The sequence below is a fragment of the Pinus tabuliformis genome, chromosome J (genome assembly GCF_031772625.1).
Source record: "Pinus tabuliformis cultivar Carrire ecotype Pingquan chromosome J, CPIR1, whole genome shotgun sequence".
NCBI lineage: Eukaryota > Viridiplantae > Streptophyta > Pinopsida > Pinales > Pinaceae > Pinus > Pinus tabuliformis.
The window spans coordinates 1416963972-1417036060 of NC_142295.1; positions in this window are offsets into that span (position 1 = coordinate 1416963972).

A 72089-nucleotide genomic window follows, 5' to 3' on the forward strand; every position below is an offset into this window, starting at 1 on the left:
GTTGGGAACTCTGCGTATACTTCTGTAACAGATGGTAGTTATATGTAGCATGCTTCCCTCCTATCTGACAAATCGCGCACCACAATGCAGGTGCCGTGCTTGGTCCTACTTGTGCCTCCGATCTCAATGGCATTGGTCCTCCTCCCACGAGGTAATTCGTGAACATTGGACAGTGGTCCTTGTCATGCCCTGGCCCTTGTACTTTATGCACCATACCTCGTCACCACTTCTGGACGAGTCGTCCTGTCTTGTTTCAAACTCTGCATCTCAAGGCACAAGTTCTTCAACTGCGCATGAATTTGTTGGACTCCCAGGTTAGGATATTGTATCGGAGTCTCGTCCAATCTCATAGCGACCTTCAAAGCTTCAGCCTAAGTGGTTAGCCTTTGTTGCGACAGCGCGTTCTGTAGATGCAGTGTTAACGAGGCTACAAACCATTTGCGGTGTTGCCCGTCTGTTAAGGTCATGTTCGCTTCAGGAATTGTGCACTTCAGTATTTGATCCAGCTCCCACGATGTTTCACCTAGTAGCATTGTGATTTCCTTGAATCCAAAGATAGATTGTGCCTCCGATTTTGGTCTGCTAAATTCCTTGTTTAACGCAGCTTGGATATTCGTTATCCCCGCATTCAGATTGTCATTGAAATGCTTAATGTACCAGGTCAGCGCGCAATCCTACAGAGCGCTGACCAACATTGCCTTCTTTATATTGTCATCTGTGACACCTTGTGCTTCCCATATGGCTTTTATCATGAACCAAAATTGGTCTAAATCTTCATTCCCTATTCCCTTGAACACTGGTATCTTTATCGTGCTGGCCATACTGCTTTGTGGTGGTGGCGGAGGTGGTATGGGTGAAGTCGAGGGTGAATATGGTGAAACTGGTGGTGGTGTGGTGCGGGGTGGTATGCATGGAATTCTTTGCTCTATCAGATTGATCGCACTTCTTGGTGAAACCTTCGTGAGCTCTTCTTCTCCTTCGTGCGGAGGTGAAATCAAGGGGCTAGTTTCTAGTTCTATGCTACCTTCATTTCTGTAGATCCTCCCACTCCACGTAGCCTCAAACATCAATTTATTTGTGTAACCCACTTTTCACATAGTAGCATTTTAATCCAAGTGTTCAAATATTTAACGTACTTACCTCGTGGTCCCTTCAGGAAGCGTCATTTTGCCTTGCTATAGCTGACTGAAGTATCTACCGTGAATTTAGTGATGAATCCTCCTATGATTCGATCCAACTAGTGATCGACAGCGCGCACAATCTTATCTTCCGTTGCTTCCAGTCTGCGCACCAATTCCGGAGTCCACACAATAGGTTTGTCAATTTTACACCTTCCTTGGCTATCTGCTAGCCCCACGATCCACTCGTACAACTCAGTGGGGAAGGATGCAAAGAAAATTTTGTGAATTTCCATATATAAGTAGCAATCTAACCACTCTTCCTTCGACAGTCTCAGATTCCTATTTTCCTGTGCCGTGAACTCGTGAATATTTCTGTCCAACCACTCTTCAATTCCTTTCTTTGTCGGATTCTAGTGATACGACATCAGACATCTCTATGCAGATACCGGTCCTGGTAATGGAACCATTTGTTGGCTTGTTGGGGCCTAACCCAGGTTCAGAGTTAATTAGCCAAACAAATCCTGGTACTGATGGCCCTTTCGGCAACAGTCCGCGGAGCGTAGACTAAGGTCTCACCCTAAGTAGTATGGGAGGGTGCTAGAACTAGGTTTCTACACCCTGGAGATGTTTGATGAGTCTGACTGGTCTGCGGTTTGTCCCTGTGCGTAGGTTGATTCGCGCACTTTCCCGTTTCTTGTGGCTTGATAGATTGTCTTTGCGTAGCCCTACCCAGGGGCTTAACATTGCGCTCTGCATTCTTACCCAATACCTTGCTTATATTCCAATGTTAGTTAATTATCTTTGCCTACTGGAGTGGTTTAATTTATACTTAACAACATAAAACATTCATACATGTGCGAGCAGTAAATAAACAATATATTTGCAAATTATATCAATCATGCATTAGCCCAAGAACATATACACAGAATTATAGCCAAACTTCTCTTTATTGATTCTTTCCACGGTTACAGACTCGACTCGCCCTGCGCACTCAACTGCAGAGCCTTCTCCTACTCTACGACCCAAAGACACACTTCACACTGCGACTCAATCACTTAGACTTCTCATGCTTCTATTCTATTTCTATTGTCTCTCTCCCTTTTTTACACTTAGAGCCTCGCTTTATTTATACAATCCCATGGTCCGTGGACCATGGGTAGGTCTATCCAGCCGACATTACATTACAAAACTAGGGCAGACAACCCTGTGACTCTATCATACTTTCATGCCCCGCACCCGCAATTCACAGAGCTTTACAACAAGATTCAGTCAAAACTTGGGCTTTGAGTCCCAAAACATGCCTTGGGGGGGATTCCATGGCCAATAGGGAGTTGTAAGAAAATATATGAATAATCTAGGAAAAGAGCATTGGATGGTAGTGAAGTGGATTCTCAGGTATTTGAGAGGTGCCACAAAACAAGCATTATGCTTTTGTGGTTCAAATATTTCTGTACAGGGATATGTTGATGCAAATTAAGTAGGTGATAGAGATAACATGAGGAGCACCATAAGATAAGTGTCTATTGTAGGTGGAACAAATGTCCGTTAGGTTTCAAAGTTGCAAAACATTGTTGCACTTTCAACAATGGAAGCATAGTATGTTGTTGCTACATAGGCTAGTAAATAGATGATTTGGTTACAAAGGTTTATGAATGAATTGAGAAAGAATCAGGAGATTGGAAGGTTATACAGTGATAGGCAGGGTGCCATTCATCTTGTAAAGAACTCGAAATTTCATCCAAGACAAAACATATACAACTTACGTACCATTTCATACGATCAGTGTTGGAAGATGGACAGTTGAAGCAAGAAAAGATACACACTAACCAGAATCCTGTGTATATTTTAACAAAGGTTGTAACTAGGGAGAAACTAAATTTCTTCTCAATTTAAATTAGTCTTCAAGTATGATTATGAAGAGAAAACACAGTTATATCCAAAGTGGAATCATTTTCCAGCAAGTGAAGTAGTGTTGGAGTTGCTATAATCAGTCTCCAAGTGGGAGATTGTTGGATGTGGAGCTTGATTATCTTCCAGATTTACAGGTGTTGTTTCAGCCTAGTGTATACCTTAGGAAGACTATACACCCCTACATGCGGAGGGGACTTTTCCCCCCCCATTGGGGGGTCCGCGGGCTAGTGGGCCCCCGAAGGGGGTTCAGGGGTAGCACCCTCGAAGCTAAAAATATACGAAATTTTTTCCTTGTAAAATATTATAATTTCGTAGTAAATCTAGGTCGTTCATTAGGCGGATGATTTGGCAGTATAATTTATGTTAATTTAGGGGTTTTCTCCCTAGAAGGAAACCATAGACTTATTTGAGGGAATTTTATTGCAGTTGTGTATTATTATTCTGAGCGAGAAAGAGAGATGAGATTGTGTGAGAGCGGAGAGAAAATTACAACAGATCTGTTGTAGGTTGTATCTCTTCATTTTACTAGATAATATAAAAGGAAGGATTGGTTGTTTCTCTGTAGATGTAGCTCAAATTGGGTGAACCATGTATATCTGTGTCTCTCTTATTTTAAGAATTTCTGTATTTGTGTTTACGCAATATTTTATGTATTTCATTGCTCCGTTAAGTAACTTCCAACATCATGGGTCCCCAACTCTCGCTTAACAAAAAAATTCAATATAATACTCGTTTCCTATTGCCACATAGTTGTGCCACCCCCTGCTCTTTCGTGGAGTCAACCCCGCAACGAGTTATTATATTCTAAAACATGAAAAATCACAAATGACTTTTTTCCCATATAATCCTAATAGAATCCTTTTAAATAACTCTAAAATAAAATAGAGAGATCGTCAATTATAAAATTTTGATTAAGTAAGTGAGGTGATATTTTCACACTGTTATTATTATTTTTAATTTATTGATTTTTTCCCTTATATTTAAATCAAATCATTTTTGAAATAAGGGAAGGGAACCTTTGGATACTTATCAATATTATAATTATTATTTATTGAGCATTCATTATTATATTACATCTTAACCAAAATGTTTTAATGAATTTTAAATATAATGCTATGGGGATTTTAGGATGGACTGATGAAAAATATTTATGTTTCAGTCATTTTAGTATTTGATTTCTAATTTAAAAATTAATAAAATTGGTATATTTATTATTATTATTTTTAATTTGTTAAGTAGTTATTTTTTTCATAAAATATATAAGCAAATGTTAATCTAACAACTCCCTCACTTGAGGTGTTATAATGTTAATACAGGATAGGGTGGGGGCATGTAGCCGCTATCAAACCCAGCCTTAGCAAGGGGAGGCATGGTAGCCCTGCCTCACACTTGTCCAAAACTTGCAACCAAGGGTGTGCCACACCACCCAGCTTAAGTGAGAGAATATTTTCTGAAGAGGTATCTCATCATGCAATCAATAATGATTTGGACTGTGATGAGAATTGAGAAACGAGGGATTAAGCAAGGCAATTTTCTCACGATTTTAAGCCATTTGTTGTATAAGCTATCAGAGAAATGGAAACCTACTAATTTGGCCCTCATCATGTCAGGTATTATTGTATTTTTTCTTATTGTTAGGGGAAGGTCTAGGCCTTCCTGACCTAGCCTCCCCCTTGAATCATCCCCTAGAATTGCTTTTTCATGCTTGGTCTGAGCGCACTACTTTAGGTTGGTCGTAGGAAAAGGTCACACTTATTGAAGCTTTTTGACAATGCCAAAACTAAGTGAAAGGAATATCTAGGGGTGCAACACAATGGGTAGCCTCTCACTTTCAGATTTCTCACATAAATTGCAAGGTTCATGGTAACTCAATCTGACTCTTTGCTAAATTCTCAATTTAATTTCTCATTGCATGTTGTTGGGAGGATTGGATTGGATTGGAACTGGGACTTCGTCCTCCTGAAACTTTCCCTCACCCTAGAACTTTGGTTTTATCTCTGGTGGGTGAGTATTTATTCATATTCCTTAGTCTACCTCTAGTACACCTTTATTGTTAATCTCTAGTGAATGCATCCCTAACCTGCCATGCAGGTGTTCTCGGCCACTCAATCCTTCATATATTTCCTTGTGCCTACATTGTATTTATGTTTTGGATTTTCATAGCATTGATGACTTGGTCTAACCCATGTCTCTTTGTCTCATATTGTTTCTTTACTTCTAAGCACAATTATCCGACAACATGCTAGGTGTCGACGTGGCTCCTTTTCTCAAGGGGAAGGTAGCTCACATGTCGTTGGTGAGCTCATGATGCCACCCAATGAGATGGTGGCTCAATCCAAATCAAATCCAATTATAAATCCACCAAGCCTCTTCAGAAGCTGAGGAAAAAAGGGAAGAACACTTTGATTCAAAATTTTTGGAATTTGTGGTTGATTCAGTTCCTGAGCCAAGGCACATCCACGGGAGGCAGAGCCTTTATATATGCACAATTGAGCTCTACTAGAATATGAAGACTTTAATGAAAAAATATATTTTGTAAAGGAATGAAGCCAAGTGAGATCTATCTCACTAAATGGACCACATATAGGAGGAGCATAAAGCCATGTTTCTGGAACACTAGGACATGACACTCAAACTTACAAGAATTGAAGCACTGCTGACTAAAGGAAAGGGACCAATCTCAACCTGATGACTTTCATGATTTTAGTTTTTGATCATTGTTGCTCATCTTTGAGCTTTATATATTATATGTTATGTTTTATGTCTCTCTGTCTAAAAAATAGCATAAACATTACATAATGTTTGTAAAATTTTAGACAACAACTTTTCTCTTTCACCACTATTCTAATTTCCCTAGTGGTAGATTGCAAAAAAAAAACTCTTGATATGATTATACATGATGTAATTTCTTGACTTAGTAATAAAACCTTAAGCTTAAAAAAATTAATAACTATTTTTTTTTAAGATAAAACATATTAAAAAATAGAATTTATTTAAAAAAAAATACAACAATTCAATAAATTTAAAATTTTGTTAATGCATATTATATTATGACCTTTACTAAAAAAAATTAATAATGGGAAAACCTATCATAACTTTGTAGATTTTTTTGTAGATTCAACAACTCATGTAATTTTCTAAAACACAAGGCAAGAATCTACTCTACTCTCAACAACAGAAACCAATATATCGATGAAAACAATAATCAACAAGAGGAAGATAATCAATGACACATAACACAATATTTCTCTAGGGATAGAAACTACTCGAAACCTCAACTATCTATATTGCATTAATCAGAAATCCAAGATGAAAATACAATGCTTGTTCTCACAAGCCCACTCTATCCAACAATAAGCCAATTCTACTGCCTGTCAATCCCCTATTTCCTTGCACAATTCTTAAGAGGATCAATCCATATTTAATTGTGAAATCCTTCTTCCAAAACTACCAAATCCAAACTTAGGTCCATAATTGATTTCATCCATGATCTGTACAACTCGAAAAATCATACAATTGATAGTACACTTTACCTGCAATCTAGACTCAACTGGGTCTCTCTCTAAACTGAAATGCATGAGTTTCTATTGAGGAATCTCCAGTTAGTTGGAGTAGCACTGAGGATGCACCGGTGCCCCAACTCACTACTAGACCTCTACTAGTTCCTCCAACAGTTAAAACTAGTTTAACTAACCATAACTCAATCAAATTGAGTTATGTAATTACAACTCAAATAAACTCATCCTAGACCACTAAAATTTAGGGATCACACATACATGACTAAATAAAGATTTTCAACTCAAAATTCCTAAGTTAATTAAGTCAATTAAACTTAATTAACTATTTACAAGTTTCTATGAGAATAGAATTCGATTTTAATTCACAATTTAATTCAAGGACAAATTAAATTGGAATTTCTTGCTATCATTTATCAACACTACCTATTATCAAGAAAGGGATTATCAGCTACCCCGATCCTGTCTTTGTGAAACTAGAATTTACATCTTGACAATGCCTTTGTTAAAATATCAACATCCTGCTCCTTTGTGGGAATGTACTCCAACAACATAATCTGCCTCGATACACAATCTCGAAGAAGATGATATCAAATAGCAATATGCTTGGACCGATCATGAAAAATTGGATTTTCAGAGAGATTGACACAACTCTGATTATCACAGTAAATCACAATTGGATCCATCTGCTAACCAAACAAACCAACCATAATCTTCCTCATCCAGATGGCCTCACATGCTGCTTGACTTGTAGCCATGTACTCTACCTCTACCGAACTGAGTGCAACTAATCTTTGTTTCCTGTTGTACCAAGAAACACCTGTTGACCCAATATTGAAGATCCCTCCTAATGTGTTCTTCCTGTTGTACCAAGAAACAATTGTTGACCCAATATTGAAGATCCCTCCTAGTGTGCTCTTCCTATTGGATGGACTCCCTTCCCAATCTGCATTGGTGAAGCCTTGAAGCTTCACTCCCTCTGTATGTCTATACCACAATCCATACTAATTAGTGCCTCTGAGGTATCTCAACACATGTTTGGATTCCTGCTAATACAGCTTGGTGGGACTAACCATTGCTTGACTAAGCTAGTGAACTGCATAGCACATGTCCAGTCATGCGTTCACCAAATACATGAGTGAACCCACAAGCTGCCTATAAATTGTAGCTTCCACTACTTTACCTGAAGTGGCATCTTCCTTCCTCCTGTTACCTACTAGAGAAGTCTCCATGGATTTACTGCTCTCCATGTGGAACCTTTTCAGTATCTCATTGGCATACTTGCCTTAAGAGACAAAAATTTCCCCATCACCTTGCCATACTTCCATGCCCATAAAGTAATGCATGAACCCCAAGTCCTTCATCTCAAACTCTCTTGCAAGATCCTCCTTGCAAGACTTGATCAACTTATCATCACCTGTTAGAATCAAATCGTCGACATATAAAATAATGATCAATAATTTACCTTCCACCACAATATGGTATAAGTTCGCATCTGCTTCACTTTTGGTGAAGCCAAACCTAGTGAAGTAGCTATCTAACATGTTGTACCAAGCACAAGGTGTTTTCTTCAGCCCATACAATGCTCGCTTGAGTCGTCACACATGCGACTCATGGTCAAAGGTCTCAAAACCTTCAGGCTACTCAATGTACACCTCTTCCTCAATCTTTCCATTAAGGAAGATTTTCTTTACATCCATCTGATGTATCTTCCAACCCATATGCGCTAATAGTGCCAATATGGATCTGATCGATGAGTACCTTGCAACAAGAGAAAAGTTCTCATCATATTCAATCCCCTCTAGCTATGAAAAGCCATGGGCCACAAACCTAGCCTTATGCTTCTCCACACTACCATCCGCTGCTTTCTTTACCTTGTAAATCCATCGAGATCTCACCACTCACTTATTTGTAGGTCTTGGGACCACATTCTAAACACTGTTATGAACAACAAAGTCATACTCTTCCACTATTGCATCAACCCAAACCGGTTGCTGCACTGCCTCCTCAAAGGAAGATGGCTCTATCTCAACACATCTTCTCATAAGAGCCATGTATCTAGTGTACCTTTCAGGTGACCTCCTCTACCTTCATTGTGAAGTGGGTGCTCCCACATTCTCTTTCACATCCTGCAATAACCTGTCAGCCTCTCTGGTGCACTTTCTCCCATCTTTGGAAGACTCTGCCTGAGTGGATGTCTCCACTCCCAGATCCTCTGCATGTGGCTACTCCACATCAATCTGAGGCTCCTCAACCTTAGGAGCTAAAATCTCCTCAACCACATGTAGCTGAAGCTTCCTCTCAAGGGAACATCGCATGGCCTTCTCCTCATCGAATCTCATATCCCTGCGAACCACTCTCATCCTGTTGGTCGATAGGTACACCTGATACTTGTGAGGTGTATTAGTGTTCCCCACAAATATCCCCAACTCTACTGTCAGTTCAAGCTTCTTCCGTGGATCTTTGGTCACATGGAAATATATCGATGACCCAAAAATCCTGAAGTGACCAACATCTGGTCTCTTCCCTGAGAAAGCCTCCTCTAGTGTACTCATCCCAAGAATCTGATGTGGGCTTCTGTTCTGTAAATAAACAGTTGTGTTGCATGCCTCAGCCCACAAGTGTAGTGGTAGGCCCTGATCATGCAACATCACCCGTGTTTCCCCTACAATTCTTCTGTTCTTCCTTTCAACCACCCCATTATGTTGTGGGTTATGGGGTGCCGTCAACTCTCATTTAATCCCTTCTGCCGCACAAAAGTTATTAAACTCATTTGAGACATACTCTCCACCATTATCACTCCTTAGAGCTTTAACGTTCTTGCCAAACTCTTTCTCGATTAATTCTTTAAATTCACATAACTTTGCGAAAGTTTGATCTTTCTTCTACATGAAAAAGATCCAGCATTTGCGATAAAAATCATCAAAAAATATAACATAATACATTTGTTTGGCTATGGATGTTGTTGAGAATAGTCCACACACATCTAAATGGACTCACTCTAGAATCGATTGTGCTCAATTGTCTCTGTCTTGAAAGGAAGCTTTGGTGAATTTTCCCAAAGTACACCCCTTGCATGTATCAACTTGCTCTAGTGTACCTTTTGGAGGACTGATACAAAACTGTTATATGATTTTCAAAGCCCCATGATGCAAGTGACCCAACCTCGTGTGCCACAACTCACCGATGTCTCAGATTTGTACCTTCTCTGCTTTCATGCTCAAGGCATCAGAATATTCTACCTACAACTTGTAGAGATTCTTCACCCGAATCCCTATCCTCTTTACCTGTCCTGTGGCTATGTGATGAAGGAACACATTTCCTTTACTAAAGATCACATCAAAGCCTCTATCCTCCAACATGGAAATGGATACCAAGTTCTTCAACCCGGGAACATACATAACATATCTGAAGGTGAGAGGAGAACCTAAATCCCTCTAAAAGGTAATTGTACACAATTCAGTAGCACTATACCTCCTGTCGTCACCCATCTTGATATGCATATGGATATCCTTCTCCTCCAGGTCACTCAAGAGCTCCTTGTTTCCAGTCATGTGGAATGAAGCTCCACTGTATAGGTACCATACACTACCCATCATTGATGACACCATGTGTGCAGTGAGGGTAAAGTCCAATTCGAATTGAGAGGCAAGAGCCTCACATGTTGCTCCTCCTGAGGACTTCTTCTTGGACTTCTTGAGTGGATAATTTGTAGGAAAATATTCTAGCTCATGACAATGAAATCACTTGAATTTCGACATGTCCTTTTTCTTGCCTCCATGACAAGAATCTGATTTGGAATGGGATGCCTTCCCCTTCCCTTTCTTTTCCTTACCCGCTAAGGTAGGATTTTCCTCATCATCAGTCTTTGATGAGGAACTGTCTCTGGTGTTCCTTCTGATCTCTTCTTGCATCAAATCTGGCCATAGTCCTTCCCAATCTGACAACTTCTCCCTGCCATTGACAGTGTTGATAATTATGCCAACTCTTGGGGAGTCCTAGAAGAGCTAGCCTCACCATATCATCCTCGACAATGGTAATCCCAACACTTCCAATCTCATCTCGACAATGAGTGAACTTGGTCAAGTATTTCTAAATTGAGTCACTCTTTTCCATCTTGATCTTTCTGAGTTTGTCCTTCAGTGCCAACTTCCTATGGTCACTGCTATTCTGAAATAGGTCTGTCAATGTCTTCCACTTTGAGTATGGAGTTTCCTTGCCAGGGAGACTTGAGATAATGTGGACTTAAACTCCCTCAATAATAATATGTCTTGCCTTTTCCACACACTTCTTCCATTCAACTAGATCATTAGAATCTGAAGTTTGTCACTTAGGAATGTATTGATCAATGAATTCCTTGAGGCCATTGTCCTCCAACACTTTTTCCATCCTATCCTTCCATGTTGTGTAATTTGAGTTCCCTTCCAAGGCATACTCAAGTCTCAACCTATAGAAAGCCATTTGCCGATCCTAAAGTATGAATTGCAAATTCAAATTTTACCTGTAAACTCAAACTTGAAATCTCCTCTAGTATACCGCCTTCATCTCACATACCATGTAGATTTTTCTATAGATTCAACAACTCATGTAATTTTCTAAAACACAAGACAAAAATCTACTCTACTCCCAATAGCGGAAACCAATAGATTGATGAAAATAATAATTAGCAAGAGAAAGATAATCAATGACACATAACACAATATTTCTCTAGGGAAAGTAACTGCTCAAAACCCTGACTATCTATATTGCATTAATCATAAATCCAAGATGAAAATACAATGCTTGTTCTCACTAGAACAATCCATGCACAAGTATAATCAACTCTCTACCTCACAAGCCTGCTCTAGCCAACACTTAGTCAATTTTGTTGCCTACCAAGCCCCTATTTCCTTGCGCAATTTCTAAGAGGATCAACCCATATTTAATTGGGAAATCCTTCTTCCAAAACTGTGCAATCCAAACTTAGGTCCATAACTGATTGCATGCATGATTTGTACAACTCGGAAAATCATACAATTGATAATACACTGTCCCTACACTCTAGACTCAATTGGCTCTCTCCCTAAACTGACATGCATGAGTTTCTCTTGAGTGAATCTCCAATTAGCTAGAGTAGCACTCAGGATGTACCAATGGACCAAATCACTACTAGACCTCTACTAGTTCCTCCAACTATTAGAACTAGTTTAACTGACCATAACTCAGTCGAGCTGGGTTATCTAATTACAACTCAAATAAACTCATCTTTGACCCCTAAAATTTAGGGATCACACATACATGACTACATAAAGACTTCCAACTCAAAATTCCTAAGTTAATTAAGTCAATTAAACTTAATTAACTATTTACAAGTTGCTATGAGAATATAATTCAATTTTAATTCACAATTTAATTCAAGGACAAATTAAATTGGAATTTTTTGTTGCCATTTTTCAACAAACTTAGATGTCAAACCAATACTGGGGACAACCATCACTAGTTGTTATCACAAAATGAGGTTGGCTCATCAATGTTATTCAAGGAAAACCACACCACTCATAATTACCCATTAGTGGTCCGTAAGGGGAGCAGACATTCATTCTTTACTAGATGTCTTTGGGTCTTGAATCATTAACCTATTTCCTTATGTACGAAGAAGACGAACTCTTAGCCAATTGTAAACAATTTTAAAACATACTCCAAACTCAAACAGTGTTTTAATAAATTTAATATAATTTTTATTTATTCAAAATTTAAAAAAAAAAAATTGTATTAATAAATTTAAAAAACTAAAATATTAAAATGTACTATTTTAATAAGTTTATTCTTTTCGTTCATTTAGAATAAAAGAAAACAATGATAATAAATATTAGAAACTAAAAGAAAGGAAAATATATAAACAATATACATAACTATAATGTTCTCATATATATATATATATATATTCGAAATTTTCAAAAGTAATTGAATTTAATAATAACGTAAACATTATTATACAATATATAAATATAATACATATAACAATGAGATTAATGAATAATTTGATTTTTTAGTCTATATCAATTTAGATTTATTTTAATTTCAGATCTATTAAGCCCAATAATAATTATATCTCTTAAAACTTAAATTTCTTATTTAATGCAAAACTTAAAAAAAAGTTCACATCTTGAGATGTTAGATCCTTCTCAATGCTTAATAAATCCAAACTTAAAATAGATCCAAAATTTTATATATGATAATGATGATGGTTAACGTCCGTTGAGACCAAACATTGGTCTATCGGACCTAAAGAAACAAATTATTTATTTTGATTTAAGATTTTATTCCTATGCTCAAAAAGCTTGGAGAGAAGCCTCCCGAGCTCACTATAATTTTGACATTGTAAAAGGCTAGGAAGGTCAGTTTTGTAACAAAGATTGTGAAACTAAGATCTAATGTGGTTGTGCGCGGGGCACTCTAAGAGGAAGTGGTTTCAATCCTCGATGTTCCTATTCTCACATATATGGTAGATCCTTTCCATCCATGGCGTTTTAGGAACTGCCCACCGACCTGTTTCACTATGGAGCTCATGAGAATTCGTTATAATCTTTACTATATTAATTTTCTTTTTTGAACTAGTTAAAATAAAGAGATACTTTTGATCTTCTAGGGTGGGGTTGATGACCTTCTTATAATAACTTAATTTTCTTTTAGCCACTAAATCTTTCTCACACCACATTTTTTCTTTGAACTTAGAAGTAACAATATCTTTAATGTTATTTATGTTTTGCAATACATATATATATAATATTTTATTTTATTTATTTTTAATTTACTAAATTAAAATGTTTACATTATATTAAAACATCTCTACCATATTTTTATATTAAATTAGAAAACACCTCTAAAAAATTTAATATTAAATATTTTACTTCTCATCTAAAAAATAAAATTAACACTACTCTTAAAAAAAAATAAAACTTAAATAAAAAAATTTAAATAAAAATATCTAAATTCAGCATACATTTTCAACTACACCATATCAGTCTCATTTTGCCTTAAAGCACCTTTGGATTCTTCTTATTTGCCCACCTTTTCACTCTTATTATTAAACTTCCTTCGGATACGTCATAATAATATAAAAAGGCACCGTCTATTAAAATATAGGAAAGCAATAATGAAAAGCGAGTTTTTATTTTTATGAAATACCTTATCACTTTAATTTTTATATTATGTTATAATTGGATATACATAAAACTAAACATATTTTAAGAATAATATTTTGTCTCTGTCTTTAAATCTTAAATAAATAGTGAATGGGCGCCCTATGTTAGAATAGGTAACTATTTCTTATCATATGTGTTGCTTATCATATCATATGTGTGTTTATATTTAATTATTAAATTATTAATCAAAATAAAGTAGATTTTTTTTGGGTTAAAAAAGGAATTTGTTCTTATTAATTAGGAAGTTGTTGAGGTATGAGAGATCCTTTCTAATTAGTTAGTATCCTAAATTAGTGTGTGGTTGAGATATTTCGTCAACCAAGTGATTATGTCCAAGAGTAGTATATTGTATGCTACTATGTTTTATAGTAGTCGCTTGTTTATCTCTAGATATATTCGAAAATGAGAAATAAGAAAACAAGTTAAAGATGCCAATAGAGGTGATTGAGGGCATACTCCCGTGTTGTTGTATAATCATGGGAGATAGAGTAGGCGACTGACTGAGTGGTGCACAATGTTAGGCAAATTGTTGCAGTGGTGATTGTGGACACTTCCGGCAGCGATGAAAACATCATGGTGATTTTTAAGTGATATTGAAAAATGGTGTGATACTATAACAACTAAAGGCTGTGTTGCACAAGAGAAAATCCATGGGCACATGGAGGCTACGTATTCGACTTCTTGTTATCAAGCAGGAAGGTGATGGGAACTGGGTTTGTAGTTTTCTTATTCTGTGAGCATTTGCTGGGGGTGCATATTTATCATGTCTGGCACAATAGGAATGATGGTTTACCATCTATACAAAAATTCAGTTGGGATCCTAGTAAATGGAGCAGTTGCTAGGGGTCTCATGAAGGGACAAACAATTATGTGAAGTTGGTATATGTTTATAGTGCACCGGATTGGGTCCAAAACCCATCTTGGAAATTCTAGGCCCAAAATAAGGTATGGTTCTCTTATTTTATCCTTTGGTATGTTCATTATGTTCTTGGAGTGATAGGTCGTAAGAAGAATTTCTAGAAGTGTTAGTCTTTGGATGATATTTCTATTAGTTTCATTTCTATGGGCTAGTTCTCGGTTGCATAGGGTTTTTACTTTGTTAGAGGGTTGAAGGGCTCGGCTTAAAGGTTTTGTGCATGATATTTCTCTTTGGCGTAATATTGGTAGTTGTGGAGAGGGAGTTAAATGCCTGAGACTCTTGGTTTTATACTATACCCTTGGGCCTTATACAACCTCCTGCCTAACTAGTGCTAGCATGTCTGGCCATAGTGGGACTCCGCCGAGCGGGACCTTATCAAAGTTTCTTAGAGGGCATAGTGGAATTTCATTTGTTATTTAGTAGTTGGAATTGCTACTTGTGCTGGAGTTTTAGTGGAACTGGGGTGGTTGACACATTTATAGGGTACGTATTTAGTTGGAGGTGTGTCGTTTTTAGCTCTGAAGTTGACCAATTGGTCATGTTACAACAACTTGGAAGAGTGAGATGGGGTTCAGGTAAAAGGGGGCAACGTGGGTGGCACAAGCAACACAACCCTAACCAGGGAGAGGCCATGGACCTTGTTAGCTCCACTGACCAAAGGCCCAAAATTGGATCCATATATGTCCTAAAAGTCTTCAAAGGTGCTAAAAAATCATCCATCGATCGAAACAAGCAAGGGATGAAAGCCCTTGGAAAGGCTGAAAATCACTATCGGGAGGCAAAAACCAAAGGAAAATAGTGAAAAACCCACAGGCGCAGGCTTAAACAGTGATTGCACAACAGCCGTTAGATCTGGCCGATCAACGGCCCAGATCTAAGCGGCAAATCGCATATCGGCCAGGTAGAGGGAATAGTTTAAAAGCAGGCTCATGACACCGCCGATCAGCAATCATTGATGCTCAGATCGGCGGGCCGCATCAGCGATTGTGATCGGATCGCATCGTTGTATTGCATCGGCTATATACCAAGGGACGGGGCCTATGCGCATACATGCGGGCGACCCGAAGAGCTGGACCCGACAGCATTATAGCTAGAAATTTATATATTTTGAGATCCATGCTTAAGCCATTTCAAATGCATTTTGGTATATTTTTGTTATATAACGAAAATTACAAAGGGAGCTTGGCACTGCCGATAGCGATAAAGCCCGGACCCGAAAGGGTCCGGGAAGTGAAATATATGAAATCTGAGATCCGCAAGAGGGCCGTTTTCAATGTATTTCGTGTATTTCCATGGTTTAACGAAATACACAAGACAGGGCCGAGTGCGACTTGCGATAACCCTGAGGGTGGACCCGATGGGTAAATAAACCATGTTTGAAGATCTTTGAAGTCCAAAAAGGATAGGGAATGGCGGGATTTCACAGTATGGTTGTGCTTTCTGTTTATAACAGAAACAGTCACAGTTTGCAATTGAAAGAGAAGACAAAGGCATGCAGACCCTTTCCACTACCCAATAGAGGCCGACAGACAAGGACAGAGGCCGGAAAGCATAAATAGATAGCGCAACGCATCCATAAAACAAATAGAATGATCTTGGAGCTCTCTGGCACAGGACCCAGACAGCGTAACAAGCAGCCAAAATATCTAAAAGTTGTTATTCCTTTGTGAGAAGGAGGAAAAACCGCCAAGCCATGCTTGCCTAGTGGGCATCAAATCAGTTAAACAATGCATATCAGGTAGATTAAGACTCCGAACCTTCTAGCGAGCTCAGGAGAATTGTAAACAAGCTATAAATAGCTATGAGTGAGATGTAATAAGGGTTTAACTTCTAGAGACTGTTGTTGCTTTGTTCCTTCAAGCTCCTCATATTTATTCTAGCAATACAAGCTTCCTTTGCTATTACATGTTCAATCTCCATTCTCTTTGTTGTTCTATGCTTGCACTAGAACAGTTTGTTCATGTTTCCTTTATGTCTAAGGCCAGATAACTGTCATTTTATCTCTGCTTTGATAACTTAGATTTGCAAGCTTCTTTGTTGCCTGTAGCTAACCATTCATATATGGTCATACATGCATATGCTAGTACAGTCTGTATTATCTCTTGCTGTCTGTAGCTAGTCATTCATTTATGTTTATATATGAAATTTGCTGATACAGTCAGTATTCTCCATCTATCCATTAAATCTAAAAATTATTGAGCATTAGTGGTTTAAAGCCTTGTGTTGTTGAGGGTGTTCATGCATGCCTTGAGTGGGAATAGAGCTGAAATGGTCATCTAACTTGATCCAAACCATAATCCATTCCAATAGTTCTGAGAAAAATATTGAATACTATACGTTACCATGCATCTCCGAGTTGTAACCTAGGAGAGTTTCCTGGAGTGCTAACATAATTGGCATCGTTTCCAAGGAGAGGAAACTAAAGCTCAACTTCCCTGGGAGATGACACAGATCCAGCTTTGATGACAGACAAAGTCTGGACACTTTTTCTGGTTGTAATCATCTATCTGGCGACTCTACTGGAGGCCGAACCTTTTTGGCAACTCCACTTCATAGTTCTGGCTCAGTTTGTGAGGCATACTCAGAGAAATCCTGAGAAGTCACAAGCTGAACCAGTACCTGACCCGGAAAAAATCATCAAAGAAAGAAAGGCATTACAAAAAGGAGCATCAGGTTCAGGTAAACCTAAACAATCTCCCATATCTCTTCAAGAAAGGCTTGTAATAGAACAAATATATGTTGAGAGTATAGCTTCTAATACTAGCAGCAAAGAAAATATCTTAGAGATTCATAAAGCTCCTTATTCTTTAGGTTCTCCTTTTGTTGTGAGCCCAAAGAAAACCTCACCTCCTATCCATCATACTCCTTTAGTCCTATCAATCACTCCTCAACCCTCTTTCTTTCAGACTTCTAGTACCCATATAGCCACCACAGCTATGGCAAGTCCACAAGCACCTATCAAAATGGACAGAATCATAGCTGCTAGGTATGGGCCTCTTGTACTACCCACTCCTTTGAATGCCATGCCTACTGGAGAGTATCAGAAGCATATGCCTAAGTTCATTGGGACTGAAGGTGTTACTGCTGAAGAACATCTTGAATCATTCTATAGTTATGTCGATAACCTGGACATTACTGAAGAAGATGTCTGGATGAGAGTCTTTGTCCAAATCCTAGATGGAGAGGCTAGAAAATGGTTCAAAGAACTGACCCCAAGATCTATAGTAGATATTGATGCTTTAGATGATGCATTCCTAAGGCATTGGGGGGATAATAAGGATCTACTCTACTACCACACCGAGTTTGGAAACTTAAAGAGGGAAAATGGTGAGTTGTTGTCTTATTTTAATAACAGGTTTAACCGCATGTACAGAAAGATACCAGCTGAAGTAAAACCCACCACTACCTTTGCTAGACTCACCTATGCCAGTGCTTTTGATTCTGACTTCTGCCTACTGTTGAGGGAGAGGCGATGTGCTACTTTGGCTGATATGTAGGATGCAACCTTGGAAGTAGAATCAAACATCCTGGCTGCAAAAAAGCTCAAAGGTAATACTGATAGGAGAAGACAGAGGGGCGAGTCTTCATCATCCTCAGATCCCAAGATCGATAAAATGACTAAGATGATAGAGTCATTAGCCTCTGAAATCTCCAAATTAAAGGTTGAGCAGCACCCAGGGAAAGGGAGAGCCCCTAATACCTTTGCTCCTAGAAATCCAAATCCAAATCCATATAGAAGAACTAATGAGCAGTTGCAGATTTTGCAAAGAAACAAAGATGCTAATGAAGACCAAAGGGTGAGGGCTCCTTTCCAAAATTTAGTCATGGAAGAAGAGAAGTTTGAAGAAGACGATGAAATCCATTGTCTGGAAGACAAAGGCAATGCTTCCTTTTTGACCTCAGCTGCCTATGAAAATTCATTATGCAATGAGAAGATCAGCCAAGAATGGGATGGTAAAGCTATTCTACAAACTGTAGATCAGCAAAGATATAATTTGAGGTCAAATGCCAAGGAAACTTCTATTCAAAGAGCTGATGTCCCTGCAGTACAACAAGCCAATAAGCAAAAACAATCGGCAGTTGATCCCATCGTCCTCAAAGCTCCATCTCATGAGGTAAGAGGCCTCGACAAGTCCCCTTCTCCTTTCAATTTTCAATCTGAGATCCAGAAGCTAAGAATACCTATGCCTCTAATTGAACTAGTGAAGAATGAGTCCTTCAAAATATCCATCCTTGAGGCCCTTGAGCCTAAAGCCATCCAAGCCCCCACAGACCATGTAAATTTGCAAGATGACAAGCCAGTTGTTATTCTCAGCCCAATGATTGAAAATTGTGAAGAGAGCTCCCCATCATTCTATGTCTCTATGACTATTCATGATAAAATCCTTCACAACTGCCTTCTGGACACTGGAGCCAGCCATAATCTAATGCCCAAGGCTGTCATGGATGAGTTGGGTATGGACATTACCAAGCCTTATCACGACCTGTTCTCTTTTGACTCTAGAAAAGTGAAATGTATGGGATTAATCAAAGACCTAACCATCACTTTGTCTCAGCTACCCAGGAAACACATGATGATGGATATTGTGGTAGCAGATGTACCCCCCAAGTTTGGCATGTTACTATCCAGAGGTTGGATCAAGAGACTAGGTGAATCATTACAAATGATTTGTCTTATGCTATTGTCCTAGTTTTCGGAGGTGAGAGCAAGAGATTATACAAAGAAGCGCAGTTGGCCTATATAATCAACGATGAAAAGAATCTGACCAATCATCCCATATATGCTATCGACACTGATTTTGGAGCTTGCATTCTTCATATTGAGGAATCTTAGTTGGCCTCCACACAACTCAAGAAACCAGTTTGCTAGATCGTATAGGAAGAAAACCCACAAATTTGGGATATGTTTTTCGATGGGTCTTGCTCTAAAGAAGCTACAGGGACAGGTGTAGTCCTTATGTCCCCAACACAGGAATACATCCATTTATCTTTCAAATTAATCTTTCAGGTCACAAACAACATCGCAGAGTACAAAGCTTTGATTCTGGGCTTGAGCGCTGCTAAAGAAATGGGTATCAAAGGCCTGAAAGTGTTTGGGGACGCAGACCTCATTATTCAACAGGTAAATAAAATTTTCCAAGCTAAGCATCCAAGGCTGAAGGCATACAGAGATGAGGTATGGAGAATCAAGTACTCTTTCAATAATTTTAGTATTTCTTATATTCCAAGAATGAAGAACCAGCTTGCCGACTCCCTTGCTGTCTCTGCGAGCATGTTTATTCCTCCTTTGCCTCCTATATTGACATATGAAGTTCAAGTAAAATACAAACCGTCCCTACCTGAAAATGTCCAATATTGGAGAGTTTTTGAAGACGATGAAGAAATTAACAGGTTTTTGCAAATCATTGGGGAATTTTCTAAAATGCACATCGATCAAGAAAATGAAACCATGGAGGAATGCGGCCAGTCCAAGCTAAAAAGTGAAATCGGCCAAAGAAGCATTGTATAGCTACCCAGTAATCACATACCAAAAGGATTGGTGCCTCTAGAAAGGCTTTTCGATCAGAACGACGTGCCCTATAATGCAACCAAAATAGAGAATGAGTCTGATGTCTGTAAACACAATATAGGCAGCCCAGCCCATCCAAAAAACATAAATCTATCCACACATTTATCCTCTACCCAGAATTCCGACTATTGCACCCTCATGAAGCAATTCACTGAAATTTTTGCCTAGGAATACAACGATCTTAAAACCTATGATGCAGACATCATTCAGCATAAGATCCCATTGGAGAAGAACACCATCCCTTTTAAGAAAAAATTAAGACCTATCAACCCTCTCTTATTTCCTTTGATTGAGAAAGAAATCAAGAAGTTGTTGGATGCCAAAATCATAGTCCCCCTAAGGTATGAAAATTGGATAGCCAACCTTGCGGTGGAAAGAATGAAAAGTGGAGAAATCAGGCTTTCTGTCGACTTCAAAAATCTAAACAAGTGCTCTAAAAAAGATAACTATCCCCTGCCCAAGATGGAACACTTGCTGCAAAGAGTTTCAGGGGCTAGAGTCATGTCTTTCTTAGATGGATTTTCAGGTTACAATCAGATAACCGTACATCCTGAAGATCAAGAAAAGACCACCTTCACTACTCCTTGGGGCACTTTCATGTACTCCAAGATGCCTTTCAGACTGACGAATGCTGGGGATACTTTTCAGAGGGCCATGGACATAGCCTTTGTGGGAGAAAAGGACAAGTTTGTCCTTATTTATCTCGATGACATAATAGTCTTCTCCAATAGCCACAAAGACCATTTACAGCATTTAAAGAAGGTCTTCCTAAAGTGCAGAAAGTTTGGAATCTTAGTAAACCCAAAGAAGTCACAGTTTGCTCTAAAAGAAGGCAAACTTCTAGGACATATTGTTTCTGCTGAAGGTGTGAAGATTGATCTAGCAAGGGTTCAATCCATTCAGACATTGTCCATCCCAAGGTCAAAGAGGGACATTCAATCCTTCCTGGGTAAGATTAACTTTGTAAGGAGGTTCATTCCAAACTTTGCAGAGCTAGTAAAGAACATCACTTCCATGCTAAAGAAAGGGTCAGAGATAAAATGCATAGCTGCTTCAAGAAGCTCTTTTGAAGCCATCAAGCAAGCTATCATGGAAGCTCCCACTCTAATCAGCCCAGATTACACTAAGGAGTTTTGCATCTTCTCTTTTGCCTCTTATGATACACTTGCAGTAGTTCTGTTGCAAAAGAATGATGAAGGCATAGAGCACCCCGTGGCATTTTTCAACAAAACTCTAAGGGATGCTGAACTAAGGTATGACCTTATTGAAAAGCAAGCTTATGCTCTCATTAAATCTTTAAAAGCATTTAGAATTTATATTCTGCATTCCAAAGTAGTTGCATATGTACCTTCAGCCTCAGTAAAGGATATCTTAACTCAGCCATATATTAATGGAAAGAGGGAAAAATGGATTGCAAAATTCATAGAATTTAATATAGAGGTGAAGCCCACTAAGCTTGTAAAAGGCCAGGGCCTGGCTAAGCTTATGGATGAGGAAAACTGCAGCTTGTTAGACATAAATTGCATGGGTCTAAATTCAGATGATAAACAGAAAGATGGAGCAGCAGAAGAGCAAAAGCAGAATCAGTATTTGGCTAAAAATCTAGCCACATGTGAATGGTATTACAACATAGTTCATTTTCTGCAAAAGCTAGAAGTCCCTCTAGGGCTTAGCTCAAGTCAAGCTCGTGCCATTAAACTCAGATCAACCAAATTCTGAATTAATAAAAATCTACTCTATTGGAAAGACCCATCAGGAATCCTATTGAGATGTCTAGATAAAGAACAATCTATGGAGGTCATACACCAATTCCATTCTAGCATCTGTGGAGGGCATCATTATTGGAAAACCACAGCTCACAAAATCTTGAGGGTTGGATATTATTGGCCTACTTTGTTCTCGGATGTGTTTTCTTTTGTAAAAGCTTGTGACAAGTGTCAGAGGTTTGCAGGGAGATAGCAGCTAAAATCTCTCCCCTTGAAGCCAGTATATGTCAATGGTCCCTTCCAGCAATGGGGCTTGGACTTTATATGTGAGATCAACCCACATTCCAATGGCCAACACAAATGGATTTTAGTAACCACCGATTACTTCACCAAGTGGATTGAGTCTATACCCACTAAGAATGTCAATCATCAAGTTGTCATAAAGTTCTTAAATGAACATATTTTCACTAGATTTGGTTTCCCAACCATACTAGTCACTGATAATGTAGCAGCTTTCAAGGCAAAATAATTGATGGATGTGACTAAATCCATGGGCATTCAAGTGGTGCATTCTACCTCATATTATCCTCAAGGCAATGGCCTAGCAGAATCATCTAACAAAAGTCTGGTAAGAGTAATCAAAAAGCTATTGGAGGACAACAAAAAGAGCTAGGATTCCAAGTTGAAGTTTGCACTATGGGCTGATAGAGTTACCATCAAAAATTCCATAGGGAATTCTCCATTTAAACTGGTTTATGGTGCTGATGTTGTTTTCCCTATCCAACTCATTCTCCCTATGGCTAAGTTCTTGCAAGAAGAACAAGATGAAGAGAATAATATGGTAAGAAGAATGAATAACCTAGTTGAACTACAACAGATCATAGAGCAGTTGGTTGAGAAGTCAAAAGCTCATCAGAAGAAAATCAAAGAAACTTTTGACAGGAAGGCAAAGGTGGACAATTTCCAAGTTGGTGATTGGGTGCTTAAATGGGATGCATTTAAAGAAAATAAAGGTAATCATGGCAAGTTTGACTCCTTATGGACAGGTCCTTTTATCATCGCTCAAATTCAGCAGAACAATACATTCATTCTACACAGTCTAGAAGGAGGAGATACTTTTGGTAGCCCAGTGAATGGGCAGTTCTTGAAACTTTATTTCGTTTAAGGCTTTAAAGCCTTGTCATTGTAAATATGTTTTTTCTAGCTTTTTATTTCATTACAAAATAGACTCCATGCCCAATGGAACACTAGAAGGAAGATGTAAATTTTGTTTTACAGGAAAGGCATTGATCTGAGATCCTTAAAACCTCATAGGGAGGATTTCATCCCTAGAAGGAGCCAATGTTAGCTCCGCTGACAAAGGGCCCAAAATTGGGTCCATATATGTCCTAAAAGTCTTTAAAGGTGCTAAAAAATCATCCATCGATCGAAACAAGCAAGGGATGAAAGCCCTTGGAAAGGCTAAAAATCACTATAAGGAGGCAAAAACCAAAGGAAAATAGTGAAAAACCCACATGCGCAAGCTTAAATAAGTGATTGCTCAGCAACAGTTAGATCTGGCCGATCAACGGCCCAGATCTAAGCGAAAAATTGCATATCAGCTGAGCAGGGGGAACAGTTTAAAAGCAGGCTCATGACACCGCCGATCAGCGATCGCTGACGATCGAATCGGCGGGGAACAATGCTTGATTATATATATATATATATATATATATATATATATATATATATATATATATATATATATATATATATATATATATATATATATATATATATATATATATATATATATATATATATATATAAAGGGGCCCGGGCATTGAGCGATCAGCGATTGCGATCAGATCGCATCGTTGTATCGCATCGGCTATATACCAAGGGACGGGGCCTATGTGCATACATGCGGGCAACCTGAAGAGCCGGACCCGATGACATTATAGCTGGAAATTTATATATTTTGAGATCCACGCTTAAGCCATTTCAAATGCATTTTGGTATATTTTCGTTATATAACGAAAATTACAAAGGGAGCCTGGCACCGCCGATAGCGATAAGAAGTGAAATATATGAAATGTGAGATCCGCAAGAGGGTCGTTTTCAATGTATTTCGTGTATTTCCATGGTTTAACAAAATACACAGGACAAGGCCGAGTGCAACTTGCGATAACCCTGAGGGCGATGGGTAAATAAACCATGTTTGAAGATCTTTGAAGTCCAAAAAGGACAGGGAATGGCGGGATTTCACAGTATGGTTGTGCTTTCTATTTATAACAGAAATAGTCATAGTTTGCAGTTGAAAGAGAAAACAAAGGCACGCAGACCCTTTCCACTACCCAACAAAGGCTGAGAGACAGGGACAGAGGCCAAAAAGCATCAATAGACAGTGCAGCACATCCATAGAACAAACAGAATGATCGTGGAGCTCTCTGGCACAGGAGAACTCCCAGACAGTGCAACAAGCAACCAAAATATCTGAAAGTTGTTATTCCTCTGTCAGAAGGAGGAAAAACCGCCAAGCCATGCTTGCCTAGAGGGCATCAAATCAGTTAAACAATGCATATCAGGAAGATTAAGACTCTGAGCCTTCTAGAGAGCTTAGGAGCATTGTAAACAAGCTATAAATAGCTGTGAGTGAGATGTAATAAGGGTTCAACTTCTAGAGACTATTGTTGCTCTGTTCCTTCAAGCTCCTCATCTTTATTCTAGCAATACAAGCTTCTTTTGCTATTACATGTTCACTCTCTATTCTCTTTGCTGTTCTATGCTTGCACTTGAATAGTTTGTTCATGTTTCCTTTATGTCTACGGCCAGATAACTGTCATTTTATCTCTACTTTGATAACTTAGATTTGCAAGCTTCTTTGTTGCTTGTAGCTAACCATTCATATGTTTTCATACATGCATCTGCCAGTACAGTCAGTATTCTCTTTTGCTGCCTGTAGCTAGTCATTCATTTATGTTTATATATGCAATCTACTAATACATTCAATATTCTCCATCTATCCATTAAATCTACAAATTATTGAGCATTAGTGGTTTAAAGTCTTGTGTTGTTGAGGGTGTTCAGGCATGCCTTGAGTGGGAATAGAGCTGAAATGGTCATCTAACTTGATCCAAACCATCATCCATTCCAATAGTTCTGAGAACAATATTGAAGACTATACGTTACCAGGCATCTCCGAGCTGCAACCTAGGAGAGTTTCCTGTAGTGCTAACAAACCCTACACCTGCTCAGCCACCTGGCTCGATAGGGAATCCCCCTCCTCCAAATGAAGTTTCCAGTGCATTGCGATAGATCACTATTAATTTGGACCAACTCAGCCAAGCCCAATATAATGACTGCAATGTAATTATAATCTTCATGAACAATCTCTAGAGCAATTAGTCGAAGATGCATGATTGATTGGCCAACCTTATGAGAGAAGTTAGATCGGCTAGATGGAAAGTTAGCCCATATGGAGAAGTACATCCATTGTGACTTCAAACCTCGTCCTTCACCTAGCTTGGGACTAAACCTTCCAACTCCAGTCAATTCAGTTATATTCTAATCCTGGAGATATTTTTGTATTACTTTCTTTTTCAGTTCTAATTATTATGGTTATTCTAATAGTTTGTGATGTGCCTGGGTATACAACTACTGGCTAATAAATCTAGTAAGAGTGAGGTCAATAGTATTTTGAGGTAGTGTACTTTGATGTGTAATATTTTGACTTAATTGAAACTCTTTGTTTCATAAAAAAAACACAATGTTACCAACTTAACGAGAATTATAACCTCAAAATAAGAACATTAACCCAAAAAAAACCTATTATTGCAAAAAAAACATGACAAAACACCTCGAAATTGAAAAGTAGTGATGTTACATCACCCATTTTTTTGTATGGTTAAAGTTCCAACATTTTTTAGCCATGGTATTAAAAATAAAAAGCATGATCACGGGAAACTTTAAAATTCCAATAATTTCCAACCGTCACGTTAAATACCAAATAGCGTGACTTTGAAAAGCCTTAAAATTTTGAGTTTTTCAACCATGGAATTATGGCCAAATATCATGGGTACAAAAAAAACTTTAAAGTTTCAACATTTTTCAACCATGGAATTATAAACCAAATATTATAACTAAAGAAAACCTTAAAAATCAACGAGTAATTCTACCAAGAGCATTTCTTTTAGAGGCAAAAAATATGACTCCTTTGAAATCTTAAGACAACTTGACCCATTTTCAATGGAAAACTAAAATTGCAATATTTTTTAACTATGACTTATAAAATCATCATTAGTGAACAAAAAATCATGAAAAACACCCTTATAAAAAAAATTTATAATATAATGTAAAAATATTTTTTTAATTAAAAATATAAGAATTTTAATTAAACAAATTAAATATTAAAAATAAAATTGAAGAAATTTTCTTTCAAATTATTGAAAAAAATGATTAAAAGCAAAAATTAAGTAATACAAAAACAAAAAATTAATAACTAAATAAAGTTATCTAAAAGATAATATTAAAACAACTATATATTCTAATTAAAAAAAATTAAAAAAATTAAACATTAAACCAATATATTAAATAAAACATATAGAGAGGAAAAAACACAACTTATAAAAATTAAATAGAATTAGTTTAAAAACTAAAACAAAAACAAAAATACAAAATAAAAAATAAAAACAAAATAACAAATTGGCGTGTGAGTTGTGTTCTCTTTGTATGGGAGTGGGGGAGCAAGCGATTTCCAGGTTAGCCTTGTGGGTGGAGTGGAGATGTCCGGCGTCATTCATCTTTTCATTTTTGTTTATTAATTAATTTTTCAGTTATTTTTTACAATATTTTTTTTATTTAAATATTGTATTTTTATGTTTAAATTAACTCTATATATATAATTTTAGTTTTTATTAATTTATTTACATTCTTATTTTATAAGATTTCAAAATTAAAATTTTATTTTTATTTAATTTTTTATTTTATAACTTTTTAAAAAGATATTAACAATTTCTAAAAAATATTTTAATTATTTTATTTTAATTTGATGGGTAGGAGGGGTTAGTCAGATATTGGTTGTGGCAATTTGTAGCTTGAGATCATTTGTATGTAGTTTATGTGATGGCATGATTGCTCTATTTGAATATTTTGATAGGATTTGCGCATGGACTTGGGAGTCCCTTTGAACAATTTTGAATTTTTTGTAAAGCCATGTATATTTGTTTCTGAGCAATGCAAATGCTATAAGAATTTAATTCTTAGATATATATACTTTTTAAAATGTTTTATTAATTTGTATTTTTTTAGGTGGAGTGAATTCTATTATCTTCGAAAACAGGAGATTGCATCAAGGATTACCATAAGTCATATCGTTCTCTCACAGGGGAGACTAGACCACAACAAAAGATGTACCCTTTGAAGGGATGCGAGAGACAACTCAAAACTAACAGAACTAACATCAAACAAGCCTATTATATGATATTGACCTATCTAGACATATACAGAGTCAACTGCAGAATAGAAACCATAAACTTGAACCATAACACAGCCATAATCAGAGACTGCCACTAGCATATGGGTTGTTGGGTTTTCCAAAGGTATAACAGTTGTCGGAGGGATGTCAAGTTGTTGTTCTATCCTCGCCAACCTATGGTCAATCTTCTTCAAGCTACTATCATAATCTTTCAAGTGCTTATGCATGTGATCTAAGGATTGTAATGGTCCATCGAATATTCATGGTGATCCAATAGAGTGTGTCCCAAGAGGAACTTTCTCTTTTAGTACAAATTTATTGTTTACATACACTCGTTAAATATTCCCTGTGTATGTCCTGTATCAGGGATCCATCCTATCCACTCTGCTGACACTTCATAATCTAAGAGGGAAGTCCTTTGAGAAGAGGCTTCCCCTTTAGACCAAGCTAATTCTTCTTGCACATGCACTATAATTTTCTCCCTATATCTAGCTACAAAATTTGCTACTATGTGATGTAGATGAGAGTTTCCTCTACGGGCATGTTCCTCATAATAGGAAGCCCCTCTCCTCACTGGTGCTCTCTTTTTAGGCATGTTTAAGACAACACCTGCGGTCTGGGCTACAAAATATGAAATGGACTTGGTAGACAGAGCTACTCCCATCATAATCCAACTCACCTTTAAATGGCCAAAAGTTGCTCGATACGTAGCTTGAATTCTGCCAACACAACACCCTTTCTAGTGAGGTGGACACAAATTGATGCAACTTCCATTCTTTGTTCCCTACTAACTATTCGACTCCAAGCAAGCACAAGTTCACACAACCACCATCTATACCAGTTTGGACCCATGCCAAGGACTTGAGATAAAAGAGACAACCACCACCCATCCAACACAAAGACCTGTGATAATAAATAAAACCACCACCTAGAACACACATAGGTTTGAGAGCCAATGGACCAACCAAAAATTAGGGAGTCCCACAATAACATGTACCACCATCCACCCAAGAAACTCACAAACCATAACTAGCAACCTTAATTTTTGGTTAAATTATTAGCACCAACCAAGAAGCACTAGGATCCAACAACAAAAGGACCCGAAGAAACTTGAGGACAAAAATAACAAAAGCCATACACAGTCCATACACTCCCCGCCAAAGAATCACAGGGTCAAAGTCCTCTTGGTCTCCATACCCTTCTCTATTTCCAACCAAATAAAAGATAAACAACAAAATTAAAAATACCAACAATGCCCAAAAAAAATGCGATAGGGGAAGAGGTCCTCAGTATTGATTTGAAAAGGAGTTGAAAGCAAAAAAAAATAAAAGGAAGATGCCAAACACAAAAATTTCTGTTACCTAAAGGAAAAGAAAGGAAACTCCACCTTAATTTCCTGAGACACACAATAAAAAGTCGTTTTGATTCCAACTTCCCCATCTAAGAGCATTGTGCTCTACATTCTAAGCATAAAAAGTGGTGACACTTGAATTTGGCCTGCCATATGGAATTATAATTTACTTAAATTAAACTCCCCCACCCATAGCACAAACAATTCTTCCTAGAATTAGAAGACCTAGGTGTGGAGTGACTCTAAACTTTGTAATTTTTCTAAGGTCTGCTCACCCCCTTGTCCCTTATATCCTCATAGCCAACCTCATTCTGGCTTGTAAACCAAATAATTGTTGTCTCACTCTAGACTATGAAATCAGACAAGCGAATTAGCACAGTCAAGTTAAGCGTTATTGCCACCCTCGTTCCATGTGCAATGTTGTCTTTGCCATAATCCCTATATCCTTTCATCTATCCATATGTTGGGAGCATTAATAATGTCTACAACTTTGTTGCACTTGCCAAAGGCTTGTTGCCACGTCCCCTGAGCTATTGGTCAGTTAGGGTAATGACAGTGCCCCCCCTGCTTCATTAGTCACCCCATTCAAGGAACTTGAAATTTTATTTTTTATTTTTTTAACTTTTGTTATTATTTTTTAATGTCGTTTTTTTTAGTCAATTTTTTTTTTGTAATTTTGTATCTTAATGATTTTTTCTCTTAAAAAAAAATTCTTCTTTCCTTAATTTTCTTAACAAAATTTAGTGTTTTTCAATATTTTTTAGAATAAATGTTTTCACATAAAAAGTGATTATCTAGTCATAATTAATTAGGTGGATTGAAATACTCCATGCAGTATGAGTTTTTACACATTAACACCCACTTTCATGTTAGTAAATAGCATAGGGAACCACTTTTCCCAAGTTATTTCCATTAATTAAACCAGAAGTCATAAAATCATTAATTTTATTTCTCATATTTTTACTCATTAAAATGAAAACAATTCAGAATATTTTCACTCACATTTTCAATTATGTATTGATTATTCCTTAATTCTTTAACCATTTTCATAGAAATAATTTATTAAATTATTAACCCTTATTTTTGAGTTAGCTATCTATATAAAAATTATTGAGCATTATCATTATCAAAATTATGATACAGTGACATTTGAACATTCCTCATTAGAACCTCGCTCTTTTTTTTTCTTTTATTTTATGTCTGTGTATCATAAAAAAAGTATGATTTCTTATTATTTTAGCCATTTTTTTAACCAACTATTAACTAACCCTAAGGGCATCGAGGATATTTTAGCCATTTTTTTTAACTAACTATTAACTAACCCTAAGGGCATCGAGGATATTTGATCCCGTGATCTCCCAATTGGGAAGGTACTTAGCAATGAGTGCTCGACCAATTGAGTTATCCTATAGAAGTCTTTTAGTTGTTATATGTTTCAAATCTAATATTTTCTTCCTAGCTATTGTTCTTTGCATCGAGGAGATTTGACCTAGTGATCTCCCAATAGGCAACGTAATTAGCAATGAGTGCTCGACCAATTGAGTTATCCCTTGGGACTAATATAGAATTATTTTAGTTGTTATATGTTTCAGATATAATATTTACTTCATAGTTATTGTTCTTTTAATCTTTTTATGTAGATCTTTTTACAACATATTAATAATTACTACTTTTATGGTTTTAAATTTCATAATTGTTGTTAGCCTATAGCCACCCTAGGAAAAAATTGCATTGCTAACCCTTGCATAGGAAAACCTCTAACAAATAAAGACTCTTTTGGAGAGTTGAACACTTCAGTTCCGGGTGGTTTTCTGTAAAATGTTTTTACCCTTTTCTATTTTTAGCAACCTTTTATTTGTGGTGTTTTTTTGGGAAATAATTGGTGTTTTTTTACTTGTGTTTCTGTCTTTCAGGTCACAAGTCTCAGGAGTGAAAAAAAATGATAGAATATCAGTAAACACTAGAAACATAAACCTAGGAATTCAATGTAGGTTTCAGGCCCAAAACTGAGTTGGTCTACTCACTATTTTCCCCAGTAACTACGTTGGGAAACACATTATTTGCATGGATAACACACTTCCAAGTACTTACAATTTTTTTCAGTTTAAAAAATTACAGTTATTTCCCGTAAAAAGGAAATTGGCATAGGCTAGAAAACCTCTCTATCACCATTATTTTTACAGATCTGAGAATCTGTTTCCTTATTAGAGCTTGAGTTCGAGAAATCCCACTACTTCTTGCATTGATCTCGCATTGTCTAGCTTGCTTAAACCTCCATCTTTGGTAGATCTTTTTCTCTACTGTAATCTCTACATAAGGTTGGTTGTAAGGCAGCAAATCATATTTCATTTTAATTCTTGACTTTTTTTTCACCATTTAAAGCCTCTTTTTCTCCCATTTTTGAGCCTCTCTCTATTTGCAATAAAGCCTCCAACATGCGAGTAGTAAATAGCTCTTAATAAATCAATGAATTGTGTTTTATTGTAGGAATATATTTACTATTATGTGCAATTTGTTACCTATTATTTCAATGAAAAATCATTTACTTTCAAATTGTATCACACATACACTTACACGCACCTACACACCATTGAGTAAACAATGGTTGCTTCGAGACCTTTGTAGAAATTTACAGGGTGAGTTCCTCAGATAGAACATCAAAGGACGCCGCTCACAAACAGATCATAGATCAACACCAATATTCTCGACATGGTTAAAACCCTCAAAGAGGAAAACAATCCACGACCTGAGCCAATGCGGCCACTTGAGGCAATTTATTAATAAAAGAATGAAAATTTACATAAGCTTCTCTCATGAATGGTCACCCTACAAATGACCCTCCATGCTCTTTAAATAGAGATCATGGACCAATCGGGTGTTAAGCCACGGATCAAGTGTCAGTAATACCGAGGAGAGAATGAACCGTCAGATCACTTCATGTCTAGAACATACCGTGACCATTGGATTGTAAGTTACAAAAGTACATAGTAAAGAAACACACTTTACCTAACTCTAAACTAGACCAAGTTATACTTAACTATTTCCTATGTGTTGAAATATCCTAACATCCCCCCTTAAGAACAACTTGGGATAGGATTGAAGGATGTACAAATATGACACAATAGTAGAAGGAAGGAGGCATTAGAGCCTATGCCCCCTTAGTGACAATTTCCTGAACTCCAACCATAAATTGAAGTTTAGTAAATTTCGCCTCTGTGAGAGACTTTGTAAAGATGTCTGCAACTTTATCATCGATTGAACAATATTGCTCTTCACGAACATGGTCATGAATGAGCTTTCTGATGAAGTGCATATGTAGTTCAATGTGTTTGTTGCACTGATGTTGGACTGGATCTTTGCATATTTGAATGGCACTTTGATTATCACACGAAAGTGTAGTCGAATGTTGCTACTGAAAGCCAAACTCTGACAGGATCTAACAGAGCCACAAGGCTTCTTTACTAGCTTCTACAGCACCATGATACTCTACTTCTGCTGAAGAAAGAGAAATGGCACTTTATTTCTTACAAGCCCATGTAATAGGTCCAGAACCAAGAGTGTAGATATAACCTGCAGTAGACTTCTAATCATCAGGGTCACTAGCGCAATCAGAACCAGTGAAACCAACCAATAGAGGACATGCCTCTGCACTGTAATGAATCCCAAACTGAACTGTACCTCGAACATAACGAAGTATTATTTTAGCTGCTTTCCAATGACTTTCATGTGGGTTTTTTGATGATGATGATGATGGTGGTTAACGTCCACTGAGACCAAATTGGTCTATCGGACCTACAATTTTCTTAATTTTTACTTGTCTGGCTCCTCGTCTTTCTTGGCGAGATTGGTGTTGTAGCTTTCTTTTTTTTCTCTACGGTCTTCCAACTTCCTTTATCTTGCATCTCCTTCATCTCTTCTGGTTCTTGGAGCATTGGTGTCTTAGCTTCGCGATCTATTGTGTTCGTTCTTTTGAAGATAGTCGGAGAAGAAGTTTGGTCTGGGAGATCTGCTTTGCTGTTAAATGAAGATTTATTTTCTGAGTTATTCGAATCCTCATAACTGTTGATTTGCTGGGGCGGGATTTCTCCTTGCTTGTCTTGAGAGTTGTTTATTTCTTCTCTGCTTTCTTGTGACTCAGAGTTTTCTCTAGAATATTCTTCTTTGATGACAGTGTAGTGTATAAATCGAGCAATAAGGCCAACAACAAAGGAAAGGTCAGGACAAGTATGCGTCAAATACAAAAGTTTTCCTACAAGCTGATGGTATAAGGTAGCATCAACTTCAGGGGAAGTACAAGTGACTGAAAGTTTGGCTCCAGACTGAAAGGGAGAAGGGTTTGGCTTACAGTTTTCCATTGAAAATGGCATAGAAGATCACAGGCATACTTGGACTGGGAAAGGGAAATACCTTCCTTGGTTTGCAAGATTTGAAGACCAAGAAAATAATGCAAGTGTCCTAAGTCTATCATTTCAAACTTCTTTTTAAGGTTGTACTTCACATGGTTTATAAGGTTGGGATCACTACCAGTAAGGATAATATCATCAACATAGAGAACAAGAATGATAAGCGACTTACCCACTTTCTTGGTGTAGACATTGTTGTCAGAATGACACCTAGAAAAGCCATTATCTAAAAGAAACCTATCCATTTTTTCATACGAAGCCCAAGGGGCTTGCTTGAGACCATAAAGGGATTTCTTAAGCCGACATACAAGGCTGGATTCTATTTGTATAAAGCCAAGAGGTTGTTCCATATAGATTTCTTCATGCAAGTCCCCATGCAAGAAGGCAGATTTAACATCCATCTGATGGACTTCCCATTTGAAAGAGGCAGCAAGGGAAAGAACAAGGCAGATAAAGTTCATTTTTGCAAAAGGAGAGAACGTTTCAGTATATTCAATGCCTTCAACTTGTGAAAAACCCTTAGCAACAAGACAAGCTTTATGTTTATCAACTTTTCCATCTGGTCCAAACTTGGTTCTGTAAACCCATTTGCATCTATCAAGTCTTCATCCCTTTGGAAGAGGAACAAGATCCCATGTATCATTTACCAATAATGAACAATATTCTTCATTCATAGTTGCATCCCAATCTGGATGGCCTGAAGCTTCTGCAAAGGTTTCATGATCATAATTCGGTGAAGCTTGTGTTGGCATTATGACTAAAGTCTTGTCCTTGATGGCAACCCATTCAGGTGACAGGTCACTGTTCTTCAAGTCAGCAGCAGAAGTTGATGATCAGCTATCAAATATTGAAGGAAATAAGGAGGACGCAGGTATACCTTACAGAAAGTGCATACCTGCAGGTACACCATGCAGAATCTGCGTCCAGAGACGCAGGCCAGCCGTTCAGGAGCTGCGTCCACCCAGTGTACACATTTTAAGGCAGAGAAAAGCACACGTGGGGGTTTCTTGTGTTTTACTCTTGGTATCTAGCCGACGGTATTGTGTTATTGTGTTGTCGGCTCGTGGTATTGTTCCATGATTTGAGGAGGAGCTTGCCTATATAAAGCAAAGGAGATCATTTGGTTTATGTATGTCTTTCTTTGAATATCTTATTGGGTGAGATCTGGTCTAGATCTAAAAGGCGAATCTACTGAAGGACTGAGATCCCTTTGGCGCAAGATCAGATCTGTAGATCTGACTGTTTGGGTTACACTTAAGGTCTTGAAATCATTCATACCCAAAGGGACGCAGGTACAGTGAAAGGAAAGCGCGCCGGGACGCAGTGCAGAATCTGGAGATCTGCGTGGGGACGTAGGGCAGACGAAGTTCAGGTGCGTCTGGGACGCAGTTCAGTGACTGGAGATCTGCGTGGGGACGCAGAGCGATCAAGGTTCAGGTGCGTCTCTGAAGCAAAAGGACGCGGCGCGATTGTGCTTTTGGGTGCGTCCCTGTAGCAGACGGACGCGGCGCGATAGTGTTTTTGGGTGTGTCCCTGTAACAGAAAGACGCGGCGCGATAGTGTTTCTGGATGCGTCCCTGAAGCAACAGAACGCAGAGCAGTTAAAGGAATAGTGCGTGGGCACGCAGCGCAGCAGAAGGATATCTGCGTGTGGACGCAGGGGAGCAGAAGGTTAACTGCGTCTGGTCGCAGGCCACAGAAGGAAAAACTGCGTCTCTGTCTTAAGATATTCTGTTGATTGAATTTCTCTGTTGATAAGGTGTTCTGGGTTACTTTTGTCATTGCTGATCTGATATCTGTAGTGGACTGTAACTGTTATGTACTTGTTGATCATCTGATGCTTTATGAAAAGAAGTAGGGGGTTGTAGCTCCCTTCCAGGAGTAGACTGGAAAACGAGAGAGAGAGAGAGTTGTAGCTCTCTGCAGGTTGCAGCCTGCGTACTGGTAAAGGACTGCACCAGTACAAAATCATTGTAAAAGAAGTTTCTAATTTGAAAGAAGATAGAGACATATTGCAGCAGGTGGTTTTCACCCACATTGGGTTTCCACCTTACATCTTGTGTTCTTTGGTGTGACTATCTGTTTTTCTTTGTTCATGCTCATTATTTTATGGTACTGACATGCAAAAATAATTCAAAGATCAAATAAGGAAGATTTATTAAATTGCTAGATAATACTGATTCACCCCCCCTCTCAGTATTATTTCCAACAATTGGTATCAGAGCAGGTCCTTCAGAGAAGCTTGATCGCTTGAAGGTAGACCGTTCATCATGAGCAACTACGAGAGAGAAGCATCAATCAGGCCACCGGTTTTTGATGGGACAAACTTCAATTATTGGAAGGTAAGAGTTACTGCATATCTTCAATCTCTTGGTACAGAAGTTTTGGACATTGTAGAAACAGGCTATGCTTTTCCTTCAGCTACTCCTACAGATCCAGCTGAGAAAAAGAAGTATGAAACAAATGCAAAAGCAGTCAGTACTCTATTAGGAAGTATATCCCAAACAGAATTCATGAAGGTAATGCACTTCAAATCAGCAAAAGAGATATGGGACAAAATGGTCACGAGCTATGAAGGAGATGAACAGGTAAAGCGAGCTAAACTTCAAACTCTCAGGATTCAGTATGAGACTCTCAAGATGTATAATGATGAAAGTGTGGCTAATTATTTTCTTCGGGTAGATGAGATTGTTAATTGTATGAAAAATTTGGGTGAAGAAATAAAAGAGGCTATAGTAGTTGAAAAGATTCTAAGATCATTATCCCCCAAGTTTGAATCTAAAGTATCTGCAATCGAAGAAAAGGAAAATCTCCGGATTCTCACTATGTCTCAACTACATGGAATTCTAACTGCTTATGAAATGAGAAAGGGAGGTCCATCAGACCGAAGGGAAGCTGCTTTCAAGGCATCAGGCAAAGAAGATTACTATGAAGCAAGCCATGTTCCAGAAGAAGAGGAAGAAGAATCAAATTTTGTCAGAAATCTTCAAAGGGGTTCTGGAAGGTTCAGAGGTAAGCTACCTTTCAAATGCTTTGCTTGTGGAAGAGTAGGTCATTATGCTGCAAAATGTCCTTATAAGGATAAAGGAAAGCAACCTGCTAGATGGAACAAGAAACAAAGTGCAAATAAGAAAAGCTACTACACCCATGAAGATAGTGATGGTCTATCAAACAGTGATGAAGATGAACGAGGTAATGAATATAAGTTATTAATGGCATTTGAAGATGATGATTATATGGATGCTATAGATGTGGATAACCTTTATGATGAAATCACTAGACTCAAGAGATGTATAGAAGAAAAGAATGTGATCATTGATACTCTACAATTTCAAATTGATGAAAAGGAAAAACATCTTGAAAAACTAGAAGGAGAAATTGTTGGTCTTAGAAAAGAGATTGAGAAAACAAAAGCTATTAATCTTAAGTTTGTCAAAGGATCTGAAACTTTGGATAAGATTATCAATGTGCAGCGGTCTCCTCTAAACAAGACAGGTCTGGGCTACAATGGAGAAACCTCTCAAGCATCCACCTCAAAGAGTTATCTTGATGTAGCAAGAAGAAATGAGCAAAAGAACAATGAAGATCATCAGGTAAAGCAGGGACGAATTACAAACAGAAACTATCAAGGGCAATCCATCTTAAGGGTGAACCAGCCACAGGTAAAATCTTCTCAATTTGGTCCAAGAATAGATGAAAATAGAAATTACAATCAGTTGGCTGGTAGATTCGATAACCGCAGAAGTTTCTTCAATGGACAATGCTTTTCTTGTCATAACTTTGGTCACAAAGCAGCTCAATGTGTTGCATATAAAACAATCATGACTAGGGAAGCTCAAAAACAAAGAAGTATGACAGGGATTACAAAAAGGACCTATAACAACTTTTCGGTTCTTGAAAATGAAGTCGAATGTTCTATTTGCAATAACTTTGGTCATGAAGAATCTGAATGCAGGAGCAGGTTTCAGCAGAAAAAGGAGCAAGCCTCAAGCACCAAAACATGGAGAATAAAGGAACCTCAAACAGAAAGATGTGGAATAGCATTTTATGCAGAGGGACAGGAAAATCTATGGTACATTGACAGTGGATGTTCGAAGCATATGACAGTTGATAAAGAAAAACTTGAATCTTATTCTGCTCTAGAAAAGGGAAAGAAAGTCTCTTTTGGAAATGATACTCCTGCAACTATAAAAGGAAAAGGCATTGCTCAGTTAAAAGAAAAGGTCAAAGCTGGAAATCTTTTGTATGTTGATGGATTGAAGCATAATCTTCTAAGTGTCAGTCAGATGTGTGATCAAAGAACCGAGGTTATTTTCAGATCGAATGGATGTCTTGTTCGTGATCTTGATACAGGTAAAACAGTACTCAAAGGCAAAAGAACTCCAAATAATTTGTACATATTTGAAGAAGGACAACAACAATGCTATCTGAGCAAGGATGAAGAGCACTGGTTATGGCATCGAAGGTTGGGACATCTAAGCTTCTCACAAATAAGGAAAGCATGCAAATATCAGGCAGTTCGCGATCTTCCAGATATCAAAATTCCTGACAACACCATATGCAGATCATGTCAGTTTGGAAAACAAACCAGAACTAACTTTCCAGAGAAAGAAGGATCAGCTAGCATGCCTCTTGAGCTAGTACATACAGATACATGTGGTCCATTCAGGAAAAGAACACCTAGAGGAGAGGAATACTTGATATTATTTATTGACGATTTCTCCAGGTTTGTCTGGTTGGGACTTATGAAGCACAAAGATGAAGCATTCGAAAAATTCAAATCCTTCAAAGCCTTGGTTGAAAATGAATCAGGTCACAAAATTAAGTGCCTCAGATCCGACAGAGGTGGGGAATTTACTTCAAATGAATTTTTCGATTTCTGTGATGAACATGGGATAAGGAGAGAATTCTCTACAGCTAGAACTCCTCAGCAAAATGGAGTTGTTGAAAGAATGAACAGAACAATCCAACAAATGGCTCGTGCTATGCTTGATGAATCAGGAACTCCCGCAACTTTCTGGGGTGAAGCTGCACATGCTGCGGTTGTTATTCTCAACAAAACAAATGTCCGGGTGAACAGCACTCAAAATCCTCATGAGCTTTGGAGTGGCAGGACTCCTTCGGTAAAGCACTTCAAAATCTTTGGGAGAAAATGCTATATCAAGAATACTGATGAGCAGCTTGGCAAACTTGAACCTAGGGCAGATGAAGGCATTCTTCTTGGTTACTCTCCATATAGCAAAGCATACAAGTGCTACAATAAAAGATTTGGCAGAATTGTTGACAGCATTGATGTAGTGGTTGATGAGAAGGGATACATTCCTAGGCAAGTCCATCATGAAGACATCGAAGAAGATGAAGGCTACCCTCAAAGACAGAATGATGAAGAAGAAGAACCTCAAGAAGAGCCAGAGGAGCAAACAAGAATAGAAGAAAAGACTCCATCCAGATATGTTCAGAAGAATCATCCAGAATCTCAGATTGTGGGGCAGAAAGAAGCAGGTGTACAAACAAGAAGAACAGTTGCAGAAGCCTCAAGCTATTTGGCATTACTCTCCTCTATTGAACCACAAAATGTGAAAGAAGCATGCAAAGATGAATGTTGGGTGAAAGCAATGGATGAAGAACTTGAGCAAATCGAAAAGAACAACACTTGGGAGCTGGTTCCTAGACCAAAGGATAAGAATGTTATCGGAACAAAATGGGTCTTCAAAAATAAATTGAATGAAAATGGAGAAGTAATTAGAAACAAAGCCAGACTTGTTTGTAAAGGGTATGCGCAGCAAGAAGGAATAGACTTTGAAGAAACTTTTGCTCCTGTTGCAAGACTTGAGGCCATCCGAATGTTCCTTGCTCTCTCAAGTTTTCAAAACTTCAAAGTATTTCAAATGGACGTGAAATCAGCCTTTCTGAATGGAGACTTGGAAGAAGAAGTGTACATTGAACAGCCAGATGGGTTCATTCTTGGAAATGATCCAAATCTTGTATGCAGATTGAAAAAGGCTCTCTATGGTCTCAAACAAGCTCCAAGGGCTTGGTACTACCGGTTGGACAAATATCTTCATCAACAAGGTTTTTCAAAAGGTTCAGCAGATAGCAATCTGTATATAAAAGTTGAAAATGACAAATTGCTAATACTTGTTGTGTATGTAGATGACATTATTTTTGGCAGCAATGAAGAAGCTATGAGTCAAAGCTTTGCCTCGGTCATGCAGAAAGAATTTGAAATGTCCTTGCTAGGAGAACTGACATATTTCCTTGGTTTGCAAATCCAACAAAAAGAAGAAGGAATCTTTTTATCTCAAACCAAGTATCTCAAACAGATTTTGAAGAAATACGGCATGGAAGATGCAAAACCAGTATGTACACCCATGATCACAGGATGTAGTCTTAGTGCAAATGATGGATCTGCAGCAGTACATCAACCAACCTACAGATCTATGATTGGAAGTTTACTATATTTGACAGGTACCCGACCGGACATCATGCATGCAGTTGGAATAGTTGGAAGATTTCAGGCAAATCCGAAGGAGACTCATCTTCAGGCAGTGAAGAGAATTTTCAAATATCTTCAAGGGACTCAAAATTATGGCTTATGGTATCCTAGAGATATAGATCTTACTCTTCATGCTTATACAGATGCAGATTGGGCCGGAAGCGTGGATGACAGGAAAAGCACAAGTGGTGGTGCGTTCTTTATGGGTTCCAGACTGGTATCTTGGTTCAGCAAGAAACAGAGTTCGATTGCCTTGTCTACAGCTGAAGCGGAATATGTTGCTGCTGCATCTTGTTGCACCCAACTTCTTTGGATGATGCAGACTTTGCAGGATTTTCAAATCACTTGTACACCACCTATCCCCATCTTATGTGATAACACAAGTGCAATCAGCATCTCAAAGAATCCGGTTATGCATTCAAAAACCAAGCACATACCAATCAAGTATCATTTTCTCCGGGAACAAGTGCTTGAACAGAAGGTCAAGTTGGAGTATGTTCCTTCTAAGGAACAAGTTGCTGATATTCTCACCAAACCATTGCCCAGGGACACCTTTGAGTACCTCAGGCAAAAGCTGGGGGTTGTTGATGCATCATCTTGTTGTTGAATCTTTTCTGATTGATGGTACAGGTTCAGGGGGAGCATATAATGCATTGTTGGCATTATGGAGGATGGTCAGAAGGAGGTCTTGGAAATAGCTGCAATATGTCTCTATCTCTTTCATGGTGGATTATGGTTCTTTGTTGCAGATCTGGTTCATATCCAGGGGGAGCATGTTCTTAGGGGGAGCATACCCCTTTTGCCCTTGATGTCAAAGGGGGAGAATGAAGCTGAAGTTTGTGAGGTTGCCATCAAGTCCAAAGGGGGAGATTGTTGGCATTATGACTAAAGTGTTGTCCTTGATGGCAACCCATTCAGGTGACAGGTCACTGTTCTTCAAGTCAGCAGCAGAAGTTGATGATCAGCTATCAAATATTGAAGGAAATAAGGAGGACGCAGGTATACCTTACAGAAAGTGCGTACCCGCAGGTACACCATGCAGAATCCGCGTCCAAAGACGCAGGCCAGCCGTTCAGGAGGTGCGTCCACCCAGTGCACACATTTTAAGGCAGAGAAAAGCACACGTGGGGGTTTCTTGTGTTTTACTCTTGGTATCTAGCCGACGGTATTGTGTTATTGTGGTGTCGGCTCGTGGTATTGTTCCATGATTTGAGGAGGAGCTTGCCTATATAAAGCAAAGGAGATCATTTGGTTTATGTATGTCTTTCTTTGAATATCTTATTGGGTGAGATCTGGTCTAGATCTAAAAGGCGATTCTACTGAAGGATTGAGATCCCTTTAGCGCAAGATCAGATCTGTAGATCTGACTGTTTGGGTTACACTTAAGGTCTTGAAATCATTCATACCCGAAGGGACGTAGGTACAGTGAAAGGAAAGCGCGCTGGGACGCAGTGCAGAATCTGGAGATCTGCGTGGGGACGCAGGGCAGACGAAGTTCAGGTGCGTCTGGGACGCAGTTCAGTGACTGGAGATTTGCGTGGGGACGCAGAGCGATCAAGGTTCAGGTGCGTCTCTGAAGCAAAAGGACGCGGCGCGATTGTGCTTTTGGGTGCGTCCCTGTAGCAGACGGACGCGGTGCGATAATGTTTTTGGGTGCGTCCCTGTAACAGAAAGACGCGGCGCGATAGTGTTTCTGGATGCGTCCCTGAAGCAACAGAACGCAGAGCAGTTAAAGGAACAGTGCGTGGGCACGCAGCGCAGCAGAAGGATATCTGCGTGTGGACGCAGGGGAGCAGAAGGTTAACTGCGTCTGGTCGCAGGCCACAGAAGGAAAAACTGCGTCTCTGTCTTAAGATATTCTGTTGATTGAATTTCTCTGTTGATAAGCTGTTCTGGGTTACTTCTGTCATTGCTGATCTGATATCTGTAGTGGACTGTAACTGTTATGTACTTGTTGATCATCTGATGCTTTATGAAAAGAAGTAGGGGGTTGTAGCTCCCTTCCAGGAGTAGACTGGAAAACGAGAGAGAGAGAGAGAGTTGTAGCTCTCTGCAGGTTGCAGCCTGCGTACTGGTAAAGGACTGCACCAGTACAAAATCATTGTAAAAGAAGTTTCTAATTTGAAAGAAGATAGAGACATATTGCAGCAGGTGGTTTTCACCCACATTGGGTTTCCACCTTACATCTTGTGTTCTTTGGTGTGACTATTTGTTTTTCTTTGTTCATGCTCATTATTTTATGGTACTGACATGCAAAAATAATTCAAAGATCAAATAAGGAAGATTTATTAAATTGCTAGATAATACTGATTCACCCCCCCTCTCAGTATTATTTCCAACAGCTTGAGCTAGTAAAGAAGAGGCTCTATCAAATTGAGAACATGTATGTCGTTGATCTGTAGGATCACCTGCAAGAGCACCTGCTGCATCCCAAGTAGCACGGACCCATTTTAGAAGCTGAGAAGCTGAAGGAGGATCCTAATAAGGTGGGGAAGGATTGTCATCCCCGCTGTCATCATTTGAAGAAGAAATGTTTTCAGAAGTAGAAGGGATAGAGAGAGGTGGCACATCTGCCGAAATAGGCTCGTAGGATGATATATTTTCAGCAAACTTTACATCTATTCTAATGATAACATTTTTGGAATTAGGTGAAAGAAGTCTATATCCTTTAACATCTTTAGAATATCCAACAAAAATAATTTTTTCACTCTTAGGTTCTAAGGCTTTATGTTTCTCATCTGGAATATGGGCCCATGCTTCACTTCCAAAAACACAAAAGTGACTTACATCTGGTTTAATTGAGCTCCATGCTTATTCTGGAATGATATTATTTAAAATCTTAGTAGGAGTGTGATTTAATGTTTAATTTGCATAGTTAATTGCTTCTGCCCAAAAATTAAGACCAAGTCCTTTAAATTGAAGCATACAATTAGCCATTTCCTTTAAGGTGTGATTCTTCCTTTCAGCTACACCATTTTGTTGTGGAGTAAATGGAACAATATGTTTCATTTGAATTCCATGCTCAGTGCAAAAGTTGATGAATTTGTTGTTAGCATATTCTCTGCCATTATTAGATCCTAGCTTAAGAATTTGATGTCCAGATTGTTTCTCAACAAAGGCCTTCAAGGCCTAGAACATGTTAAAGACTTCACTCTTGAGTTTTAAGAAGTATACCCAAGTGCGTCTAGAGAAATCATCAATGAAAGTTAAGAAATACTTGTAGCCAGAGAATGAAACAAATGGAAGTGGAACACATAAATCACTATGCACAAGCCGTAAAGGGGCTGAGGCATGCCAAGAGGCACGTTTTTCAAAACTATCATGATGATGTTTTCCAAGTACACATCTAGAACAAACACCATCTCTGCGAGATACCATAGTAAGACCTATCACCATATTGTCTTTACGTAGATTTTGAAGGGAGCGATAGTTCAAGTGACCAAATCGTTCATGCCAAAGTTTTCTCACTTCATCATTATGAGCAACAAATACCGAGGGAAGAGTTTATGACCCAAAGTTGTTAAACTTATACAACCTTGTACAATCATCAGCAATGCCAGTAGCTAAAAGCTGCATAGCATCTCTTAGGTCCTTAATTACAACATCATGAGGTGAAAATTCAACGATTTTACCTTCACCTGAATGAGTTATCTGATATACAGATAGAAGGTTACAAGATAAGGTTGGAACACATAATACATCATTAAATTGACCATTGTCTAGATGAACAGTTCCAGTCCCTACAACACTAAGAGAACTATCATCACCAACATATATATTTTTGGCGTTACAATCATTTAAAGAAGAAAACATGGCCTTGTTTTTGGCCATGTGATAAGAAGCTCCAGAATCAATGAGCCACTCATGAGAATGAGAAGAAGAAAATACATTTAGTGCATAACCAAACCAAGATTCTTGACAACCACTTGTAGAAAGTGCAATTCCTGAAGATGAAGTTGAAGTTGAAGAGTGCTCCAAATGGATGTTATGTTTCTTCATTGTTGCTTCCAAGGATTCCATCTTCTTAAAGCATTTGGATTCTAAATGACCATCTCGATTACAAAAGTTGCAATGTCTATCAGTGTTCTTCCCTTTGTTTTTATTTGCCTTATCATTTTGTTGAATTGATTTTTCATTTCGAGACTGAAAGTGCTTAGGACCCTTGGTTGGTTTAGGACCATTCTTTTTATGATACTACTTCTTAGGATTCTTTAAACTTGGTTGCTGCTAGGCAGCTAAGGCTTTCTTAGAAGAGTTTCCAAGATTAAGAAGACCAAGATGTAAGATTTTTTCTTGTTCTCTTATTAAAGAATCACAAAAGGAATTAAAAGAGGGAGACTTGTAGTCTTGACCTTGAGAAATAAAGGCTTCTCTAGTAGAATGGAAGGTGGAAACAAACACAGAGTAGGTTGGTCCCAACTTAGTAAGAATGGAATAGATAAGGCTACCATCTCCTTTCTTAACCTTAACACCTTCCAAGAAGTCTAAGGGTCTTGAACTTGGACAAAAAATATTCAATGGAAGAAAAATTACTGGGGTCGAACATAAGCAACTCATTTTCGAGTTGATGGGCTCTAATTTCATTTTAATTCCAAAAACTTTAGTGAGATGTTTCATTGCTTCATTAGAGGTATCAAGTTCTGCGATATGGAATCTAAGGTCTGGATAAATAGACATCCCTATTGTTATAGCCTAAATCTACCTCAGGCTGAGAAATGCAGGTCTAAGGTAACATCAAACCACGCTTAACCTGGTAGCTAGCCCTACCAGGTCGGGAGAGGGCTCTCTCCTTGTCAATCTCAAAAAAAAAAAAATATGCAAAGTAATGCTTGAGATGACTGATATGAAAACTAATTTTAGGCTAGGTGTATGCTCTAAGGAATTTGATTGATTTTAATGGTTGTTTGCTGGATCAGATGAAGAAGGTAGCTTTGGGTCCGGGAAATCAACTCAGATTTGTAGAGGTTTTTGTGGGGTGAGGTAGGCAAGTGTTTTAACACTTTGAATTGGGTGTAATGGTGAGTCTAAAGACTGGTGAGGAGTTGGAGAGTGCATGCAACTTTCATGAGTCCTTTTCAAACAATAGAAAACATTTAGAACTAAATAAACCCCAAGGCAGAGCACTGAACATCAATGGATTCCACCCTTTTAATATTGATTCATTTAGTTATGCAGAAATTGAGAGATGATGGCACACATAAACTTAAGATAAACTGAATAACAAAGGAGAAAAAAATGTTATTCACATTAGCACAAGAATCCCACAAAATGCTACAAAACCCTGGTTCATTTCCTTGCCAAACTACAGAAGTGATTTACAAAGTAGCTCAATGCATCCACAAGAGTCCAACCTTTACAAATGACTAAGAAAGTACATAATATAGGCATCAAACCACCTATGCTAGCCATCAGGGGTCGAATCCATGAGTCAAGGAGTTGTTTCAACAAGATCTAAACTAGAAACTGAAAAATAGGAAGTGGAACAGCTTGCCTCTAAAACTTAGGAAACCAATTCATTATAGTTCAAAACCACTTGGAACTTGATGTATCTACCCTATGAGGTGATTTTTCATAATTTTTACATCATATTACATCATTTACCATTACAAATTTACCAAGGAGAAAAGAAAAGTCAACTAATAGTCAAACTAGGAGAAATTCTGAGTTTTTAGGCAAAATTGGCAAAAATTTGCCTGATGCGCAGCGCCACTTCAAGGCTACCTTTAGAGGCCTTCCATTTCACCAAATCAGGCCCAAGATAGCTTTTTGCAAAGCCCTGCCTATCTAGTTTCTGGAACACTTTTAATTTTCTGATTTGGAGGTCATTTTCCCCCTCAAAATTGGATTCTCCCAAGACTGGTTTCTGTGTGTCCAAAAAGTGGCAGAGAGGGCACTTTTTGAGTGTTTTTTTCCTTTTGGTGGCCAAGATCTCCTCCAAAATTGATGAAACTTTCTGGGTTTACTTATTTTTTGATGTTGAATCCAAATCTACAAGCCATTCATCAAAAGGAAGCACCAATTCAATGCGCAACGCCACCATCAGCCGAAATTTCCTGTGTTGCCTAATTCAAAAATTGGAAAATGACAAAATTGTTTCAAAATTTTCCCAATTTTGGCTCAAAGCTGCATCAAGCACTAAAGTCACATTAGCCAAAATGTTAAGCTTTTCCTCCTTCTTTTTTCCCTTTAAGGCCCTCCTTAGTCTTGCCTTAAGGTGCTTGGTCCTCTTGTTGCAAACTCAATTCCGGGTCAAATAATGATGTGCCATATTCCTTAGCATCTTGTTGTCTCTATTTTCTTTCTTCAGAAAGCCCTCAAGGTGGATATTTACCCTTTCAAGCCATATCTCTTGATCATTACACTACAACAAAACCAGCGATTAGCGTCCCTTTTTACTTCTTTTTTTGCATCTAGAGCCCATTTTTGGTGCTATTTGCATCCATTTATCAAATATGGTGCAAAACTTGACACAAAATTTGCATCAAGTTTTGCACCAAATCTTACACCAAGTTTAGCACCAGGTATTGCAATAGGTTTTGCACCACGTTTTGCACCAAATTTTATGCCAAGTTTTATGTCATCCTTTGTACCAGGTTTTGTTCCAGGTTTTGCATCAATTTTGGCATCTATTTTTGTTTGACATACTTTTGCATCCTCATTTGCATCCACTTTTTGCACCTACACTTGCATCAACTTTTGCATCCTTTTTTGCATCCTTTTTTAAATCATTTTTTGCATCCATTTTTTCATCCATTTGTGCATCACTTTTGCACCACGTTTTACATCGAGTATTGTGTCTAGTTTTGCATATAATTTTGCATCCACTTTTCCATCTTGTTTGGCATCCATATTTACATCCTCTTTTGCATCTATTATTGTACCCACTATTGCATCTAATATTTGTGTGCCACAATTGGCGCCTAGTTTGGCACCTCCTTTTGCACCCACTTTTGATTATAATTTTGCATCCACGTTTGCATCCTCATTTGCATCTAGGTTTTCATCAACTACTACATCTATTTTTGCATCCCTTTTTGTATCCAATTTTGGACCAGGATTTGCATCGGGTTTTGTGTCTCGTTTTGCATCTACTTTTGCATCGACTTCTATTGCATCCACTTTTGCATACAATTTTGCATCCACTGTTACACCCATTTTAAATTTCACTTTTTGCATCCCTTTTTACATCTTCATTTGCATCATACTTTGATTCTTTTTTTTCATCTATCATTACATCCACTTTTGTTATGCCATAATTTGCACCATGTTTTTCACTCACTATTGTATCCACGTGTGCTTCCAATTTTGCATCCATGTTCACATCCTCTTTTGCATCAAATATTGCATCTATTTTTGCATCCACTTTTGTGTCAGGTTTATGCATTGGGTTTTGCATCTCGTTTTGTATCTACTTTTGCATCTACTTCCATTGTATCCATTTTTTTCATCCAATTTTGTTTTGCCTGTTGCATCAATGTTTGCTTCCACTTTTACATCCATTTTTGCATCTTATTTTGCATATGTTTTGTCTATTGTTACATCCACTTTTGTTGCACCATATCTTGTGCCTACCATTGCAACCACATTTGCTTCCACGTTTGCATCCACATTTGCATCCTCTTTTGTGTTCAAGTTTGCATCAGATATTGTGTATGTTTTTGCATCCCCTATTGTATCCACTTTTGTTTCATCCATTTTTGCATCTACTTTTGTGTCCGTTGTTGCATCCACATTTGTTTCACCACAGTTTGTGCCAAGTTTTACACCTACCATTGGACCCATGTTTGCTTCCACTTTTGCCTTCATGTTTGCATCCAAGTTTGCACTGACAACTGCATCTACTTTTGCATCCACTTTTGTGTTAGGTTTTTCATGTTGTTGTGCATCTACTTATGTTGTATCCACTTTTCATCCAATTTTACTTCTATTGTTGCCCCCATTTCTATGTTCGCTTTTGCATCCCTTTTCCAACACTCATCATATTTTCTGCATTGATGATATTCCTTATGGCATTGACAATTATGAACAATTGATGACAATGTCAATAATATTGACAAGGATGAAAATAAAGATGATGGCGATGACATGAATTGTGATTATGATGATAAAGACGATAGTGGTTACAATGACATTAATGATGATGATGGAAATGATTATGATGATGACGACGCTAATGACCTTGGCGAATCTTCCCAATTTTAGATGTTGTCATTGTCATAATCATAAGCATTATCTTTGGTGTCATCATCATCATTTTCATCTAGGTCATCATCAAAAACAATAATGGCATGAATGATGATGATGATTACAACAATGTTGATAGAAATTACATTAATGATGATGATGGGGATGACAAAAATGACAATGACGATGATAATGGTGGTGATGATGATGATCATCGATCATCTCTCAAAAATAGAGTTGTTATTTCTCTTACGTATATCAATGTGTCCTAAACAACCCTTTTCTAGCATTGATCACATTTTTTGGGTTGATGATATTTCTTACAACGTGTATAATTATAAACAATTGCAAACAATGTCCATAATGATGATGATGATGGAACTGATGATGATGGCATGAATGGTGATTATGATGATAATGTAATGATCGCAATAACGATGACAAGGATGATGGTGATGATGATGACAATGATTATAATAATGAGAATGAACAATTACTAGTTTCACTACCATCTTCTGGATACATATTACTATCATACTTTTTAAATTTTCTGTCTCTCTTGAGGTATCTTACTATAATGGTGTTGTCAACACTAGAAAGATATCTTGTTGTGATGGTGGTTCTAATGTTAGCACTAGCAAAGTTTTTGTTAAATTTTGGTTAAAAAAAATCGATTTATGCAATTATTTTGACAATCTATGTAAAAAAGTAAATAACATCCAATTATTTTGACTGTAGTCCCATTGATTATCATGAATTCACCAGTCTGAAGACCATCTTCTACATACATATTATTATTAAACTTTTTGCATTATATTCCTCTTATATCTTGTTGTAATGGCAGTATTAGCACTAAAAAAATATCTTGTTGTAATGGTGATGTTAGTATTAGCACTAAAAAAGTCACTAAATTTTGGTAAAAAAAAGTTTATCATTTATTTATTTTTAATTTGGGAAATTTTTGTTTTTATTTTTTTTGTTTTTAATTCTATTTTTATGCAGTAATATTTTTTTTGGTTGAATTTTGGTAGTAACTAGTTTTTGGTCGAATCATATGTATTAACCATGTTCTTTATGCTACAAGTCTAATTGTTGGGACAAAATTGCTCTTTCAAATAAGTTGCAAAAGCTATTTTACATCCATTGTTGCACCCATGTTTACACCCACTTTTACATCCCTTTTTGCATCCTATTTTTCATCTTCATTTGCTTCTTTTTTTGCATCTATCATTACATCTACTTTTGTTGTGACAAAATTTGTTCCATGTTTTGCACATACTGTTGTACCCACGTTTGCTTCCAATTTTGCATCCATCTTCACATCCTCTTTTGCATAAAATATTTCATCTATTTTTGCATCCACTTTTGTGTTGGGTTTTGCATCTCATTTTGTATCTTCTTTTGCATGTACTTCCATTTCATCCATATTTTGCATCCAATTTTGTTTCTCATGTTGCACCCGTGTTTGCATCCACTTTTACATCCCTTATAGCATCTTGTCTTGCATCTAAGTTTGCATATTTTTTTGTGTCTATTATTACATCCACCTTTTTTGTGCTATTATTTGTGCCATATCTTATGCCTATCATTGCAACCCACATTTTCTTCCACTATTGCATCCATATTTGCATCTTCTTTTGTGTCCAAGTTTGCATCAAATATTGTTTATGTTTTTTTCATCCCATTTCGAATTTACTTTTACATCCACTTTTGATTTGTCTAGTTTTGCAACTAATTTTGTGTTCACTATTGCACCCATGTTTGGCCCATGTTTACATCCCTTTTTTCATCCAAGTTTTCCTCCTTTTTGCATTCAAGTTTGTGTCCCTTTTTTTTTACATTCATTGGAGTATCCACATTTGTTTCACCACAATTCATGCTAAGTTTTATGCCTACTATTGTGCCCATGTTTTCTTCCACTTTCTCATCCATGTTTGAGTCCTATTTTGTGTTCAAGTTTGTATGAACTATTGCATCTACTTTTTCATCCACTTTTGTTCAATTTTTCGTTCTTGTTCTGCATCTACTTATGTTGTGTCACTCTTCATCCAAATTTACGTCTATTTTTACCCCCATTTTTTTGTTTACTTTTGCATCCATTTTCCAACATACATCATATCTTTTGCATTGATTATATTTCTTATGACATTGAAAATTATGAACAACTGATGACAATGTCAATAATTATAACGATGATGATAATGAAGATGATGACGATGACATGAATTGCGATTGTTATGATAATGATAATGATGATAACGACGATGGGAGTTACAATGACAATGATGATGATGCTAATGACCTTGGCCATTCCTCCCAATTTTTAAATGTTATCATGGTAAAAATCATAATAATTATCTTTGGCGTCATCTTCCAAGTCATCATCATCTGATCATCATTATCATTATTTTCATCTTGGTCATAATCAAGAACAATAATGGCATGAATGATGATTATGATGTTCATGATGAAGATGACAAAAATTATGATAAAACTTATATTAGTTATGATGATGGGGATGATGACAATTATAATGACGATGATAATGGTAGTGATGTTGATGATCATCAATCATTTCTAAAAAATAAAGTGGTTATTTTTCTTTCATATATCATGTGTCCTAAGGTTGGTGATATTTCTTATGATACCTATAATTATGAACAATTGACGACAATATACAAAGTCATGATGATGATGATGATCATGAAGAAGACATGAATGGTGATTATGATGATAATGAAATGATGACAATAATGATCACATTGATGGTGGTGATGATGGCAATAATGAAGATGATGACCCTCCCTCTAAACTAGCGAGGTACTCATAATGAGACAAAAAAGTACTCTCAAGTTGAAATATTCATATAAGAAGGGATCTAGATTGATAAGCATCAATGATGATTTACATCATCATAGCCAAAATTTTCAAAATAGTAAGGCCTTGACTAACAAGTTTATCTCTCCATTAGATCAGAGCACAATGTTGGGAGGTATAAATTTGGACACCACTGCCTTTCAAGGCACTTACCCCACCAAGATGTTTACCAGGTATGTCCTCACATGATCATTTCCTAATCCACTATCATAATATTTGACACCAGAAAATGTCAATCCTCATGACTATTCTTATCTTGGATTAATGTACTTGACTTATGGCGATTAGTCCTAGTTAATGTCCAAATTCTCAAAGAATATTGGTCCTAGATGGTTATCCAATCCACCATTATCCCTACTAGTGCCTTTACTAGGCTTACGATTGTTAATCCTAGCTATAGTACATGACACATGGATAACATGGTGTCTACCCTCACTCCCTCTCAACCAGGGAGGAAACATCCACAAGCATAAGATTTTCTCAAGAATACCCATCATTTTCGTAGAGAATAACATCATTAATTTGTTTTCATCACATGATGACTTTATGATTAAGCATTCATAGATTTGTGGCAAAATATTTCCCCTTTTGTATTTGTGATGAAATACAATAAAAAAGTGAAAGCCAAAATCATTAAACATACACTATATTGATTTATCTAAGTCTAAACTCTAAGGTTGAAGTGAAAATTCATGTAAATCTTATATCTATGAGTTGTGCCAAACTTATGAAAACCTTATTCCCTAAGTCCTATATATAAGAAAATGAAAAAGAAAGAAAAATAAGGGCCAATAAATGGTAACTCATGTATTCACTCCCTCTTTGGAAAATATATGAATATATACACTCCTAGTCACACTTGATCACATGTATGTGATGGTTAAATCATGAATTCTTCTTTTCTCCTTGCATTTTCACTTCATCATTTAAGCACCTAATTGAGGATCTAAGGAATGTTTGTTTCCTAAGGCTTTCATGTCTACTCTTGGTTTACTTATGTCACACTACTGTCAATTTATGTGACAGAGTGAAATACATAAGTTTGTGGAGTTATTATAGAGGTGTATTGAGTTCGTAACCACACACACATGTATTACATCTCATTGATCCACATGTGTGGGTTGGAGACTCATTTCTTGACAACTTTAATGGAGACTACTTTGTGGCTTTAATGGTATAGCTTACAAAATATCTTGTTAAACATTTCGATTCATTCTTTCTTTTCCTCGAGACACTTATAATATTGAAGTCACTCCCAACAATCCATGGAGATGGGGAGTATAAATTACTTGTGCTAGAAATAGAATTGAGAAATAGAGGTTTTCCATTTGCGATATTGGAGTCATAGACATTGGATACATGGTAGTAGTCCTCAATGCCAATTAACTAAAATTGTATTGTCATAATGCGAAAAGAGGTAAACATATTGGTAACCTTGATGTCTTAATCATTTCAAATAATAACCATTCCACCCAAGTATCTCTAAGCATCAATCACTACTACTTGGAAATTCCTCCCCCATTTTCTAATTATATGAGGTTGAACCTCACTTAATATTTTTGCTTCTTATATCAACATTATTTATGGGTGCTTTGCATACCATTTTTCTTTTAGGAGTTTGTTTTCGCTTACTATTGACGCCCCTCATGTTCCAAGACTATTTTCATCAAAAATTTACATAGAAAGAAAGTATAAAGTGACTAAAAAGAAACATGTCTCAAGATTTAAGTGCTTGGATAATTCCACTTCATGACTCCTATATTTCCTTAACCTGGGACCAAATGGTGAACTTGATGGCCTTAAGGGAAATTGATCAATGAAAATCTAAAAAAGAGGTGATTTTTGACTTTATCACATACAATTTAATATACTAAAAAAAATATCCATAACAATTTCATCAATCAATGAATCATTAAAAAAAATATCCAAAACAATTTCATCAAGCAAAGAATCATTGCATTATAAAATACAATCTATAAACATTTTGGGAAAGTTTTGCTAAAACATGCTTAAAAATCAGCATATTTAATATTAATATTTAACAATAATATGGATAATAACACATTTTGATAAATTAAATAACATATTATCAAGCCTAAAAAATGTCACTAACTGAAAACTACAAAGCATGCAACTAATGGAAGTGACCACTCAAGGCCACCACAAGACAATTAATCTATTAAGACCAAGATTAATGGGGACAAAGATCTATAAAGGACAAAGGAAAACCTATTTTAACTTTATTGTTTTATTAGCCTGGTTCAAGATGAACATTTCAAGATATCATGAAGAACATAATCAGTTTTATTGCATTAAGAAAACCCAAGCACATTCTGTAACTTAGCAAGAAAGAGATGTATAACACCCATCTCAACAACACGACACATGACATTAAGTTACTTTACTATATATAATTAAACTCCTATCATAAAATCACAAATTTAGCATGAATGGAATGTTTAAAATCCATTTTTATAAAAACAAAATATAATTTTTCTTATAGAAAAATATACCAAAAACTAAATATATTTTTCTAGAAAAAAAAAATATTAAAACTAAATATATATTTAAAAAAAAACTAAAACATAAGCAAACTAGAATTTGAATTTGACATTCTTGGTCACTTTCGGAAACATATGGTGGAATGTAATCTCTTTATCCTCATCTTTAGCTTTTTCCTAAAAAATAAAAGCATACAAAAGTGGGAAAGAGCCATAAAGCATGGGGAAGCTTTTTCCTAAGCATAAAAGCATCTAAAAAGTGGAAAATTCCTTTTTTATATGAGGAAACATTATTCACCCAAAAGATTTTTTCCAAATTGAACTAATGAGGAATTTTGGAAATCTTCATAGCCTCCACTTTCCTATATATTAGAGGCTTGGCCATTGAAAAAATGATGGGAATTTTGTATTGTCACGCTCTTGAGATCTGTCTTGAGAGGGAGAGTTTTGGAGCTATGAGTTGGGGGAGGTGATGTTGCAACTATATCTGATTGTTGTAACTTTCCTCCAACTCCTTTATTCATATAGATCAGTTTTTCTTCCTTCCATATGTTTCTATTCATTCTTTACTTCTTCTATTTAACTAATGTATGCATGGGTTTTTGGTTTATGTTTATTTATTCAATAATATTTATATGTTTTTTATAGTTTTGATTATTAAGATATTATGTTGTGAAGGTTGCTTTATTCTCTCTCTTATGTGTAGGACCAAGCTTTGGAGCTAGCTAGGAGCGCTTCTTGGCTATACGAAAAACTCCAAGAAGACCTGCATGCGAGGACTCACAAGAATTCATTCTCTTTTTCTTAATCTATACTCTACATCTTCATCTACTAAGAATCCTAAGCCTTAGAACAACTTTTCTCTTAATTGGTTTGTCCTAGGTTTCTGAGATAAACTGAGAGGGTTTTGTTTTCATCTAACCATGCATTAAATCCTACAGCAAAATGATATTTAGAAAATTTAATATATTTCACTATGTAAATGAACTTAGTAAAATGAACCCATAGAGGTGGTCATAAATGGAAATAAAAGTAAAACTCTAAACAAGAAGCCAAAAGTGGATTTAACCATGGATGAAAAATTGGGAGTAGAATTGGATGTTAAACTAGCCATCAAAACAATATGCAAACAATGACACAAAAAGGTTTTTAAAGTAAAATTAAAAAAGGGTGCAACACTAGACACAAAGAAGGGAACAAAATAGGGCATATGAAAGGATACCGAATTGGGTGCAAACAAGGATGCAAAAATGGACACCAAAATGAGGATGCAAAGAATGGTGTAAAATTAGGATGCAAAAAGGATGTAAGAAAAGACACAAAATAAGATGCAAAATGGGACTAAAAAATGGTGAAACCAAGGATGTCAAAGATGATGCATAACTAGATGAAAATTCCAACTAAAATCTAGGTGCAAAATGAGATGCAAATGTGGACACAAAATGTGGCAGAAAAAAGGATGCAAATTTGGAAGCCAAAAAGGATGAAAAACTAGATACCAAAAAGGATGCAAATTTGGACATAAAAAATGGTGCAAAATTGGACACAAAAGAAGAAAAAATGGTGCAAAAATGGGCATAAAAATGGCTCAATTTTGGATGCAAATTGAGATGCAACATTGGATGTAAAATGATGCAACAAATCATTCAAAACTTGGTGCAAAAAAAATGCAAAAGTAGACGAAAAAATGGCTCAAAAGTGAACGTAACAATAGACACAAAATGGGATGCAAAGGTGGATGCAATATATGGTTCAACATAGGATGCAAATTTAGATGCTCAAAAGGATGAAAAATTGGATGCAAGAAATGGTGTTAAAAATGATGCTAAATTGGATGCAACAAATGATGCAAAATTAAATGCAAAATATGGTGCAAAATAGGATGCAAAAAAGGGAGATAAATAAAATGCAAAAGTGGATGCAAAAAATGGTGCAAAAATGCATGCGAAATTTGGCACTAAATCAGATTCAACATATGGTGCAAAATTGGATGGAAAAGATGGTGTAAAAAAAGGCAGAAAAATTGGCACAAAAATAGATGTAAAAATAAGTACAAAATTAGAAGCAAAAGATGGCATAAGACCAGATGCAAAAATTGGCACAAATTGGATGTAAAAAAAGGCGCTAAATAAGATGTCAAAGATGGTGTAAAAATCGATGCAAATTATGACACAAAAATAGAAGCAAAGAATTCCACAAAAGAGGAAGCAAAAAATGATGCAAAAAAAGGCACAAAACTAGAAGCAAAACCTGTTGTAAAACCAAATGAAAATCTTGGTGCAAAATATGATGCAGAAAATGATGGAAAATTTGGCGTAAAAAAGATGCAAAATTTGGTGCAAAAAAGGACGCTTTAAAAATTGTACAATAGAGCCAGATTTAGCGCCAGGTTGCTCATCCCAATTGAGAAAAAAATGCACTAGAATCTGGTGCTAAATCTGGCGCAAATTGCCTGTTTTGTTGTAGTGTTAGGGTGTCTTCTTCATATTCAAACTCACAGTCTTGCTCCATTTTTGTCTTTTTGGGATGATTTAATGAATGATGGAAAGTTATGTAAAAGATGAGTATGAAGAGCTCTTATAAGAGTGAAAACAGTGGTGAAAAGAAATGAGAGGGTAGGTGGGTTTACAAGGAGCTATGGTTTGATAGGAAGAGGTTTAGGGTTTGGTGAAGGGATTAATTTTTATAGGGAAGTAGGGTGAGGGGATATGGGTTAAGTGAGATGGGATTTAAAAGTGAATTTAGGGAAAATAATTATGGGAAAATGAAGACAAGTGACAAGAGCTTGAAAAGATGAGAAATCAAGTAGAAGCAACTAGGGTTTTGAATTTTAGGATGCTAAAACCACCATCAAAGCATAAAAACCCTATGTGAGATCAAAAGAGAGGTTACTTACTTGCTTGGAGGAGAAATGCAGCAATGAGAGTGATTAGAGGTGAAGTTTGAGGGTTTTGAGGCGTTACTGGCCAATGCATAGTGCACTGAGCCCAATGCACAGCGCCTCTCTGATGCACAGCGCCAGTGTAAATTTACACTGGAGAAAACTACCTGGTGTGTAGCGCTCCTCTGATGTGCAGCGCCAACCTCCTGATGCATAGCACAAACTTCAAGGCAAGTTTTGACTGCCTTCCCGATGTTGAAATTGGGCGTGTGATAGCTCGTTGGAAATCTTGTCGAGTATACTTTCAAAAACATCTTGAATGTTTCAATTTGGAGCTCATTTGCCCTGTCAAAAGTCAAATCTCGCAAGACTGGTCAAAATGTGCAGAATGAGGTTGCCTGAATACAAAGTGATGTTGCAGTCAACTTTTGAAGGTCTCTCCTCAACTCCAAATTAAGCTCATGATAGCTCATTGGAAATATTTCTCTGTCTAGATATCATTTAAATCATCAAGCAAGTCATTTTAACATCCCAGCTAGGTGAAATCTTGATTTTCCCAAGCTCACTCCAGAAGTGCATCAATCCTCTTGAGGCCAATGATGTTTTCGACATTTCTCCCAAAACATGAAACTTGTGTAAAAAATGAAAGAATTTTTTCTTCTTGGGTCAATTATGGACAAAACCCTCTCTCACTTTTGCCAAATTCATCTTTTCTTGCTCATAAACATAGTTTGAATAAAACCTATCCCAATATGTGGAACAGGGGATTTGTGGAAATGAAGGGAAATAAAGGGCATAAGGGGCTTCTAAATTCTTGAGAAAATTTTAGGAAGTAGGGAGGGATGTTAGGAAGTGTGGGAAAGTGGAATTTCAATGATTGAGTGAGGGGAAGGGGTCCAAAAGGTCAAAACAAAGGCCTAGCCTAGAAAATTGTCAAATTGTAGCAATAAACTAGGGTTTGTGGGAAAATGATGAATTTGAGGGATATGAGTGATGGCAAGCATTTAAGAAGGTATATTAAGGATAGGGGAAGGTGTATGAACATCAGGACACAATTTTTGTTGATCATTTTTCCATCCAAGAAAAATTACTTTCAAAACCTTAGGAGAGGGAAATGGGCCTTACCCAAGTACAACTCAAGCACGAACAAGGTGTAAAAATGACCCATTGGAACTTGAAATGATGATGAAAACTCTTTGAATGATGGTACACTAAACTAAATGGTGACATGGACCAATACTTGGAAGACTTTGGGAGGAGTGAAAACAACCCTAGACCTAATACCTAGTTACCAAATTTTACTTGAAGACTCACTAAAATGACAAAATTTGACTTTGACATCCTAAAACCACTTTGTAAGAGCATATTTGATCATTGATGGAAGGCTTCAAAGGCTGACACTAAAATTGGCTCCAATCGGGATGGTAGCTCCTTGGAGGTGCCAAGAACCGCAAATCTTTGGGAAAGCAGACCAGTGCCTTATCCATTGGGCATGGAGTCAAAAACTCAAACTGAAATGCATGACTGAAAACTGACAATTTAACGACACAAACTAACTTGAAACTGACTCAATACTAAAACATAACTGACAAACTGGAATATATGCTCAAAATGGAGCTTATTCAATAAAACGTACTCTAGTTGTTCCATTCATCACCTGATCAAGTGAAATGAAACAACCAATGCAACCAAGTAAGCATTCTGTCTGTTGTTTTCATTCTCCACAAGTGTTTTCTTATGAACAACAAGAGAGAACTACTGAAAGGCAACTCCCATGTAAACGATTCTCTATCTGACTCCAAAAACACTACATAAGGATCTTGAAATTCATGTGCACTGGGACTTAGCTCATCCAATGGATTACTTTTCTTCTCCTCTTACCATGAATGCAAACTTTCATCTAAGCATTGTGATGAGACTCCTACTGAAAATGACAAAGAAACCTGTTGGTTTGTATCAATACTTGTTTCAATCTCACAGTTAGCTAGTGGAGAAGGACTTTGACTGTAGACATCATCCAACACATCAGCTATTGGATTGTGAAAAACTTGAAAAGACTGTTGCAACCCATTTTCGATTGGTTCTAATGAGATGGCATGATTTTCTATAGGATGCTCATCCTTTATTAAAGATATACTATGCAAATTTCCCTTCAAAAACTGAAATGATTTGAAACAGAATGGTACGAAATCATCTTGCATCATTTGATCGTATGTTCCAGCGTCCAATTCTTCATCTGCAACTTCACAATCAATGGCATTTGGTGGCTGCAAATCTAGATACGAGAAGTCTTGAACAAGGACCTCATTGCCCTCTAGATGGTCCAGATCAAAACTTATCGACAGTTGATTTATGATTGAATGAAAGTTGTCTCTGATGATCTGAAACAAAGAAAAACAAAAAGGCAAAGATCCTTCAATTACTTCAAAATTTGTTACACTTTCCTCCTCACTTCCATAGCTAATATGCATTGGATGATCACTGTATTCAAGCTACTTAAAGTGAACTTCCTCCTTCCACAAACTAGCTGCTGGCTTATCTACAAGACTAGCTTCGGTTTGGAGAACATAATCATCATCATACTGATCAAACTTAGGGAAATCATCAATATAAAACACATCATCAAGCATACATTTCATATCAACAGATCTCTCTTCTCCAAGATGATCTATAAAACTATCATTATCAAGTCTATGACAACTGGGATAAGAAAGAAAATGTTTTGGATTAGCAACTTGTTCCTCTTCAATCAGCAATCCATGGTCCTGAAAATTATACTCATTCCTTGTGGTGATCCTTTGCATCATCTCTTCCACTGCACTTACCAAAATGTCGAGCTTTACCTCTAAAGATGTCAATTCCTCTGGATCTATATTCTTCATCTCTTCTTCCTTCAGCTTTGCCCTTCTGATCAACAAATTAGCCTCTACATCTACCACATTGTTTTGCATCTCTTCAAGTGTTGCATGGTTCCTTTCCCTCAGCTGAAACTCCATTTCCAGATCAAAGGCTTCTGGGTAGTGCAAGAGAGCAGATCCAGGAGGAGGTCTTATATTCACAGGAATTGAACAATAAACTTTGTTAAATCTGGCAGAAAATTGTTGTACTGTCTCCCTTGGCTGTCTTTTCAGCTGGTTATACTCTTCTAGAATCAAGAAAGGGTTATGTCTGACCACCCACCTGTCGAGGAAAACTTTAATGAACTGTTAGAAATCTAAGATGCTTGCATCAGGTAGGGTTTTGAACCAACTCTTGACTTTGCCTTGCTAAGAAAGAGCAAAAAGCCTAATATTGACATCCTATTCATCAAATTCAAAAAGGTCGAGAAAAGACTCAAAATTCAGTACATGTCTCTCAGCAGTGATGTTGTCACATTCACCATCAAATCTTGGTAGATATAGGTAATAATTTTTAGGGAAAGCATGGGATATGGGAGGTAAAATCAGAGGTTTGTATCGATATGGAATTTTACAAGGTATAGGAGTATATACAGAAGGTGTAGAATCAGTCTTTGTCTCTTGAGGCTCATCAGTTTGAAGATAATCATCATAAAATTTAGAAGAAGGGTCTTGATCAAGATCAAAGGCATGCGCATATTTTGTATCCACAATCTTCAAAGGGAAAGAATCAAATGTAGATCTAGGATCTTTCCTCGAATACAATATATTTTTAAAGCCTTTCTAGGGAAAAGAGGAGAAATAATTTATAACGAAGAACATAAAGTCTTGGATGAAATTCCAACTTGAATACCTGATATTTCCATATTGTCCTTTCATGTTTCTGCTGGTCAGGTTCATCCTCCAGTAGAGTCCTTGGATCTGATCTCGAAACTGATTTGGAATCGCCAGGTGAATGATTTCAACCTTCCGGTGTCTAATCATTGTCCACCATCAACAATCAGATCTAAACTTGATACATTTTGTTGAGGAACATAAAACTACGTTCCCCAGTATGGTCACCACTATGTTATAGCCTAAATCTACCTTAGGCTGAGAAAGACAGGTCTAGGGTAACATCAAACCACACTTAACCTGGTAGCTAGCCCTACCAGGTCAGGAGAGGGCTCTCCCCTTGTCAATCTCAAAAAAAAAATATGGCAGGTAATGTTTGAGATGACTAATATGAAAACAAATTTTAGGCTAGGTACATGCTTAGAGGAATTGGATTGATTTTAATGGTTGTTTGCTGGATCAGATGAGGAAGGCAGCTTTGGGTCTAGGAAATCAACTCAGATTTGTAGAGGTTTTGTGGGGCGAGGTAGGAAAGTGTTTTAGTACTTTGAATTGGGTGTAATGGTGAGTCTAAAGACTGGTGAAGAGTTGGAGAGGGCATGCAAGTTTCATGAGTCCTCTTCAAACAGCAGAAAACATTTAGAACTAAATAAACCCCAAGGCAAAGCACTGAACATCAATGGATTCCACCCTTTTAATCTTGATTCATTTAGTTATGCAGAAATTGAGAGATGATGGCACACATAAACATAAGATAAACTGAATAACAAAGGAGAAAACAATGCTAATTCACATTACCACAAGAATCCCACAAAATGCTGCAAAACCCTAGTTCATTTCCTTGCCAAACTGCAGAAGTGATTTACAAAGTAGCTCAATGCATCCACAAGAATCCAACCTTTACAAATGACTAAGAAAGTACATAATATAGGCATCAAACCACCTATGCTAGCCATCAGGGGTCGAATCCATGAGTCAAGGAGTTGTTTCAACAAGATCTAAACTAGGAACTAAAAAATAGGCAGTGGAATAGCTTGCCTCTAAAACTTAGGAAACCAATTCATTATAGTTCCAAACCACTTGGAACTTGATGTATCTACCCTATGAGGTAATTTTTCATAATTTTTACATCATATTACATCATTTACCATTACAAATTTACCAAGGAGAAAATAAAAAGTCAACTGATAGTCAAACTGGGAGAAATTCTGAGTTTTTAGGCAAAATTGACAAAAATTTGCCTGATGCGTTGTGCCCTGAGCCTGATGCGTTGCGCCACTTCAAACCTACTTTTGGAGGCCTTCGACTTCACCAAATCAGGCCCAAGATAGCTCGTTGGAAAGCCCTGCCTATCTGGTTTTTGGAACACTTTTAATTTTCTGATTTGGATGTGAATTTCCCCCTCAAAAGTGGATTCTCCCAAGACTTGTTCCTGTGTGTCCAAAAAGTGGCAGAGAGGGCACTTTTTGAGTGTTTTTTGCCCTTTTGGTGGCCAAGATCTCCTCCAAAATTGATAAAACTTTCTGGGCTTACTTATTTTTTGATGATGAATCCAAATCTACAAGCCATTTGTCAAAAGGATGCACCAATTCAATGCACAGCGCTGGTGGCGCTGCGCATCAGCCGAAATTTCCTATGTTGCCTAATTCAAAAATTGGAAAATGACAAAATTGTTTCAAAATTTGCCCAATTTTGGTTCAAAGTTGTATCAAGGGTTATTTTGTTGGGCTAAAGTCACATCAGCCAAAATTTTGAGCTTTTCATCCTTCTTTTTTCCCTTTAAGGCCCTCCTTAGTCTTGCCTTAAGGTGCTTGATCCTCTTGTTGCAAACTCGATTTTGGGTCAAATAATGATGTACCATATGCCTTAGCATCTTTTTGTCTCTATTTTCTTTCTTTAGAAAGCCCTCAAGGTGGATATTTACCCTTTCAAGCCATATCTCTCGATCATTAGGGTGTCTTCTTCATATTCAAACTCACAATCTTGCTCCATTTTTGTCTTTTTGGGATGATTTAATGAATGATGGAAAGTTATGTAAAAGATGAGTATGAAGAGCTTTTATAAGAGGGAAAATAGTGGTGAGAAGAAATGAGAGGGTAGGTGGGTTTACAAGGAGCTAGGTTTTGATGGGAAGAGGTTTAGGGTTTGGTGAAGGGATTAGTTTTTATAAGGAAGTAGGGTGAGGGTATATGGGTTAAGTGAGATGGGATTTAAAAGTGAATTTAGGGCAAATAATTATGGGAAAATGAAGATAAGTGACAAGAGCTTCAAAAGATGAGAAATCAAGTAGAAGCAACTAGGGTTTTGAATTTTAGGATGCTAAAACCACCATCAAAGCATAAAAACCCTACGTGAGATCAAAAGAGAGGTTACTTACTTGCTTGGAGGAGAAATGCAGCAATGAGAGTGACTAGAGGTGAAGTTTGAGGGTTTTGAGGTGTTACTAACCAATGCATAGTGCCTCTATGATGCGCAATGCCAGTGTAAATTTACATTGGAGAAAACAACCTGATGCGCATCGCTCCTCTGATGCACAATGCCAACCTCCTGATGTGCAACGCAAACTTCAAGGCAAGTTTTTACTACCTTCCTGATGTGGAAATTGGGTGTGTAATAGCCGGTTAGAAATATTGTCGAGTCTAATTTCCAAAACATCTTGAATTTTTCAATTTGGAGCTCATTTTCCCTATCAAAAGTCAAATCTCCCAAGACTGGTCAAAATGTGCAGAATGAGGTTTCCTGAATGCAGAGTGTTGTTGCAGTCAACTTTTGAAGGTCTTCCTCAACTCCAAATTGAGCTCATGATATCTCATTGGAAATATCTCTCTATCTAGATATCATTTAAATCATCAAGCAAGTCATTTGAACATCCCAGCTAGGTGAAATCTTGATTTTCCCAAGGTCACTCCAAAAGTGCATCAATCCTCCTAAGGCCAATGATGTTTTCGACATTTCTCCCAAACCATGAAACCTGTGTAAAAAATGAAAGAGGTTTTTCTTCTTGGGTCAATTATGGACAAAAACCTCTCTCACTTTTGTCAAATTCATCTTTTCTTGCTCAAAAACATAGTTTGAAGAAAACCTATCTCGATATGTGGAACAGGGGATTTGTGGAAATGAAGGGAAACGAAGGGGATAAGGGGCTTCTAAATTCTTGAGAAAATTTTAAGAAGTAGGGAGGGATGTTAGGAAGTGGGGGAAAGTGGAATTTCAATGATTGAGTAAGGGGAAGGGGCCCAAAAGGTCAAAACACAGGCCTAGCCTAGAAAATTGTTAAATTGTAGCAATAAACTAGGGTTTGTGGGAAAATGATGAATTTGAGGGATATGAGTGATGGGAAGCATTTAAGAAGGTATATTAAGGATATGGAAAGGTGTATGAACATCAAGACACAATGTTTGTTGATCATTTGGCCATCCAAGAAAAATTACCTTCAAAACCCTAGGAGAGGGAATGGGCCTTACCCAAGTACAACTCAAGCACGAACAAGGTGTAAAAATGACCCATTGGAACCTAAAACGATGATTACAAATCTTTGAATGATGGTACACTAAGCTGAACGGTGACATGGACCAATACTTGGAAGACTTTGGGAGGAGTGAAAACAACCCTAGACCTAATACCTAGTGACCAAATTTTACTTGAAGACTCACTGAAATGACAAAATTTGACTTTGACATCCTAAAACCACTTTGTAAGAGCATATTTGATCACTGATGGAAGGCTTCAAAGGCTAACACTAACACCTATCAACCCACGTGTTTGATCTTGCCTATTTTCCAATTTGTCTACCTTATCTTCACCTTTAGGTTTAATTTCTTGGCCCGAGGCTATTCTGTAAAGACCTTTGCTTCTAAGTTAATCCACAATGTAGGACCACCATTGGAAGTAGTTGGTGATGTCAAGAATAACTTGGCATGAACTTTCCATTTTAACAGAAACCAAAGTTGTAGAGGCTGAAACTAAGTGTTTCAATGGAAAGATCTCAAAAAATTAGGCCGATTAAAAAATAATGGCTCAAAAAACAGCTTCCGATTGAATAAGTTATGGCTTTTTGAAGAAAAGTTGTTAAAGATGCCGACAAAGTGTGTGAATGTGCGAAAGTGAATGATAATGTTATATTTAAAAAAAATCTGTCCCCTCTTTCCAAACTTAACCTAATTAGGTCACTTTAAAAAAAATTATGTAACCCACTTTTATAAATAAGTGAAAAAAATACAGCATTCCGATGCAGAATATGCCGGCAGACCGGGCACCTACAAAATGCCTGCCCAGAATTCAAAAAAGACAGCCAAAGAAGGAGGAAATCCAGGAAAAAAAAAGGGTGGACATTCCCCCCACCAGACCCTGAGGAAGAGGAAGAAGATGAGGAGGAATTGCCCATCCCAAATGAGAACAGCCAAGCAGAATCGCAGGAACAGTCTCCACAAGTGCCCATAGAATCGCAACCAGGAAAGGCTTCCGACACAATGGAACTCAGTGGAACCAAAAGGAAGCATAAATCGGACACCTCGGACTCTGACAAGGAAAACCCTCGACTCGGTGAGGAAAACCCATTTCAACTCGTTCCCATGTATCCGGCTCAAGGCGAATGGCGCAAGGTAGAGAAGAAAAAGGGGAGGAAAACTTGATCTTCCCCCTATCAGGCATCTCAGTGCTCCAGGCATGGTTTTTTTCATCAGTTTTTTTACTTCTTTGTACTTGACACTTGTGTCAACCATTTTTTGTCAGGCTTCATAGCCTTGTCTCTGCAATGCTTTGGCATCTACAAAATGTAATTTTCAAAATTAATGGAAATTACGATTTTTTCCAAAAAAAAAAAGTGAAAATCACTTTTACAATGGTACTTTATGAGCTACCCAATAAATTGTAACTTAAATAAAAGATAAAAAGTCTTTAGAATTATAAGTGACTCACTTTTTATAATGGCTGAGAACACTTTTACCTAAAGTAACTTTAAAACATAAGTCGCATGTGCTTTTTGAAAAAGTAACTCAACAAAAAGAAAGACTTGAACTCAAGACTTCTATTCTCATAAAGTAACTTTGGACCAAGTGAGCTAGTTTAAAAGGTTAGTAAATTTTGGAAAAGAGGAAGGGCTTTTTTTTTTATTAGTCATTGAAGCTTTGGGATGCGTGCTTACTTGAAAACGTTCATTTTGCCTACAAAACAAAAAAACACACAACCTGACGCAGGGTTGCCACTGCTTTACCCACAATATGCATATTTCTATGCATAAACCATTTTCCCCCCAAGAATTTACATGACCTTCCGATCAAAGGTTCATTATAAGTAACAATGGGTTAAGGCCCCCTTGATTAAAACTCACGTGGAAACTTCTATTAAGCCAACCATATTCTATCCCTTCAAATCCTTTCAACTATCGAACTTAATCAATCCAGAACCTTTATTAATCCTTATTCCCACACATATAACCAAACCCCTCTCTTTACTACTTGGTTATATTGGACTTACCATATAGACCCTCTATTGGCGCTTTAATCCATTTATAAAAGAATACACATAAAACATATGTGAACTCACCTTTTATGCCTTAATAAGGACTTTGCACACTTCCCGAGGCTCCCTTTATTGCAATTGCTCATCACAGTCTTTCGCGCCTCACTACATATCACCCCTTCCACATCCGATATGCGACTATCAGGAGTGTTTAAATATGCTCTTAGGCCTTTAAAATCTGGGACGCAACTCTTTATCACAATACAAGAAATACACAGGAAAACCCGCTCCGAGCCATTAAGCTAGATCTCAAATATTATATAACCCGCCCTATAAATATCGTCGGGTCCGTCTCCATCTCAAACCTTCCGCTGCGCTACTCCTCCTCCAATCTCTGATCTTTGATCGGCTTCATCGGCTTATCGACGATATCGCAATATCGCTATCGGCACATCGCCATTCCACTGCTCATTGTTATTTGACTTTGCCGAAATGCGATCACCAATCAAATCTTGACCGTCGATCTAGATCCCGATCCAACGGTTGTTGATTCAACTGATCAATAAACTTGCTCGACAGATCCTCCACCGTTGATCTACACTTCGTGGATCCAACAGTCCACGATGATTTCGGGTGGACAAGTAGCACGGAGAATAACCACCCGAAAAAGTGGTTTTCTCTCTCCACCTGAGTGCTACATGTCAACCAATAAGTGGGATCGAGTGAACTCCTCTAAATACCACTTACCACTTTTGCTCCACCCGATATACCACTTTTGTGTATAAATCTGCCAATGCAATATTTCTCCGTCTCCTCTGCGATTGGATCCTATCCGTTGATCTGTTAGATCCAACGGTTGTTGTTCAACGATACTTCATTCTTTTGTCTGCCTCTTTAATTTGGTTTTTCGTTGTTTCTTCAATGTTTACCGTGGTTCTTGGATTTTCTTCGGGTTCTGGTCCTTCATATGTTTCACTACACACTCCGTCCTAAGCTTGACTTTGATCCTTCCAATGGATTCAATGATCCATCATGATCCTCTTCATCATGCTTCTCTTTGTGTGTTTGTCGAACCCCACCTCCAACTCTGTTATGCAGAATACACTAACTTACTCATCACTCGCCATTGATACTTAACAACACACTTATACAAATGGAAATTGAATCTCTGTACATATATATATCAACGAACAATTACATAATGAGACTCTTTGCCTCTCCTCGGCCTAATCTTCTAATTAATGGCCTCTAATCATCATCTGCCTATAGGCTTACAAACACAACTAAATATATAACTCTCTCTCTCTCTCTGTCTAACCTCTCTCCCCTCTGATCATGCCTTTTAGGCTTACATTTATACAAAGGTATTCTAAAACCAATTTCTGGTTTAGATCCATAAACTCCTCAATTCCTAAATCTCTTCCTCATTCCTAAGGATTCTCTCAAATCCACAAAATCATGAACTAACTCCTAATCTGGATTTTACAATCAATTCTCAAATCCCTCAGTTCTCTCAACTATCCTAAATCTCTCATATTCTCCTACATTCGAGAACATTTACAATTATGCCTCACAATATTCAATTAATTCCTATTCTCATTAAAATCACTCAAAACATTAAATAATTACATTAATTCAATACTTAGGAAACCAACTTCCTTGAAACACAAGACCCCCTATGTCTACTAAAATACAATGATAATGTTGAGTTGAATGCTCCTGCATCAAATTCCCCAAGTAATAAAATTTATGACCTCCTGGTCATAAGTATGGATAATTGATTCCTCCTGGATCCCAGACTTTATTTTGTAATCTGTATTTTCTTTTCCATTGTTCTATTACTGTTGTTGTCAGTTGCTATTCTCCAGGTCTCCATACCTTATGCTAGAATGCTCCACTTGCCTTGCTTTCATAGTCTTCTGTTGTCTTCCTCTTGTTGTTACTCATTTCCTTTCTTGTTATTGACTTCTTCTGAGACACTTTCATCATTAACCTTCTTATCAGTTCAATTTCTCTGTCCAGGTTATCCTCAGTTTGCTGACTATTTCCATCTCTTGATTGCTGAACTCTCCTTTTTTCTTGTTCTTCATTTATCCTGATCGCTTCCTTTTCATCCTTACCTTCTTCTTTATTGTTATTTTGCACCTTTTCAGCTGCAGCTATATTTTCTTTCAGAAAAGTTTCCTACTTCTGTTTCTTGCACCTGTCAACTTCTTCTTGATTATTATTTATGACAACTTCTTTGTCATCCTTCTTCAACAATTTATCCTGAACATTTATTCTCTGCTCTTCTAACTTCCTCCTTTGAAAGTTTAATTCTCTATATAACTCAATGATTTTACTTGGAGTAAACTTTGGAAAATTTACACAATCTCCCATTTCTTCATTTTCTATTGACCCATCATCACATGGTCCTTCTTCCTCTGCTAAATCTTTCTTAACATCCTTCAGTAGATTTCCTTCCTCTTCTTCTTTCATTTGGCTATCCACCTGTACCAAATATGTTCCAGTTTCTGCAACAAAATCTGCACTCATAAGAAAATCATGAAGATCAAAAATATAAGGCCTCTGTACCTCTTCTTCCTTTGGCAACACTTCAGTATGTTGTTTTGATCTCTCTTCTTCTGTCAACATATCATTATGTTGATTCAAACTCAAAGAACTCTTGGGACTATCAGCTAGTCTCTCTTTCTCATCATCTGTTTCAATGATGTCTTTCAGCACCTGTCTACTGTAGCGAACTGATTCTTTTCCAGTCTCCTTGTCATATTCTGCTTCAAAACTTTCATCTTCTGTAAGGTATTCTTTCGTGTTTTTGACAGCTTTAAAAGGCTGCCTATCTTCTTCCAAACTTGCAATCATACACAAATCATTAATTTTAAAAATACAAGACCTTTCAGTGTCATTTGATGCTTCAGTCATCAAGTCTTCTGGTTTCTTTGAATCATTCATATGATCCAACTGGTGGGCCCCAGTATTGCAGCAATAATGCTGCAACTCCTAGAACTCCCTTCTTTAAATTTATCAACCTGGTATTTCGTAACAAATTTGGAAGTGACGGTGCTGTATGCACAAGTACTAGCTCTTGCCGCAGCTGTCACTTGGTCAGCTGGCACAAGTCCGCTAGGAGCTTAAGCCAACTTCTATGAGCTCTTAGAAGAAGCTTTTTAACTGATGAATGAAAGCTAACTCAAAGGGGCTAATTTACTTGCAAAAAGAAACTAGAAAGCGGAAAGGAAATGCAAACCCTAGCAAACCCTAATTTTACCAGCTAGCCCTACTGATGCGAAAAAGAGGATGCAAGCTACTGAAAGAGATTCCATTGACTTCTAGGAAGGTAAAATGCATGTGTCTAAGTTATCACTATCTGAAGAAAACATCTTTTTGTATTTTTGAATAAGTTGTCACAATAATCATGCATACAATTTAACTATTTTTGACTGTGCAGAGGTGGATTGGCGAGAGGAAATGCTTGGAAGAGGTCGGGAAGGTTCAGAGAGGGCCTAAGGGGTCCCTAACACCCTTCCAGAGAGTTTCACAGAGTTTGGCTATCAACAAACCTCATTCGTGAGCTTCAACAGGAAGTCTGCAGGGGTTCTACATGATGTTTCAGGAATTTCTACAGGATGTTCAGAAATTTCTACAGGATGTTTAAAAATTGGATTTTGGAGGATGGGTGAGTGAGGGAAGATGCATGGATGGATATGGAGGTAGGACAGGGGTCTGAAGTGGCCGAGGGACCGGTGGATGGAGTGGTGAGGAGGTGTAGATGGCTAAATTGGCTCAAAGAAGGCTAAGACAATGATGGAGCAAGAAGGTAGGGTTACGTGGGAAAAAGGATAGGTGTGAGACGAGGAACCTAGCTAGGAGATGGAACAGCTGGCTCTGATGAAGCTTAGGCAGATGAGAGAGTGGTAGAGATGCCCTGCACAGTGTACATTTAACCGAATCAACAAAGTCTTACAAATAATCAAAGTCCTAGCTAATCTAATCTAACTGTCAATAAAATGAATGAACAACAGCTTTATTTGGAAAGAAAACCATGTACATCAATCATGCAAAGAAACATTTCAGAGATCTGAACCCATAACTAACTTCTGCAAATGAAAACAGTACACTAAGGATTGCATGGTCAAGCAAACTAGTGTTTTTGTTGGGACAGCACTGTTTCTTTAATTCCAGCCCCTGATCCAATAAGGATGAGGTGAAATCGAGAGTGTTGTTGACCCTTTTCTTGGATCTTTTTTCCTGTTATTATCCTACCAATCTATTCTAAACATAAAATGCTACTTCAACCATCAACAACAATCTAAATATCAAAGCAAGATTTAAATCCAAATAGCAGATTTTATTCTAAGAATGCAGCAAAGACACATGAAAGTAAACAAAGGAGGTACTGGGTGCTTGAGATGGGCCCAACCCCAAGAGCTACATCCTCCTAAGAGAGATTTAGAGCTGGTGCAAAGCTGGATTCATCTTTATTGATCAAAAGAAATGTTACATTCCAAAAACTGTCCACAAGGAGAACTTGAAAATGTGCTGAAAGCAAAGCTAATCTACTGCCTAAAAATCGAACTACAAAATGACTACAAAATGAATACAAAATGAATAACTACTGGCTACAAAATGACTAACCACTAGCTAACCAAAATGAGGCCCTAAGCCTTCTTATTTATACAAATTGAGGACCCAACAGTCCTCCTAATCTTTAGGGACTCGGCTACCCAAAACTTGTAGTTAACAACAGTCCTACTTGACTTGCTTGGCTGCCCTTGTGCTAATTGATTTGGTGGCCCTTGAACTCCGAGCTGATGGTGGAAAATTCAAGGTAAGGGCCCATAAATGAAGGGGACACCTTCCTACAAATCCTCTCCCTTGTTCTCCCACGAATTTGGCTGCCAAGTGCTCATTAAAACCTTCAATTTTGTCTCCAAGTTGACCAAAAAGGCTACACAAAGCACCCATTAGACTTGTTGGCATAATGACTAACCCAATTCACTCTATTAGCATAAATATAATAAAAAACATGAAATAAACTAATGAGAATGGTGGATTAAGTCGAATTAGGAGGTTGAATGAGCCCAAATAATTATCCATTTTTGGGGCTCATCATCACCCCCCTACTGAAAGTGTTGCTCATCCTCTGAGCAACCAATCTATCTCCTCATCTTTGATGGACCTGGTGGCCTCCCTATCATGCCAAGCTTTTGAAGTGATGCCCTCTTCTCTGTCATGAAACCGTGCTTTTCTCTTTGCTTCTTCCCACTGCCTGCTCCTTTTCCTAGAGAATTCTCAGCTTTGGTATGATTTTGCAAGTATATTCAATCTGATGGTGGCAATGGTGGTGAAAGGAGATGAAATCAGTGGAGGATGGAAGAAAAGAGTGGTTGCATGCCTCCTCAACAAACTTAAAGCTTCAAATCCCTCTCCATAATTGATTTTGGCCTGCCCAAAGGCTTCTACAGGATGTTTCTGGTAAAAATACAGAACTTCCTGTAGAAAGTCCTGTAGCTTCCTGTAGAAGGTTGAACCATGACTAAATTGTGTCTGAACTCTGAAAAAGAATGAGTGTTCATGGAGGGGATGAATGTGAGGATGCCTGGGAACTTGGTAGGGACCCTTCTGCTTGTGTTGGGAGGCCCCCTTTCGGCATTGTGTTCCTGCAACATCTTCAACGTTAACTCCCACAGCAGCACATTGACATTGGTGTCTCCTGTAATGTTACCCAAAAACCTCTAAAACAACATAAAAGGAGCAAGCACCATTCCCCTAAACCAAAACTTAAACGACCCCTCTGAAAAATGGCCGCTGCATGCAAAGCCTCAGTCAATTCTCACTGATGAGTATATTGTCCGCACAAACCAAAGGCATGCATAGAAACCTATTGTACCGGTTAGAACAAAAAAATGAGTATGACATGATGGGCATGTAGCCAAAATATAAAATTCCAAAAACAAGCTTTGTCATCTCCAGCTTGGTGAAGAAATAGAATGTGTCATAGAGAAACAAGTAAAATGCTGAGGAGCCTGCAGTCAAATAAGATCTCCATCACCAGTTGTAATCTTCACTGCACAATTCGAAGTAGCACAGGACAATGGTGATCTCTGCACATGTAACAATGAGGATCACAGAGACACTGAACAGGAACCCAAATATATAGTAGAACTGATGCAGCCATATTGAAGTTAATATGAAGAACAGTTCAATGAATACAGCTCCAAAAGGCAACATGCCTCCAATTGGTGTTGAGAAAATGGGCTGCATATACCAAGATTGCTCTGGAATCTGCCTGGGGATTTTATTGGTCTTCACTGGATCTTCAATTGCAGGTTTCTTGTAGCCAAAGTAACTGCCCACAAAGACCAATGGCACAGAAATTTCAAACCATAAAAGGACCAAGGCAAACATAGTCCCGAAAGGAACTACACCAGATGATTTTTTTCCCCATAGCAGTGCATTGAGAATAAAGAAAATGCAAAAGGTAATGCCTGGAAACAAGAATGTTGTCTTCAGCGTGTTCCTCCTCTATTCTGTGCCCTTGAACATATTATATAGATGTGACGATGCACACCCTGCAAACAAACCCATAAACACCCATAATAGCAGCATAGCTGTCATTAAACCTCCACGGTTCGAAGGAGAAAGGAAACCAAGGACTGCAAATTTGTCGAAGAAAAATCCATTTTCTCTGCTTTTGAAAGCTGTTTCGTACTTCCTGGAGAACTTCTTCCTATAGGACGCTGATAAGCAGGAGGGTTTTTTAAAAGAAAATGGCCAAGAAAGCTTGGTTTGCTGCTATGGAGCTTGTTGCAGCTGCAGGGATGA